Raw genomic sequence first — 58,680 nt, 5'->3', positions numbered from 1 at the left:
TTAATGATTCTGTGATTCTGTGAAAACTTGGATGGACTCCACTCCAGCTCCGTCCCTTCTCCAAAAAGGGTGATCTACCAATGGAGGGAGTTGTGTGCTGGAGCCATGGAATGCAAGGCAACACGTGACCTTGCTACAGCTGAGAAGTCCCAACCCATAGAACAGCCTCCGTCCATTTGGCAGACCTGGCAGACTTTGAGGGCAGCCACAGCAGATGTCTCTGAGCTCAGCAGGTCATCACGCAGGGTGGGGGTCTCTGGTGAGCTCCACCTGCTGACCACTTCTGTTATGACTAAGCGGCTCCCATCCCTCACTCTGTAAGCAGCAGGGCTGTGCTGATGCCTTCCCTTTCTTCCTGCCCTGCTGTGTACCCCTCCTCTTGCCAGGCTTTGGCTGTCTCAGCAAACCTACAGGTGCCTGTGGGTCTGTGTACGTAAGGTCTGTGCAAAGGCAGGTGCTTCTCTGGAGATGTTTCTCTTCCTTTGGGTAACACCGGGCCCTGCTTTGTGACCCCTATGTGGGGGTTTGTGCTTCCTTAAACCCTTATCGCAACCAGTTTGTGCAGCATGAGACAGACTATGTGCCCCTAAGTCCCAGTGTGCTGTAGCATGTGTTCAACTCTTGCAATACTTGAGGATACCCTATGCACCAAGACACTTATTTTAAGCCACATGCATGAGTGATCAGTTCTGAATTTAAGCATTTGGATGTAATTTATGGAGTCTCCTTTCTCAGTGCTCACATCCTCACTTTCTATGTTGCACCAATCTCTGCTTTATGCAACGTGTTGCTTGATGTGGCATTGCACAGGCCCTGGAAGCACGACACCTTTGCTGTTTCTCGTTGAGACTCATCATCTGAGTAGAGCTGCGCTTTTGCAGGTGTTCTGCTGCCAGACCTAATTCATATTAGTTTGGGGTCCCTGCATTATGGTCCTCTACATGTTGCAACCTCTCCCAGTTCTGGATATCATGAGGTCCAAATCCTACCCTGCGAATTCAAGTCATTGCATCTGTCTGTATCTTGCTTTTGCTATCTGCATGGCAGAGACAGACACCAGCCTCCTTTGTAAAGTGCTTTGAGAATTACTGGTAAAAATGTTATTGCCATGTTGTTATTTATGTCTGTTTGCTCTTCAGCTTGCACAAAATCTGGCTGTGGTTTTGATGGGCTTACCATTGTCCCTGGGAAATCTCAGGCTCCAAAACATTACTTGAACTTTGAGGTAACTTATCTTTGTAAGTGGAAAGTGCAGTTTATGGGAAAACTCACTGTAGTTTTGATGTATGAAATAGCAGCCTATTATGGGATGTGACCACTCTTTGCAATTAGCCATTAAATGCCATCAGAGAGGACTGAACAAGGATAAAATGTGTCTTCACCTTGTGTCACTAATGTGTTCAGAAGTGAAGAGCAATTTAAAAGCGTATGTTGCACATCAAACTTGAAGTGCATGGTATTTCAAAGATGGCTTTGTCAAATCAATGCTTACAGGTATTTGCCAATCAATATTTCCACAGGCAGTGGAAGCAGGGACAGGTACCCTGGGAAGAGTACAGGGACACTGCCCGCTGTGTAGGGATGGGGTCAGGAAGGCCAAAGCACAGCTACAGCTGAATTTGGCAAGAGATGCAAAGAATAACAAGGAGGGCTTCTATATGTATGTCAGCCAGAAAAGGAAGCCCAAAGAAAGCATACCCCCCTTGATGAGCAAAACTGGCAAACTGGTAACAATGGATGAAGAGAAGGCCGAGGTACTCAACAACTTCTTTGCCTCAGTCTTCACTGGCAGTGTCTCTTCCCACACCTCTCAAGTGGATGGACTGCAAGATGGGGACTGGAGGAGCAAAGTCCCTCCCACTGTAAGAGAAGATCAGGTTCGAGGCCACCTGAGGAACCTGAACATACACAAGTCTGTGGGACCTGATAAGATGCATCCTAGAGTCCCGAGGGAATTGGTTGATGTAGTTCCCAAGCCACACTCCATGATATTGGAAAAGTCACGGCAGTCAAGTGAAGACCCTGGAGACTGGAAAAAGGGAAACATTGCACCCAATTTTAAAAAAGGGTAACAAGGAGGACCCTGGGAAGTACCGACCCGTCAGCCTCACCTCTGTGCCTGGGAAGATCATGGAGCAGATCCTCCTAGAAGCTATGCTAAGGCACATGGAGGACAGGGAGGAGGTTCGAGACAGCCAGCAAGGCTATTGGTGATGAGTGGTGTCCCTCAGGGGTCCATGTTGGGACTGGTACTGTTTAATAGCTTCATCAATGACATAGTGGGATCGAATGCACCCTCAGCAAATTTGCAGATGACACCAAGCTGAGTGGTGCGGTTGATACACCTGAGAGACAGGATGCCATCCAGAGGGATCTGAACAAGCTCAAGGAACGGGCCCATGTGAACCTCATGAGGTTCAACAAGGCCAAGTGCAGGGTCCTGCACCTGGGTCAGTGCAACCCCTGTATCAATACAGGCTGGGGGATGAAGGGATTGAGAGCAGCCCTGCCGAGAAGGAGGACTTGGGAGTACTGCTGGATGAAAAGCTGGACGTGAGCTTGCAATGTGTGCTCACAGCATGGATGTCCAACTGTATCCTGAGCTGCATCAAAAGAAGCATGGCCAGCAGGTCAAGGGAGGTGATTCTGCCTCTCTACTCTGCTCTGGGGAGACCCCACCTGGAGTACTGCATCCAGCTCTGGAGCCCTCAGCACAGGAAAGAAATGGACCTACTGGAGCACATCTGGAGGAGGACCACAAAAATGATCAGAGGGATGGAACACCTGCCCTATGAAGAAGGGCTGAGAGAGTTGGGGAGACTTTATTGCAATCCTTCCAGTCCTTTAAGGAGGCTTATAAGAAAGATGGGGACAGACTTTTTAGCAGGGCCTGTAGTGATAGGACAAGGGGTGATGGTTTTAAGCTAAAAGAGGGTAGATTTAGACTAGATCTAAGGAAGGAATTTTTCACAATGAGGGTGGTGAAACACTGGCACAGGTTTCCCAGAGAGGTGGTAGATGCCCCATCCCTGGAAACATTCAAGGTCAGGTAGGATAGGACTCTGAGCAACCAGACCTAGTTGAAGATGTCCCTGCTCATTGCAATGGGTTGGACTAGATGACCTTTAAAGGTCCCTTTCAACCCAAACTATTCTATGGTTCTATGAATACTTACCATTTGCATTTTCTTCTTCAGCTCTGCATTGGCACGCTGGTATGCTTCAGCCACAGCGTTTAGGTAATAGATGGCGAGGCTACAAAAACAAATGCGTTGCTGTAGTGATGGGATCAGGGGAGAGAGAAAGTTTCACAAGGAGGTGATGCTTAATTTCTGCCTATCTTCTAATACTTAGTTTTCCCATCAGCTGTCTCCAAACTGCCTCTAAGGCTCAAGGCTTAGAAAAAATTCAGGCAGCCTCATAGCATGGTCAGCTAAGATAGGCTGAGCCAGTTCTGTACAAAGAGAAGAAAAATGACCATCCTGCTCTCCTGCCTCCACCTTGGTTGGCCATGGGCTCCCTCTGCTTCCTTTCCACCAGCCTTGGTGAAACTAGGCACCAGCCTTGAAACCCAGCTCAGCTGATAAAACACATAGCTTTCTGCCATGGCTCAAAAGAAAACCCTGGCCTGGGAGACAAAACAGGCTCCAGGTTACACAAGGGAGCTTAGAAAAAACCAGGAAGCCAGGAAAGTGGTGGCAGAGCAGGGCCCTGAACCCTAAAAGGCACGTTGCTCAAGGCATGATCCTCCTTCCCACTTGGCCAGGACCAGCTGCTCCTTGCATCCCGGGAAGGGGTTGTTGGGAGAAAGTGGAGACGGGAGCCAAGGGCAAGCAGACGCCGGGTCGGAGCAGAGTCACTGGCTTTTGTTTCGAACCACTATTCTGCAAAAAGGGCACGCCAAGGCTAGGGGAGAACCAAGCCAAGCTGGAGGGAACTGAAAGGCGAGTGGGATAGGAGCGGGCGTGCTGGCAGCCAGCCTTTGGCGCACAGGGAGGCACGTGTTTTAAAACATGTTCAAGCATCTGGGGCTCTCTTGCCACCGCTGCCACTCGCCAGCCAGTAATATTTTGGTTGTCAAAAATGTCTCCTCCTGCTTTTGTAGAGTGCTTTTATTCTTCTAAATTATAAACATCATCTGCTCAGTGACTGAGCCATTCCCAGAAAAAGCACCAGCCATTCAGTTCACTACTATAGTTGGTTTTGGGTTTTTTTTTGTTTGTTTGTTTTTGTTTTTTTTTTTAAGTGAAGTAGAAAATTCTCTTGTAAAAGGCAAAGAAAGGGCAGACTGAAAAAAGGTTTCCTGGCAGTTCAACTTGTGCGGCTCTGGCCTAGGTTCAGCATCCTAAAACCAGGCTTGAGAGTTCTGTCAGCAGAGTACCTGACTCTAAGCCCAGCAAGGCACTGTGTACTGGCATGTTGGTTTCCAGGTGGGAGATCAGGAAGGGGTACTTAGGATGGCCTTTCTTGAAGGCTTTTTGCAGGTGTCTGCCTAGAGGAAACACATTTGCTTCCTTTTGCCTAGTATTAACCCAAACCTCAGTCTTGGTGGTCTGGGCTCTGCCCTGCAAAAACTTCTTGGAAATTGTTATTTTTGTTGTTCTGTAAGGACGTGATAGTTTTGTTTCTTCTGTGTTATCAAACTCATTGCCTAGGAATATTACTTTGTAATCAGGGCTTTGGGGCTGCTCTGCCATTTTTCTGGTGCCCAGCCAGGACATAAGTGCCTGGAACACCCCTGTTTTCATAAAGATAACTAGATCTGCCTATTCAAAGCCAGCTGGGATGCCATGCACTCTGTTGCTAAGCTGCCTTCTCAAGTTCATTGAGTAACTGAGCAAATCCATTTCCGTTCCTTTTTCAGTCCTTTCTCATGCTCTGCTTTAGCAGCCAGCATCGTCTCAACCACCAGAGCTTCCTCTGCTGCAGACTCCTGTGTTTAACGGGGCATCGATGGGAAGCTGTGAACTCACCAGGTCCCTCTCCCAAACACTGTGAGATACAAGCCCAGCCTGTCTGCAGGCTAAGCATGAGTTTTCTCCGTCCTTGATGTATTGCAGCTTTATTGCTCAAGGGAGGTTGAATTTGTCCAGGTTTGAACTGTCCTTAAGGGGTCTTGGGAGGGAGAGGGGAAAGGGGCAGTGCCACAGAAAGGGGATCTGGGGGATGCCTTTGCCGCAGTCCAAATCTGCAGGTAGTCAGGCAGATTTGGACTGGCCTGTTCAGGCCAAGCCTCAGCAAAGCTGAAGCAGCCAGGGTGATCCTCCAAGGTGCGTGCCAGTGTCCTGGACAGGTCCTACGGGCGTGCCTGGATTTGCTTTTGAATTCCTAATTCACACTGCTAGTGCTGGTTCCCAGAAAAGGCAGAGCAAAGCCAGGTCCTAGTCTGACGGTAAGCAGCAGCACGAGGAGCTGTAAGCTTTCCCGGGAAATCGAGTAAGCATTAACAAATGGAGTTTATCACTTTCCATGGGCTGCTTTAGAGCTACTCGCCTCTAAAATGAGCCTGGGTATGTACCCTTGTGCTTGAGCTGTTTAGCATGGTTGCTGCGCGGCCCTGGCACCCCTCTTCTCTGATTTACTCCTTCCCCAGAGCTGGGGAGAGAGTGTGGGTCACTGTCCTTCCCTAGCCTGCACAGTAATTTTTAATCTTTTTCTCCTCCTCCTTGATGCAGTAAGGTGCTTCCAGCTTCTGCTAGGAAGCCCTGCAAGCCATGGCTTGAAATCCTGCTGTGACCCAAGTGGGTTTAGGTTATGTGCTCTGCTTCTTCTTGCTCTTTATTTCCTTTTTCCCTTGTCCTTGGGCAGCTAGGAACAGGACAGTAAGTTTGACACTCATGTCACCTGCTGGACCCCAGCATGATTTGGGACCAGAAGGCAAGAACAGAAATAAATGGAACAGGCATTTTGGATTGCACATGGAAAAAAGATTATCCTGGCTAGAGAAAATGACTTAATTCAGTCCATAGAAGCAGCAAACACTCAAAAAAAAAGTGTCTGCCATCAAAATCAACACTGTCCATGTATGATCTACTTGTCTGTCTCTTTTCAGGCTTTTTTTAATTTAGGCTGCATTGTAGGTTGCCTTGCCTGCTACTTTGAAAGCTGCTGTCTCTCTGCTCATGAGGACCAAATGAAGCTTTTGCATTTCTGTGGTTTTAATCTCTTAGCAAGCTGGACGGGGATCAGCATAAGGACTAGCTCCAGCCTGTCTACCTGCCTGCACCCCAGTGCAGGTAGCGGCAGAAGCTGAAGACTTTCAGGGAGAAGGCAGGAACTGGGGATGTGCTAAATGTTGTTCCTTCGACTGAAAAGCTCCTGAGAGGAGAAAAGGACCCAAGCCTTAGGAAACACCCTTGTACAGTAGCAGTGATTTTTGTCTGGGGTTATCCCAGGGAAGGTCTGGGTGCACACGGCGAGCTGTGCTCCCGCAGATGCCCGGTGCTCTTGGGGCATGCGAGGGGCTGTAGGGCTGACTTGTCCAGGCACCCTGGGGGCAACCACTTTTTTAGGGCTGTGACTCTCTCGGGAGCTTAGCGACTGGAAATCACAAATATCTGATATCTGCAAAGACCACACGGGCAGTGTATCTGGGTGGGAAGCGAGGATGTTTTCGGTAATGCGGACATAGGTTATCTCTCAGTTTGCAGAGGGGATCGGGGCAGAGACAAAATGGTGTCTCGAGGAGAGACGGACAGTTGGGAAGGCTGTGGTGTGGGAATAGCCCAGACTGGGAAGGGGTGATAAAAGGTGTATCTTTGGCAGATAAACTGGATTTGTGCTGTTCCCTATCCCGGCAGTCAGTGGAGGTAAGGGCAGGAGATTGTCACTGAACAAAACATTATTTTCAAAGATCTGCATCTCTCCCCCCACCTCTTTTGGAGGGTTGCATCAAAGCCTCAGAAACCTGAGCCACAGCCCTTTTGTAAAGATCATCTATTTGGGGTGGATTTGTTCTGCAGTCTTCATCTCGCATTCGTGGCAGCACCTGCTAGCGCTACTGCCAAGCCCACAGCAATGGAGCTTCTAACTCCATAATATGCTTGGCCATACCAGGGATGTAGCGTGAGGCTTCTTGTCTCCTGCGGGTATCTGATCTGATTCTTCTAAGTGTAGAAGTGCAAGTTATGGTATCTATGTGAGTTACGGTATCTCGTCATCTTTATTCAGGTTAAAATGAGTGAATAGTTTGAGGTAGGTAGAGGGATGACAGGTCATTTTCAGTTTAACTGGGATTTTCAGAAACTTTGTAACATGGGAACTTGTAGTTGATTTAATTTAATGGCATTATCTTCAGTGTAACCTATTCAGAATGAAGGATCACAGTGCCCAAGTGTGGCTGTACTGGATCAGCCTAGAGGCCCATCTCCAATGTGTGTGAATGCCCAAGGAAGAGTCGGAGCAGGCAAGCATATGTAATATGCTCCCCAGCCCTCTTCTCCCTGTCTCCCACTGTTTAATTTGGAGCGTTCAGAGCTGCCTATGAAATTTGGCCACAGCTCTCCCACTCATTTTGATAGCTATTGGAGCCTCGAGAACAATGCCAAAAATATCTTTTTCAAAAAGAAAAGAGAGAACTGCCCTGGTCCTGGTGCTGCTGAAGGTGCTAGGGATTTAAGTGTGGTTTCAAACTGAAATGATCAGACAGCACTGAAACAAATTCCAGATGTATTATTTGGACACCCTCCAAAAAAAAAAAAAAAAAAAAAAAAAAAACCAAAAACCAAAAAAACCAACAACCCAAACAAAACCCACACCTCTTCATATTTTTGGAACGTGTAATTTTTGGATGCCCTGGCTTGGCAGTGCTGTAAATACCACCAGCTGTGACAGAAATTGCATTTCCAAAAGGCACCAGGCTGAGACTGTCCGTTTGTTTCCTGGTAGCTACTGAAAATTTTTCATATGGAAGCTGTGACAGCTTTGATAGCCACAAGGCCTCTGTCAGCAACATGTTTCATCTACAAAGTTGTGCTTAATTGGGTCAGGTAATTAAATTTTGGGAAATTGGGTTGGGCAAAGGTGAGGGGGGTAGGGAGCACGTGTTTGCCCTGATGCAGTCTGTTATCTCGGCCAAAGCTGTATTTAGACCTCACTAACATCCCAGCATTTTATTTTTTTTCAACCTCCTCCCTCTAGCCAGGTATGAAATATGTAATATTGCAAGGAAAACTTACACCATGAGCAGAATTGCAGGTATGATCAGTCCTGGATTTGCCACATAGCTGAAGATCTTGGCAACAAAAAGTGGGAAATCGAGCTCGATGGTCTCTTGAATGACTTCATACATCCTTTTCTTTCCACTGGAAAGACAAACAGCCAGTTAAGGAGTGTAGGTATTCTCTCGAGGGACAAACCAGCTCCTAATCTAACAATGCTAAGTAGCATGTTTCTTCTCTCTTTCAGTGAGCATCAATTTGCTGTTGGCCACCAAGGATTTTGAAATGCCTTAATTTTAAATTACCTATTGGTCCATCCATTCCACACCCCACACCCCCTACTCCCACCCCCCATTGATTATAAGAATAACCTTTCCTAGGCCAACTTGTTCCTGGAGTTAATACATTTATTTCCATATGCAGCTCCCTTATGAGTTCTGACTCTTGACCCCTCTGAAATCTCTAAAAACCTACAGATTGCAGTAATTGTACATTTCTGATCAATATCTTGTTAAGTATGGCCTTTTCATGGTACAGATGACTTTCTATATGCAAATACCAGCTTTCTGAAATAATGAGCCAACTGGAAGAGCTGCTGAGTAATGACAAAAATAGCAAGCTCTGATTATTGCTTAATAGGAAACTCAGTGAAAGAGTCATTTCAAACCGGATTGATAAAGCAGATGAGAGTATTCTGTATGAAAGGAGAACAAATCTGTAAAAGGCTGGATTATGTAATTGACCTTGTTCTCTCCCCAGCATCTCTGGGTCTGTGAATTCAACTCTATGTGTGCTACTCCTCATATTTAGGCTTGTTGCCTCCTGGGATCTTGCAGTCCAACACTCAGGAAGGTGTTGGACTCTGTCCTGGTGGGGAGAGTCAATAAAGACAACCTTGGCTAAAGGGTATCCCAACTTCATCAGCTGCCTCAAGCCCAGGAGAGCAGAGCTTTCAGTCGAGCTGAGAGGTGTGCCAAGGGTCTGAATCAGGCTGAGTGGCTTTTGAAGGGTTGATTGGGAACTGAAATAGCTCTTTCACGTTGCAGATTAGTCATCTCCAAATGATAGTGTGCGTGCAACGAGTTTCTTGTCAGTTATTCTGACATTGCTCATTGACACCTGTCCTTGTTGTAGAACTGAGGGGAATTTTGGTCTCTTGCCTTCTCCCCTGGGTCTTTTAGCTTCATGTTGTCATTCTCCATTAGCAAGTGGATAACCTAAAACAGTGCATCTGCAGGAACATTTTGTTCCAAGCTGGCTCCTTGCTGAGTCAGACTCAGCAGGCCCAGGAAATGGCGTTACTCAATCAAATTAGACTTTATTGGCATGTTAATCTGGTCCACTGAATGCTCTGTGCAGTGCTGATTCTGTCCTAATTTAAAAAAAAAAAGCTGCAACTCTTAAGTTTCAGGCCTATCCATTTCCTGCTATTTTCCAACAAAATTCAACACGTAAAATACATCTTGTGCCGTGGGAGTTCTTGATTCTATGGAAGGCCTTAGAAGGAGGCTCTGGACCTGTTTTGCCCCCACAATGTTCCGGAGAGCCTTAGGGGTGCTCCTGCTGCTTTTTTTTCTTTCTTTTTTTTTTTTTCTTATTTTTTCTTTCTTTTTTTTTACTGGGGGCTGCACCCCGCCGTCCCGGCCCTGCCGTCCTGCGGCGCTTCCACCGGTGCGCGCTGGGGAAGAGCAGGGAGCGCGTCGCAGAGGAGGCAAGGCAGCCGGGTCTTCAGAGCCCGCTGGAGAGCAGCAGGCGGGAGCCGCGGGCACCCCGCAGCTGGGCATGGCCTGATGCCTCACACGGTGAAGGGTTTAACCAGAGAGAGAATAGAGGCACCTCACCATCTCTGCTGGCGTCCAGGCCTTCCAACTTCGCGAAAATAACCCCGTGTATCAGAGCAGAAAAATGGCTTTTTGGTGTCTTGCTCGTACCTGAAGGGTCCGCAGTCAAAGGAGGGAGGCAGGGACATGATGGTGTAAGCCACAGGCAGGAGGCTGAGGAACAGGATCAACAGCAAAAGTCCCATGTAAAAATTGTTAGACTTGGACGCTTTGAAGACCCGTTCGTGAGGGACATTGCTGCTCATCACAGCCCAGCACTGAAAATACATGGAGGTTAATAAGCGCAGCACGTTTATACCCACGAGCCCTGGTGCGTAAAAGGATCCCATCCTGAAAAGAAAAGGAGAAGGACAGGTGCTATTTTTTGACGGACTGGAAGGTTTTTTATTTTCAGGAGGAGGAAAACAAGCGTTCATGTGGTGGCAAGTTTGCCGACGAATGAAGTCCGAGCGGGCTGGCTCGCGCTACCCCCGTGGTCCCCGCGGAGAAGCCGCCCGCATCCGTGTTAGGGTCCGGCAACCATGCATCGAGGAGCAGCGAGGTCTCGGGCCCCTCAGGGTTTGCAAGCAAATATTTTCAGTTTGTGACAAAAATCACTTGGAGATAGCTTGGAAAATGTCAGGTGAATGTAACTAGCAGGGAGAGACCTCCCTTAAATCTGCAGAGATGTTTTAGTAGGGGAACAGGCAGAAATTGTCAACCCACGGCAAAAAAACCCCCACTTGCTCCCGGAGGAGGTGAGGGTGCTTTGTGCTGTTGCCTGGTGCACCTGGTGCTGCCACAGCAGCACAGAGCAACTCCTGTTTGCCCTCCCTTGGGGCAGTTTTGGGACATGCCCCTCCTGCCCAACCTGCTCTTGCCGGCTCCGTGCCCACCCTTGCACTGACGTGTAAGCTCGCGGTGCCCCCAGACCCCTTTCTGGTCTCTTCCCCCAGCACATGTACCATCTTAATACATTTTTGCCACTGGAAAAAAAAAAGACCTTATAAAAACGAGCGTGGGGCAGGGTTTGTGTGACAGATCTCACGCCACTGCTACTCCTCTTGGACGAGTAAGCCGGCATTTTTAAATTTCCACTTTTATAGGTAAGCACAGGAAGCTGAGCAATTGGAGAAACCAAACCCCAAAGTTTTATTCTAGCTGGCTTGGAAGTTTTCTAACTCTGCTGGCAGGTTACCGAAATAATGCAAAAAAAAAAAAAAAAAAAAAAAAAAAAAACAAAACCAAAACCACAAAAACCAACCCTAAAAAAAAAACAACCAAGCCCAACAAAAACGAAAGAAAAAAGGAAATATCTTACCAAATCATTCCCTGGTTGAAGACCAAACCCAAAACGTTGCCGCTGATGTCAAACTCTGCGTAGGATGGCTGCATGGGGAAAGAAAGCAGAGTATGTTGTTGCTAGAGGTACCTGCTATTTGCTGCTGGGTGTAAGGGTGCTTATTTGAAGCTGGGTTTACTGGGAGGGCTCCCACTGCGTGCATGCTGCTTGAATGACCAGAATTAGCGCGGTGAAAGCAAAATTGGAATTGCCATGCTGTGGGCTGCTGCTTCTCTCTTGGCTTGCTGAAAATTGGAAAGATATATGGAGGTGCTTAGGGTGGCTCTGGGTTTCTATCTCCCTGCTAACATAAAGCAAAGGAGCTGTGGCACGGGACTAGGTTTTGTGCTCCAGCTGGTGTGGCTGGCTATGGACTTACAGTTCCACCCTGGTAAAATATTGAATGTTTAAACGGTGATAATGATGAGCTGGAGGGCAAACGCTACGCCAGATATATCCATGTCCCCAGGTCTTGCAGCGGCAGGCTGCTGAAGAACAGAAACAGAGGGCAAAGGGGGAGAAATATGAGGGAATATATGACCTGATGGGTATCTGGTGGCACTTTGCTCTGTGCTAGCCAGCAGTTAAAACACTGCTTCATGTGGAGCAACCTGTCTGCTGTGGGTGCTAACGGTGGTAAGCCCAGAACAGGCTGGTCTAATCTATTGGCAGTATTTGTTGTTTTATAAATTATTAGTCTGCTAGATTTGCCTATGATGAAGCTACTGTTTCTTTTACATATATCTGCTTTTGTGCACACAAAACTTAGATGACTTTTGGCAGATTAAACTATGTGTAAAGTTTTTTCTTTTACAATTTCTTGAAAAAATATTTTTTTTACTGTAATGCAGAAAACACGGTTCTAAGAAATGATGAGTGATGCCCTTATATGTTTGAAATGTCCTGTGCAGTATGTCTGTTTTTCACGCAATTTGCATGTGCTTAATACTGTCAGCAGTTCATAAAGTTGAGGTTTAAGATGTTTGTCTTTTATGCTGAAAACTCAAAAGGAGCCTAGTCAGGGTCTTGCTTAGTTGACTGCTCACAGCTTTGGGAAGAGATGGGTGCAAACATTGTTTTCTTTGCTCTCTTGATTCCGGTCCATTTCTACTTCAAATCTTTAACTAGAGGTTAATAGTGGCTTCTTTTTCCCATGAAAATAAAGACAACTTTCAGTGCCTGCTGTTCTCTGCCTTGAGTACTTCTGTGTGAGAAGGCCAGATTAAAGAAGAGACTTTTTCAGTATATACGTTAGAAAAACACCTATACAGTTGTGCTGGTGCCCATGGCTACGCTGGGTTAGATGGCTGTTATCAAACCATCTTTCACTCCTTTTGTCATTACTGGGACAAGGGAAAAAAAAAAAACCCAACTCCTACTTGACTACCAGTGGAGTAATACACACAGCACCGTGAAGAATACGTGAATCTCCCAAAGATGAGAAAAAGAGGAGGGAAGCCCACGGTGCTTTCTTCTTTCAGTAGCTATTGTGGGAGCCACTTGGCACAAGAGTTTTGCCTTTGCCAGATTGCAGAGTGCCAACTTTCTAGTGCTGCCCACGTTATGGGCTGCAAATTAATGATACTACTTAGCCCTAATAAATAAGGGCCTCGCTTTGCTCCTTCTGAGCTCCCTGGGTTGGACTGCTCATGTGCAAAAGCAGACCTGCTGGAGGGTGTTAGTCCGGTCATCCCTGGCAGATGCTGAATGGGGTTTGTTTCTCAGTGCAATATCGCCTTGCAGCCTGCCTGGGCTGATGCCAAATGCCAAGGGAAAGGAGAGAGGGAAGTGCAGAATAAGCCCTAAAGCAGCTTTTAAAAATTTCACTGAGAGGTGGAGGGTGGATGTCCAGGAAATGGTGGTTTGGTTGTTTTTGTTTTTTTAACACATCAAGGAGTACCTGCAGGACAGAAGACACTTCCAGCTATTTGTACAATGGAGATCTTAAAAATGAAGAAAATCCCATGTGGTATTTCTAAAGGTTGTTTTGAGGAAAGCTCGGGGTGGGGGTGGGGGGGCGGGAAAAATCAAAGGTGGCTAACAAAGTGAGAGCAGGACATGTCTAGGTGGAAGAAACCAGAAGCTTCAACAGGATCATGATCTGTAAGCACACGCAGTAGGAGTAATTTCGTGCTGTTTGGCTGCCGAGGGGGTCCTCTGAACTCCCAAATCCTTTGGCCGCTCTGGGGAATGTCCTCTGCCTCACCCAGAAGAAATACAAAGAACTCCACAAGCAGCAAAATGCCTGTTGTGCCCCAATTGTCCTTGCTTGACCAGGTCCCTGTAGACACCTGCAAAGCCCTCCTCTTTGCTCTTCTCCAGACCCCTCCTAGAAACCCTCCGGGTATGGCAGCTAGGCAGCTGGTGCACTGCTATAACTGCAATCTTGCAAGGTATTTCTATCTCTGTATGAATCCATCTGGTTTTGTCACGTCTTATGTGAAACAATGGACTTTTTTTTATTATGTTCTTCTGTATTCATGCAGCTCTGGTACTGGCTGCTTTGGTAACGTAGCCTTTATGAATACCAGAAAGTCCAGCGCTGTTGTGTGTTATTTATTATGTGAGGAGGGAAGCAAACGCTCCTCGCTCCACGGCAGCAGAAGTAACACCAGCTTCCAGCATCGATCAAAAGACGGTGCCGTGAGTAAAGTGTGCTGCTGCCTGTGGGGTGGGCAACGAACAGGAAGGTCTGGGGCTTTGAGAAGAGGTATAGAAGGGCCCAAAGGTTTGGGGTTATAACAACTGAATGAACAAGAGATTCATTAACTCCATGTTTTAAAGTTCAGAGGTGGGAACCCATTTTTGCAGGGTTCTCTCTGGGATGGAACTGATGGACCCAGAGATGTGATGCAGAAACTACCCACACCAATTAAATTATCAGACGAGACCAGAGGACCACTGGAAGCATTCAGAACCAATCTGTTTGTAGCATTTGACCAAATGGCCTTAAATTACTTCTGGCTTCTCAGCTATATGACACTGACTTACAAATCCAGCCTCTAGGTCCCAGCACCAGCAGTAATTCGCGAATCTGACGAAGCAAGCTCGGATGAAATCTCCCACCAGGATGGTTATGTAGGTCACCAAGATGTCAGACACGGTGAGCCTTACAAACTCCTGCAATTTAAAACAAGGAAAAACCATTTAGCTCCTATAATTTCAGTAGCACACTCAGGACTGTATTTTTTTATTAAGCCATTTGTCTTTATAAGACAGTAACCTTCAGAAAAGCATGCCATGAGCAAAATGCCTGCCTGTTTTCAAACGTTCAGCAGTGCCTAAGCTTTACCTCTGTGCTTGGGAACCACGAGATCCGCTACAGCCATTAGCCCTGATAGTTGCTGCTGGTGTTATTGACTGCGCTATATGTTGTGTCAGCACATAAAGCAGAAGCAAAATGTTAAAGCTGCAATAATGCTGGTGTAAAACATACATACACTGAGGGTAATTTTGACTGTGTGTAGTTCTGCTACGGCTCAGCTCCATAACCTTCACGTGGACTCCTGAGGAAATTGCTCGGTTGTAAACGAGCTGTGAGGAAGTGTAGAGAGGGGAGATGTGCAAGACAAGAAGGGTAAAATTGCAGGCAGGAGTAAGACTCATAGGATGGAGATAGCTGGTGTCCCAAGGATTCAAAAGGAAAAACACTTACAAGAAAAGGTTTGAAAGCCTGAGGGGGAAAACCAAGGATCTGGAGAATGAGAGGTCAGCTGCACTGAGGATCATCCCCTTCCGAGGAGCGGTGGTGGCTGGTCTTTCCCCTCTTCACTGAAAACCGCTTGGCTAGTGAAGACCCGTTGGCTGTACACAGTAATGCGTAGCATCACAGCTTGGTAAGCCTTAGCTATCTGTATCAGCCAATAAATAATTGCTTTTACTTCTTAAGTTGTGCATAGTCAGCAGAACTTCTTGGTGCAAGGTGAAGGTTGCAGGATGGGTTTGTGGGGTGAAACTCCGAGGACTCGAAAGCCACCGCGCATGCATTTCAGGGGGGTTATTTTGCCTAATTCTGCTCTCGTCCCATGGCCTCACGATGTGTTATACGTTGTGAGGTGTCAGGAGTTCCCTTGAGGAATGCCCTCTGGTTGGGTTTCACTCATGCAGCATAAATGGAGGAGACAGGTTTGCTTCAAACGTGCAGTTGTGATCTGAACGAAAACATGACGCAGGCATGGCTGCAGACTACCTGGCCTTTTGTGCTCTTCACAGCAAGTGCCGCAGAGCTGTGTGTCCCCTGGGCGCTTCCAGCTGGGGATTTCACCACCATGGCTTGAGAACCGCAGCCAAGGACTTATACTGCCTTTGTGCTGCTATGTGAGAGTCTGGGAAGGAGAGGTCATTTGCCAGGAAAACTTCAAGCCTGGAAATGCTAGAAAAAATCAACAACAACAAACCCCACCCCAAACCAGCCCAGAGATTTACTACATAATTTCTTACAATGCCAACAGTTGTCTCCCAGCAGGGTCCCCTGGGCACATCTGCAGGATCAAGGGGAGATGGAATGGTGGTGGTGCCGTTGCCCACGGATGAGTTGTGGTGGCCAAGCAGTGTCCAGTGCGTGATGTTCTTCACCACATCCTCTTCAGCCAGCTGCAATGAAGAGACATACACCCCCAGCCGAAAATGTTAGGAAATAGGGGTCCCAGAGGATGTGTTTGGAGAGATCCAAGGTGTTGGGTTCCCCGCTCCTCACTACCAGCTACCAGCCATCCTATAAGCATCTGCTTACAACAGAGTTGCAGTGCTGGCAATAGCACAGAAACTCCTTCCCTTTTTCCAGGAGCAGGGGAGCAGCCGCCCTTCCAGACCGAAAGCAGATTGGGGCACCATGAGTTTTGGGGAACTAGTAGCCTGCTCCCTGCCCATGGAGGAGCCAAACCTCCCTCAAGACTACTGAGTACAGAGGGAGCCTCCACCCAGTCCTCCTTCCTCACTTTCTTCATCGTTATTCAGGACAGAGCAAACCGCCCTGATTCCTCCAACTCTTCTCAGCTTAAAACAGAGTCATTTTTCTGCGGATCAGACATTTATCCTTTCCTGCAGTTATCTGCCTGCAACACGCTACCAGGATAATGTTAAAGAGGGGAGGGCAGGGGAAGAGGATTATAAACCATATCCTTGGGGTCTGCATTAACAGAAGTTGCAAACGGTGCCAGACGGAGAAAAAAAAATTGAATTACCCTAACATGCCATGTTTATAGGAGACAATAACCACTGTCTTTTCAGGGCTGTTAAGGGAAGCTGGAGACTCTCTGGAAACCCCTCTGGCCGGCGAGTGTCCCTGAGGCACTGCAGCCAGAGCTTGAGGACCGGGGATTGGGGGAGCGCCTGCTGCAAAGGGGGTGAACAACCCTGCTGGCCTCGGGGACGGGCTGTGCTCACCCTTGGCTCTGGAAAACGCTAGTGACCGTGGCTTTTCATCACAGCTCTTACTTTTTCATTGACATCATCCATCAAGGCCAACAAAAATGTGTAGAGGTTCCCGAGGAAGAGCGCAAAGATCCGCCCCAGCTGCCATTTCAGCCCGATGCGGGGATGGTAATTTTCTAGTGCAGCAATGGTTTCGAACAGTGGAGGGCAAAACATGCCCAGCAAGGACATCACAATTTCAACCTGCCACGTGAGGAAAACAAGATTAGCACTAAAAGTCACAACAGCGGCTATCTTTCTTTGAGCAGAGCGGGGGCTGCCAGCAACGGGTTGGAGACTTCTGAAGGATTTGTAAAGGGGAGGGAGCTGAAGCGAGCACAGCGTCAGACTTCAGGGCTGGGTTGCTCAGCTTACTCTTTCAGCAGCACTTTTGCCGTTATCTCAAAGGGATGAGCTCTGAAGAATTTGTTCCCTGTCAGTTTAGACTTATGAATATTTAGGTTCCTCAAGTCCCTCATAGTACTGCTTGCATCAGCTCCGAGGTTCTTTTTTTAGTTTTGGAGGAAGCGCAAGACTTGGCTTGTGTGCATAAAGATAATTAGTTGATGCTAATGTTTGTTTTCCACGTTCAGCACCTTTGCTTTTGCAATAGGCAATTACAGATTTGAACGGACACACGTCAAGGGCTCAGTTTTGCAGCTCGAGAAAATATAGCCTAGTGGTATTTTTGTTCCTCTATATGGGGCGACATGCTAAGTCGTGCTGTGGTCAGTGAGGTCATTGGCAAGTCAGTGTTAGCTCAGCCATGACTTACAGCCTCTTTTTTTACAGCCCTACCATGCCTGTTGGCCTGCAGATGACTGTGTCTGTACGGCTGCTGGCAGGCTCTGACTCACAGGTCTCGTTTTTTATGCTTTTCTTTCCACGAGAAGGAACAGTACCCAGAGCTGTATATATTCAGAGCTCCAGTTATCGCCAGGAAAGTCTCAGACACTAAACTTTATTTTTTTCCGTTAAATAGGATTTTTTTTTTTTCTTTGGGAAAGGTTCACTGAAACTAATCAAAACATTTTGAGAGGAAAGTGCTGTCTTGCTAATATTTTCTAAGGGAATTATGAAAATGCATGGCTTTGAATTTAATTTGGCTTTGATATATAAATACATGATAAGGTAGTATACATTGAAATTAAACCTTTCCATAGGTTGAAACAGTTTGTGTGTGTGTGTGTATGTGTGAAGAGCTTCAAGATTTGAACTTTTCATTGCAATATCAGAAACAGGAAAATTTTGACAATTGAATTTTTTCTGTAGGTTCTAAAATCTTATTCCCATAAATCAAGATGGATGATTAAGATCTGAGTTTAGCTTTATGCATCGTCGTGGATGTTTCTAACACCCAGAGAGCTTTCTGGTACAACAGAGTTTGTAAGCATTAATATGCAACTTGAAGTAGATTCTTTAGAAAATGGTCAGTGTTGTAAGTGCTGAAGACCCATTGACTTTTATTGTGATTAATTGTAAGGGTATTTTCCTCTCTCTGCAGGAATTGTTAATTTGTCCTGGAAACTCTCAGTGAGACTGATGTGCTTCCCAGCTAAAACAAGTACAAAAGTACTGAAGGGGACTTCTGGGCCCTGGTAGGGAATCCCTCTGCCTTGGATGCCGTCCTCAAGCTGTGGCAATGATTATGCTGATGTCCAAGGCAAATCATCATAGCAGAAAACTGGAAGCAAAGTTCCCTTACCTCATTTCTTTCATACCACCCAACGTTTTGCATTTTAGAAAATGTCTGGGAGCGTTTCACCACGAAATAAATGAGGTAGCCGCTCCCGCACAAGCAGCACGTGATGAGGACATTGGCCAAAACCCGCAGGAACCTCCTCAGGTGGATGTTCTCGTCCTTGTTGCTTTCTTGCTCATCCACAATAGACTCCTGAAAAAACAGGGGTGGTCACAGAATTGGAGCGAGTATCTCGCAGCACTGAGCCTAAGGCAACATCAGATAGTTTTCCACCCTATGAAATGCAATCCCGTGCTCTTCTGGCTGCATTGAACTTGGTAGCTTGTGTTAAGTTCAAATTGAGATTTATACAGGCATCCCAGTTTGACTGAAATACATCAAGTGGCAAACAGCCTGCTGTGTCTCAGGGGAACGTGGTGGAGGAATTGCGCTCTGAAATAAAACAAATTTTTTTTCAAACCCAAAAAAGGGGGTTAGGGTGACGCAGGGCACGGGAGCGGGAGCTGGAGCTGCCATGGTTCAGCGCCATACCCTGTTCGTACGGAGAGATGCTGCACAGGTACCCAGGTTTCCCCTTAAACCTCTGCCATGGCAGGTGCTGGGAGCATCCCCAGAAGCAGATAGAGAAATGACGGGTAGGGTTACCTTGAAGCTGGTGGTGATGGACGCAAACTTGTTGTCCGCTGTCTCTGGGTTGCCAATGAGGTAGTCCCAGCTGGTGAACATTTTCCAGCTGAAAATGAAGTTGTCATCGTCCCCGTCTGCTGTACTTTCATTGGCGTTGCGTGCCATCCTGTGTAAGGACGTGTGTGGTGACAAGGTCAGACAGTGTTTCACAGAGCTACCACGTGTCCTTCAGCTTTGCAAAGCAGTGCCAGTGGCTTGGGATTGCTGGTGGGTAAGGAAGGAGCGGGGTGACCATTCTGGGGATTTGGGTGCAACTGTCTAACACGTGCTGTTGGACTTCATGTTTAAGGAGGACTGAACTGTCAAACAAAGTCTTCAGGGCTATGCAGGTCTAGTATTAAAAATAGTAATGTAGAAAAAACCCTAGCATATGTGATTAAAGCAGGTTAAGGATTGTGTCCACCAGCTAGCGCATGAAGAAAGTCTATTTACAGTGCTCTGGGTCCTAGGGTACAGTATGTGGTTATGGCTACCTTTTAGGTAGTTAAATTTAGTCAAAGCCCACTGGTGTAGTCCAGTACACCCACCGTGACACAGAGTTTTAGTGAGACTTCGGTAGCTGCACAATGCTGGAGCCAAAGAACTTGCAGCAGGTCATGCAGGGAGAGAAAAAGGATTATTCTTGTTAATCGGCATAGGAGCAGATATGGCTTCAGCTGTTTCCTCTCTATTATTTGATCCCTGAAATCCTTCTGTAACTCCCACTGGAGCTCCTAGCACCAGTCCCTCAAGGAAGGCGAGACAACAGATGCCGCAATTTCATGGCGAATGTACAGCAAATCCCCATGTCCCACTCCAGCCAAAGGCTCAAGAAGCTCTTTCTGCTGCACAGCAACAGGGCTTGTTTCAGCAGCGATACAAATCCATGGGCTTATTCTTTCTTGCAAAGGAAGGAAAACCTTTGCATGGTGTGCCCTCCAGGCAGGGACAGAGGGGGTTTTTTTTATTGTATTTTTGGCTTTGCAGAGACCGTCTCAGCAGCGGCTGCATCCTCATTGCCCTGGGCATGCTGCGGGGCCCTCACCGATGCTCAGGGACGGTGCACCAGGGGCATGGAGGTTGGGGCCCTGCTTTAAAACTCTGCTGATTGTTTTGGGGACACATCAAAAGCAGTCTGGTAGCCTTTGGCTCGTTTCTTGCACCATCCGTGTGACTCACATTGGCTTTCAGGAATGGTTTTTTGCAATGAAAGGATGGGAAAAAGAGCCTTTAAAATTTACTGTCAGTAAAGTCCTCCTTCACGTACAAAATCCACCTGTTTGATGGCCCTGTAGTCATCTTGGTGGAAGAGTCCCCCCAGAGAGGAGGAATAGGAGGAAGAAGAGGGCTGGAGAAGGAGGTGAGAGGGTTCAATTCAGAATAATGCACCTGAGCATGTGGTTATGGCAGAGGACTGCCCAGGTCCACCCAGCCCACCGGAGCCGGGGTGGTGGGTGCTGAGGCCCAGTGCATGAACACAGCAGGCATGCAGCCACCTTCGCCCCACGCTCCCCCGTCCGCCCGGCCAAGGCTGGGCCGAGCCGTGAGCCCTGCCCGTGGAGGGGAACCCAGCTGTGAGACACATCTGGGCGGGTTTTGCGGAGAGGGCAATGCCAACCGTACTTACGATCTTATAACAACCATCAGGCTATAGCCGAACACGCTGATCCCAACCATGAAATAGGCCATCGGTAGCCTGTATTTTAACCATCCAATTGTCCGCTGGTTGTTGTAGTAGCCATAAAAAAGGGCCGAGTATTTGATGTAGCCCTGGAGCAAAAGCAAAAGCAAACCTTCGTGTAAGCTGTGCAGCTTTTCTTCTGCGGGAAAGAGATTTCTGGTGAAAACTGAAGATTTAAAACAAGAAAAGTCAACTTGGAAAAAATTTTAGTGTCTCATTCTTGGCTGTTTGCTGTCCTGACACCTTTGAGATCCATCCTCCTAAGAGCTTATCCTCCTGAGAGAGGGGAAGAAGAAGGAGAGCACGTCAGAGGATGCTGGCTCAAAACTAAATGTAGTTTTTATCCATTGCTGTTTCATCCCTCCCAGAAAAACCTCCTTATTGCTCTTTGTGGCTGTAGCCCACCTGCTTCTCTAAGCCAGTATCAAACACTCAGATCCTGCAGAAATGCTGTAGCAAAGGGATTTCCCACCACGATATGAAACTTTTCCTTTCAGCTAGGAGGCAGCTGATGCTCGGTACCCTGCAGGTTTAGTTCCTTTTGCTGGCTACCACCTGCAGAGCAGATACAACTAAAGACTAAAATCAAAGCATTACTTTTCTGTGGAAAGCAGAGCTCAGACACAATATCAACCAAGTTGTCTCAAGTAGATCTATTTTTTGCTGTGCAAACCCTTGGGCATTCAACAAGTGTGCAGATCTCCTAATCTGCATTAGCAATCTCCCTATTTTTCTGTCATATCTCATCCAAGTTGATGTGTATCATTGCATATCGTACTTCTCTTTTTTTTGCCTGTTGTCTTTCAGCTCGTAAGTTAAGTGTAGTTGATTAGTTTGGCCATGATAGTTAAGCAAGTTCCCCTCTGATCAAGCCTTTGGAAAAACCAAAATTGAGACATAACTTGAAGCTTATATCAGAGGCAGTGTAATAGATCTTGTTTAGAGACATTGAATAATTTACATGGGAAGGGGCCTCTGGAGATCACCTAGTCAAGCCCCCTGCTCAAAGCAGAGCCCGTTTCAAAATTAAGTGCTGTGGCTCAGGGCCATGTCCAGCTGAGTTTTGAAAATATGCAAGGTTGGAGATCTTGCAACCTTTCTGGTGTCATTCTTCCAGTGTTTAACCACCTTCATTTAATCAATCAGACTAAGATCCCCCAAAGCAGTAGGTTTTTTATTCATAATACATAATACGAAACTTTGGTATCCCTGGGTGCCACATTAGCTTCATGTTTGCCCTGCACTGTGTGCAGTGCCACAGGTCCAAGACAACTCTGTACATAGAATCACAGAATCATTAAGGTTGGAAAAGACCTCTAAGACCATCAAGTCCAACCGTCAACCCAACACCACCACGCCCACTAAACCATGTCCCAAAGTGCCATGTCTAAATGTTTTTTGAACACCTGCAGGGATGGTGACTCCACCACCTCCCTAGGCAGCCTGTTCCAATGCTTGACCATTCTTTCAGTAAACAACTTTTTCCTAATTTCTAGTCTAAACCTCCCCTGGTGCAACTTGAGGGCATTTCCTCTTGTTCTGTGGTTCTGCCAGTGCTGCTGAGCCATGTGGGGAGATGCAGCAAGCCTGTGGCTGGCACACCACAGCACGGCTGCGTGGGGCTCATAGCGTGTTATGTGTGTGTAATGTGTGCGGGGGAGTTGCAATGAAAAAAGCCAAGTAAAAGGTAACTTTCCTGGAAGGCGCTTAGTGATTTTGTTTTCTCAGGTTGTAATCCAAAACCTTTGGCTTTTTGATTCATTAAATGGTGGGGACTGAAAAATGAATTTCTCTGCTCACATCGTCCAGTATGTTCTTTAAACTCTGTTTGTGAGACAAGGTATCTGGTGTCCAAGTGAGATTTATTCCTTTCTACTCCTCTAGAAATCCATGATGTGACCTTCTTGCTGCCAAAGCATAGATTTCCCTGGCTCCTCTCTCTTAAAATGCATTTTTCAGGATCACCGTATTGACTCCATTTTACGCCTGCTCCGAAATACGTTTCCCCGTTGCATGTCCCCCGTGGAGCACGCTGGAATAAGCAACTATTCATTTTCGAAGGGCGAGCCTCTGTGACGTCTGGCCGCGGAGGGTGTAGGTGTACGTCGTTGCCCCGTGGCTGGAGGTTGCTCCCCAAGTTGCGTGACTGCTCCCTGGTGCCAAGCCGCGCGGGAGCGGGTACAGGATGGGGACCTGTGTGTCAGAGGGGGTCAGAGCACCAAGCCCTCCGTGACAGCAGGGGCGTGTAGACGTATGTACCAAGCCACAGGCAGGGCTTTTCAAGCAACGGTACGGCCTCATCCAAGAGCAAATTTCCTTACTGATATGCGTATAGTTTTTGGTCTCCCAGACAAAACCAGCAGCTGCAGTTCAGCAACACTCCTGCAGGGTTTTTTTTTCGTTTGTTTGGGGGTTTGGTTGTTTTTGAGGGTTTTTTTGGACAAATGAGTTTAAATGCTGCTGCTTGTATTTTCACAGTGTGCTGCTCAAATGAGCTTTTCATTCAGCGCATTGTTACTTGAAATGCCACTGATTCACCTCTGAATTTTGGATTCTGGAAAGTGGGTGAAAGTGCTGGGAGAGCAAGAGCTAAAAGCATCCTCAGCAGAAAATGGGTGGTGAACAAAGGTCTGGCCCTGTCAGGTTCCTGGGCACACCAGTATTTGAAGCCTTATTAATAAATCCATTTAAATAATCTGGCTTACATTAAAGTAGTTGTTGGGATGTTTTTTAGCTAAGGATATTGTGATGGGGTTTATTACAGAAGGACTGGTCCCACACTTGTAATATGGGGGCCAGCACCATCAAATATTTAAAAAATATTTCTAGAAGTAGTATCTTTGAAATTCAGATCCCAAGGTATTGGCCACAGCAGAATCTTTTCACTCCCTGCATGCATATTTTTCTTTTTCGGGCCATCCCCTAAAAACTCTTAATCCCTTTGACCCAAATCTTCAAAGGCAAAGAGTAACTGGGGCGGCGGGGTGCGAGTTGGGGCTGTCGGCAGGGGCAGCTGGAAACGCAGGCTTTGGGTGCAAGTCCTAAACTTTGGTTCCAGTTTCAGGCTCATATAAATATTTCAGGGGAACAGGGGTGGCAGGGACGCAGGGAGCGATCCCCTTCCCAAGGCTATGGGCAAGTTCAGTGGTATGGGAAGGTGCTCCCTGCCCGCGAGCGGGGTCTGCGGCTTGGACTTGCCTTCTGGCTGCCTGGTTGGGAGCAGCTCTCGTGTTTCACCTTCATGCCTTTCTACTTAGAAGTAAAATGGCTCTTCTGCATACAAAATTTTTTCTGTCTTCAGGATAAAATTCTAGGTTATGAATGTGAGATGATGATATAGATTTCTATAGATTGTTCTATGTAGATTTAAAATACAGCAGAAATGTATTTATTGGGTGTTTTTTCCTCTGAAAAAGGATATTTTTTTGCCTGAGTTCAGGAGGCAACTCTCTGAACATGATGTGAGTTGCACCAAGCTCATCACTGGGCAGGTTACATAGTCACCTGCTTCTACTAATGCTCATAGAAAAACGTAACTTCGGCTTCTTGCGCTTCACGAATAAAAATACTGTGTAGATAGATAAAAGGACATGGGGTCCCTAAATCTGCTTTGACTTTCTTTGTTGTGGAACTGTATAGCTCCACTGGCCTTAGTGGGTTTTACTTTGTCCTGTTGCACCTCATTGACCCCAGACAGACACGTTTCGGTGTTAGCCAGCTGTGTTGGGACGTGATATGTCCCCTTTGGAATAAAAGCACCTGCTTCACTCCTGCAAACCCAGGAAATATATGTCTGTGTGTGTTTGTGTGTATACAGGTACACGTGTGACATACGCCAGCCGGCACGTTTGTATATGGAAGTGGTTCAAATCCATATGCAGGTGCCTGCATGTGCACATGCTGTTACTGGCCAGAAATCTCTGGAGATCCACACAGATTTTGTGGCAGCGTGTATCTTCATCTTCTGTAAGAAATAGCTGCATTGCTGGTTTATGTTGGCACAAATTCATCCCTGTTGAAGTTAGCATTGCTAACTTCTGAAGGGTTTGAGGAGGTATTCAACTGGCCTCTTATGATTTACGCTCTTGTGCTTACCTCAAAATCCCAAAGAACTGAAAAATCCATAGCTGTTGCTTGTTCAGCCCGGGGTACAGTCTTCCTTGGCATGCTTCCGTATGGCATTCCCATCAGGACCTGGTGAACATTAATAATAGTGATGCATGTATAGTGTTTTTTGCAGTTCTTTTCTTAACGAGTCCCTTTTGGTTTGCTTTTGGTTGGTTTTCCTTTTGGCTGATTTTAATACATGTTTTATTTCTTAATACCAGAGCAGCAGTTTAAAATATTTAGCATTAATTTCACCCAAATAACCAGAGGAATTCCCTTTCCCTGGTAACCTGCATTGCTCAGGAAGTATTTTGCCAAGGAACTGTATCCCTCAATGAACAGCTGCAGTTTAAATATCCTTAGTTTAGCAAGAAGTTCTTTGCTTGAACTTCATAGCTCTAATGCAATAAAGGGATTAGCTTTATCTATTTATGCACGACTCCTCCTTTGAGAGAAGTCAAGAGCACTGGGTTGAGCTTGCAATATATTTTGTATTATATAGTCTTGAACTGAAAAATGATCTCAAGGTGAGGTGAAAGGCAATTAGGTTTGGGCAAAAAGTGTATGAAGAAACAATGCAAAGAAGAGTTTTCACTTGCAGCTAGCCTAGCAGCTATTGAAGTCCAGAGAACATCAAGGGCTATGGAGAGTAAATATATATTTACAAGCAGACTCTGACTGGTGCCTATACCAAAATATCTCATTAGCATTCATAGCCTGGAAAGGTCCTAGCATATAAACTATCACTTTATTTTTGGGGGCTATCTAATTAATTTCAAAATCATTTATGATTAAATGTTTATTGCCCAGCTACTGTCCATAGCATAACAGCTCGGTAGGCAATGAGTAACAGTATGCATACTTTAAAGACGAAAGCTGTTTAGTCTTCTACCATATGCATAGCTCCTAACAAAATACATTTGTATTGTTCAGTGCTAATGGTTATGTCTCTTCATCCTGGGAGGAAACAGAGCTTTTACTTTCCATAGTGTGAGCAGCCACGTTGAGGAGAACAAAAGCACGGTCCTCAGGAGAAACTTTGTGCTGCATTTTTGCTCCGTAAAAATCTGCATTGAACAGAACAGATGCCACTGTCTGTAGATTTCGCAGCCTTTAAAAACTACAATGAATCATTTAACTGGTGCTGTAATGGCTGCATTAAAAAATGCTTCAATAAACGATCATATAAATTTGTCTATGAGATACTTTTCCTTTTCCAAGAACAGGGAGAAATAGAAAAACTAAAAATAAAACTCTTCCTTGTGAATCATCTGAATTAGAAGTACAGAAAAGAGATATTTCCCAAAAATCGTTAGTTGTCAAAGCGCTGGGAAATTGTTTGTTCCTTCCCTCAATGGCTCCTTCTGTGGGGCTGTGCCCCTTGGTGAGCCCAAAAGGGGAATTTTCTTAATCACTTTCAGAGCACAGCCCATTTCTTATAGTTTTTATGGACCTCAGCTTGTCCTTAGGATTCATAGGTCACGTTTTTCACTTTAGTCAAAATGTAGAACTAGCCTTAAATTAGGTTTTTGAGCTCCTGTTTTAGCTGCTGGAGCTGCAGAATCTTTGATAGCATTTTAGGTCTCCTGGTTTCAATCCAACTTTTGCTCCTGTGTCAGTAACAGCTTTGTAAGTTGCTCTTTGTAAATAATTGTCCTTGTACTTTTCATTTTTCTAAAGCGCTGTCTGTTATAAGACGCTTGGTTGTGCTATCAGTCTCATGTTCATGTTAAGCAACAGGCAGGATATTACTAAAAGGAGAATTAAGCGCTTACCTCTGGAATTATAACCAGTCCAAATATTAACCCAAAAAGGACGAGATTTACTCCATACATCCACCGCAGAAATATGAAGTAGGAGGCGACTGAGGAGCCAAAGTGACCTTTAAGCAGGAGATACTTCATGGTTAGGAGTTTAGAGGGTTAAACCGTCCTCAGCAAGGCTTGGACCCCTTCACCCTCAGGTCTCCCCAGTGTGTTGCCCAAGACCCTCCCAGCAGTCCCCACCGCCGACGGAGTCGGCAAAGCCCGGAGCTGCCTGGGGCGCGTGCTCCTCGTTTGGCACCGGTGTCCAGGGCTAGAGGACACTGGGGACCAGGGAGATGGAGCAACGCTGTTCTACAAAAAGTCTCACTGCCACCACACAGCAACTTCTACTTACTCTCCACTTCCTTTATCTTCATCTCCCAGGGTATGCACTGGGTTTTAAAATTGTCAAAGTCTCTCTTAAATTTCACCCATTTCTGAAACAAGACAACGTCGCAGTGAGCAGGGAGGTGCGGAGAGGGACGCTGCTTCGTCCGCAGGGCTTTCTAATGTCAGGGGTTGGTGGCATTGCTAGGAGAGGGTGCAGCATCCAAAGCAAAAACTCCGGTCTGGGTCTGATCTTTTGGACTATTTCAGAAACTTCTTTCAATCCAAAAGCCCCCCACCTCCAAGTGTTCACATTCATTACCTGAGGTTTAACCTCCCCTGACTTTTGGAAAGCTGCAGTTGTGCTGTGAGTTTACCATATTATATAGGGGTGGAAAATTCAGACCTAGCTCTAGATTGGAAGATTTGATGCTGAACCAACTCTATTTAAAACAAGATTTAATTTGAAAAAATACTGAGCTCAAATCCTTCCTCATCACATCAGCGGCTAAACCCCCATTGATTTCATCATCTCAGGCCTGGCTTCATTTTTCACTTCTTGGTATAATCTCCATGACAACATGCAATTGGCTACCAACTTCAGTCTTAAGACACAGTCATCATTCTCCCTGTTACCTCCTCATTACCGGGGAAGACGAAATTTTACAGGAGTCCGTGGGGCGGTGCAAGAGTTTGGCATGGCCTCTCCCCTTTAGGGGTACCTTGTCCCACAGATCAAGGTTTGGGAGACTGCAAACAGAAAGCTGTGGTGTTCTCTGCTCCTGCAAACCCGCCCTTGCTTCAGGGAAGGTCGCAATGAGAATTCAGGCGGGGGAAATTTCCTCCTGTTCTTTCTGTAATAGTCATAGATTTGAAGCTGACTAGTATTCTTTTGAATGTGGGCAGGAAGATTTATTCTGATTTCCTGGTGTCTCTTTTGCTCAATACAGGTTAATAAACTCTACCAAGAATGTGCTGAATACATAACCAGGCATCCATGCTTTCCCCTGACAGCATCGCAGCACTTACCTTTGCCATCATCATCTTATACGCGTACAACTTTTTTCCCTTCCCTTTTCCCAGGGCTCCTTCGAACTTCTCTACAAAAGCTTGCGCCTCCCTAATTGGAAAACGAACAAGCAGGTTATTAAATCAGCGTGGGGGTCTTTAGCTTTTCACCTCTGCCTGCGCCGGTGGGAGCGCAGCCGCGTCTGTGGGAAGGGGGGGTTTGGTCTCTCTCCGCACCCCACGCTGCATCCGGGGTTCTGGCTGCCGCTGCTGTTGCGGTGCCGTGTGGAGCTGACGTGTCCAACCGGGGCTAGCTAGCGGGTTCCCAAAGCGCTCATGTGTGTGCAGTGGTGTGTCCCAAATCTTGCTCCCCACTTCTCTCTGTGTGTAGACCAAAAAGCCTGCCTGTTCCTCTCGCTCCAGAGCTCTCCCATTCCAGCATGCCTGCTATAACATCTCTCTCCCGGTGCACTGGTCATGAAGAAAATAACATTGTCTAGGGAAACTAACTCCAAGAGGATGCAGAATTTCCCTCCATGAACACCTCCCTGGATAAATATCAGAGATGTACAATTGGCCCAACAGCGTAATCTCAGCACCAGAGAAGGGAGTGTACGCTAGTCAGGAGTAACATTGAGCTGCAAATTGAAATTAGTTTTAGAATAGGATTTCTAAGGGAGATATAGAGAAAAGAACCTAGGTAGATGCTGTTAGAGTATGCTGAGTTGGAATAAAATCGTATCGTATATTGGTGTTGCTAATATAGCATGAGAAGAGATTAAATTTCAGGAGTTGGGAGGTCCTTTACAATTTTAAACCTGTGGGAAGGACAGACTTCTACTTGGTAGAAATAGTTGGCTAGCTCAGCCTGTAACCTTGGGAAAATGACCTCTGACTTTATTTGCAAACCTGAAGTCTTGAACATACTGTTTCACTCTGTCTGTATTTCACATTCCTCACCTGTGCAATGGGGCTGATCCTTTCTTGTCTCAGGGCTGAGTTTGTGCAGCCAAAATAACTAATGAATGTATAGCACTCTGAGAGCCTTTCTGGAGACTTCTGCACAAGCAATGCAACAGATCTGTTTAGGTCCATTAGTGGGTGGTAATGATTGCCATGGTTCAGGGATAAGATGAAAGGATGGAGGTATGCTATCAAACATGATCCTAGGCAGAATTTTAGCCAGGACCCTACACTAAAGGGAGAATATGTCAGAAATAATATTGCTTTTTTTTTTTTTCTTTTCTTGCAGAACTTCGGACTTTTAGGGTCATAAGATTTTATTTGTAATGAGCTCTGGCTTGTAGCATGCTTGTGAGAGAGAAAAACTGCTTTAATACAGTTTCCCTGTATAGACCTTTACCCAGATTTTTAGAAATAATTGGCAGTGTTCAAGGGTCCTGATTTTAATGGAAGATGCAGCAGGTCTTGGCCTTCAGGGTGTAAAAGAGAGAAGCAGAGACACACGGTGGCTGCCAACCTCCACAGCCTGGTCACCGCAGCTCTGAGCAGCCTCTTGGCAAACGCGGACTGGGGGCCCCACGGCTCCCTGTGGGGCTGTGCGTGCCTCGCAGTGCTGTTTTGAAAGCTCTCCTGGTAGAAAGGGGTTTCAGAGAATTTTTAACCAATAGAGCTGGGATTTGGATCATTGCCTCGAGATGGGAAGGGTTTGTTATGAGCCGTTCCCTGTTGACCTGTGGGTTTTGGTTTCCCTGGTCTGCCCTGCCCCACCGCTCCCCATTGCCCTGCACTAAGGGGTCTCTGCAGCTGCCTGAATCGTTCCCACATTCAGCATGGGCTCTACGGCAATATTGTCTTTGCTCCATAAACCTCTGCGAATAATACAGCATTTTTTCCAAGCGGCCCCATCTCAGGAGTGTGAAGTAACATGGCACTTGGCCACTCTGATTTCTGTCTGACAATAGGCATGAATAGCAAACCAGGGCACAGAGTTTGCTTTAACAAGTAGCCTGACAGTGGTGAGTCATTTGGTTTTAAATACAAGGGTAGAATGACCTGGCCGTGGGTATCAGTTGAACAGATTTGCACCTTGTCGGTTCTTTGGTTACAGAGGCTGAAAATCAAATTCCACATTTTAACTCTGATCATTTAAACCCAGACAGGCTGGCCAGGCTCTGCCGGTTGCTCTTTCTGAGGCTGGGGTGTTACAGTGGCAGCAGCAAACATGCAATTTCTCGGAAAGGCAAAGTGCATCTGACAGTCAGCAAAGACCCCAGGGGAGGGGGTTCCTGGTGTGACGGGTACCTGAGCACCGAGAGCTTCTTCTCCATCCTCCAGGGCTTGTTCCTCATGGTGGAAATCAATTTTTTCTTTTGCTCCACCTGCTCCATCAGCATCGCAAGCTCTTCCTCTGACAGGGACTCGTCATCGGATGAGTTGGAAGAAGCAGAAGAAGTACTGGAAGAGACACAAAATAAAGGGCACAAAGTAGAAAAACTCTCAGGAGTTAGAGGGAAGGTGTTGCTTGGGGTGGGCACAGTGCCGCTCATCCCTGGGGACCCCGCTCTGATGCCTCACCGTCCCCCGGTTTGGTGAGGCATCAACGCACCCCTTCGCCCTCACGGCAAGGCTGCTTCCAGCCAGGATAATGAAGAAGTGATTGTGCCCCACCATAACTCGCCTGACGTTGTGCTTTGGACTATGCTTCAGCTACAGAAGCCTAGGGCTACAGCTGGCTCTGGAGAAATGTTTTTCACATCTTCAGAGGAAATGGAAGATATTGGGAGAAGCAGAGGGTTGGGACAAGCAAGATTTGGGCTTGAAAACATCGGAGATCCATTTTAACCTGAATGTTTCCAGAGACCAACAAAAAAAACGTGCCCAGATCTGAGTTGCTCAAGCTGTCTTATTTAAGAATGCCTTTCTACCCCCAGCTGTAGGCTGCATGCAGGGATCTGATCCTGGCTGGGAAACAATAATGACAGAAGACCTTGGAAACAGCTTGGTTGTGTGGCACTTTACTCTTTTCCACTGTTGTATCTCTTTTGGGAGAGCAGTAACTTGTTGGCAGTCTATTGGTTTTGCAGCTCCAACCCATACACCACTGGCATGTTGATACCGCTACCAGTCTGACACAAGGAACCGTACTCAGGGATTGTTTAATTACCTGTTTTTCCTGTCTTTCTTCTGTTTGTTCTCCCCCTCCTTTCCCTTCTTGTTTGTTTTCTTTTCTTTGTTTTCTGACTCCTTTTGATCTTTGGTAGGAGCCTTTTTGCCTGCCTGCCTCTGCTGGCTTCCTTCCTCTCCTGCCTTTTTTACATAGCTGTTTTTTCTTTGGTAGTTTTTTCTCCTAGAAGCTCTGTTTTGTTGGCTACAGCTATCTTCCTCTTTGTTCTCATCTTCTTCTTCGTCTTTCTCTTGCTTTTTTCTTTCAAGTCTGCTTGTTCTGCCGGTTTCCCTGGGGGGCTGTTTCTTAGGTCTCTTGTCCTTTACTTCATCTTCTGCAAGGGACAAAAAACACGAACTTTGGGAAACCCACGCTGGCAAAATGAGGATTCATAAGAAAATCGCAGGCAGCCAAGATGCCTGATGCAAGCCCTAGCGAAGTCAATTCACCTCGATGGGCTTTGCGCTACGCCCCGTCCAAGAACCACATCCAACTCTTCGGTTACGCAGCTCCCATTTAAGATAGTACAGCTCATTTTAGCACAACAGTGACTTATATGTGACCATAAGAAATTGGGAATTAGTTACAAATGCAAAAGCCCATCCATCAGAGAGAACAGACAGGTATCTTCCCGACCTGTAAACACAGCAGAGCAACTGAGCTGCAGTTGGTTGTATAGTGTGTAGTTTGCTTGTTGGTGCAATGTCCTTGAAAAATGTTTACTTTTCAAGGCTGGGGATTGAGTTCTTCTAATTGTAGAGAGAAAAGGTACAGCTTAGGCAGCACCCAGTTTTGTTTCTCTGAGTTTTCTTTTATATAGGAAGATCTATATCCAGAGAAGAAAAGAAACCAGATAGTCTCTGATGCACGCTTCATTCTCATTGGTATTGCAAGCTAAAAATCTCTTTTGTCCAGAAGTTAGAAGTGCTTCCAGATTGAAGGATTGAATGGAGCATGATTTAATTGCAGAATATTACAGAAAGGGAAAAAAACATTCAAAAAACCTCAAACCTCTCCGTCCCTTATACCACCAAGTACATTAAAATCAATAGTAAGTTTTTCAGAGTCTTTTGTCTTATAATTTTCCAAAATTTCTGGCTGATGAAAATAAAATGTTCAAATAAACAAACAAAAATTTGTAATTTTGGAATTGATTTTTTTTCCCCAGGGTTGGAGAAATTGTAATGGAAGAAGGAAATGGTGCTGGAATGGGATCCAGGGTGAAAAATGAGCAGCCTAAAAGATGAGGAAAATAGAAGCAAAAAGAATTCGAGTATTTGCATTTTTGCTTTGGTGAAAAGTTAGAATTTAGTAACAAGCAAATAGTTTTTGCTTGCTAGTGGTAAAAAATTAGTAGGTGGTGGTTGTCACACTTGTCACTGGAAATGTGAAGGAGCTTTTAACTCATTTCTCAGGAGCCATCAGGTAGGTTTCAGTTACTATGTAATGGTCCATCTCAGCTGAATTTCAGTTAGTGATCTAGGTCAAAGGACCACCTACCCTCTTTGGGAAAATGTTCATTTTGGGCAGCCAACTATTACACTTTTAATTTGCAGCCTATCAAATATTAGGTTAAATGTGGAGCATTCATTTGTTACTTTTATCTTACTGCCTTGTCTACCTGTACAGAAAAGGTGGCTATGATTAAAAAAACAAAATCCCAGTTATCTGCTAATTACTTTCTTATATTTTACGGATTGTACAGACATGGTTGTGAACCATTTCTGCAGTAGCGTCTGCATTCTTGTCACCTATCCAGTGCTGTTTTTATCTTTCCTTTTAGCTATCTGTCTTTGTTTAGTGTTACAATCCTATCACTTAGCTATTTCTCTCTATTTACTATAAATACAGGGTTAAAGCTGTTTGTTTCCAATTCTGTCACTGACTCTTCCTAATTTTCCTCACAGCCATCAGTCTGCCTCCAATACATTTTTCTTTTTTTCTTCTCATGGCCATGATTAATCGAGATACCGGTGTGTTACGGTCTAAGCAAGCATTACAGGGAGGGCAAGCGGGACCTCGGTGCGGTGCAGAGCAGTCCCAGCCCTGCGTAGGGTGGTGCTTTGCTGCAGTGCCTGGTTTACTAGGGATGACTGCCAAGGGATGCGGGCTCCGACAGCCTCCTACTCCAGCAGCATGGATGAGAGGGGACAGACTGCTTAAAGAACGGTGGTTTACATATCACCATTATAAAACAAACCTCAAGGGAAAAATCTGCTTGCTTACAAGTAGCTCGTGAAATGGTTTCTGTTGCAGAGCAAGTCACAAGCCAGAGAGAAAAAGAAAAGGTATCACCTCTTGCATTTCAAACAAGAGCGCAGTTTTTAATCTCTACATTACCTTCACTCTCTGCGTCGCTTTCGACTTGTCCATCAATCTCTATTCCGGCTGCAAGACAAAGAACAAAAAGTAATTGCATTTGTTGCTGGGATTTACACATGCGATGCTTTACACAGCTAGCCCTTCGGTGCCAGCTTGGCAGAACGTCCCTTATTGATTATACATTATTCTTTTCCTACAGTGATGCTCTTAATATTTACTTTAGTTTGGCAGATTGACAGAAGTTTCTTGCATGAGCAAACTGAAATTGCGTGATCTTTGGGAGACACAAAATAGTGTGCTTGGAAATTCCAGAGACATTCTGTCAAGTATTTGTCAACGTCCAAATTGAAATGATCTCATAGTGATACCAACCATCTTCCATGATGACCTGTAAAGCACATTTCTTTTTCTTCCCCATGACAGCCTCCTGTCTTTTGCACAGACGCCGTAGCTGCTATGCCGCGCACGCACGCCCCAGTCATATACGGGTCACTCTCCCTCCCAGCGCCCGTGTGCTTGTCTCCTTGGCATTGCAGACAAACGGGCACATCCAGCCGTCAGCGACCTCTTGCTTGTGAGCCATGTGGGCAGGGAGGGCAGGGAGGGGTGGGAGAGGCAGGAAAGACCCGGTCTCTGCCTCAGCCCACCCAAACACTTTCCCTTCTGCTGCCTTCTCCCTGTGAAAAAGGCACCTGTCGGCATTACATTGCATTTCATTATTTAAACATGAAGGAAAGCCCTTTGGTGGATACTTGGTGGTATCGTATGAAACACAGACACAAGTCACGTCTGGTTCTGACATAAGCCTGTGGCTGGAGGCTTGGAAAGGATCAATTTTCTTAATGCCATATTCTTTACTGACCTGCGTCAATCTCTGTAACCCTGTTAGTCATTCTCCGGCACCTTATTAAACCCTCAGCCGGTGCCCCTCAGGGCAGAGCTGTGGGTCGCCTTTTGTCCTCCGTCCACGTCCTTTATAGGGGACTCATGGGCTGATAGATGCAGCCAGGAGTCAGGAGTCAGGACACCGGGATCTCTCTTTCCTTTGCTCCTCTATTCTGTGTGACCTTTGCATACTCATTGCGCTTGCTGGTAAAATAGGATAGATTTTCCTTCTAGGTGCTCTGAGGCTTAATTAATTAATGTGAGACCCTCATTCGGAAGGTCCTTTGGTACCGCAAAGTATTGTATTGCATGCTGCAGCTTGCAGTCTTGACGGGCCAAGAATAGGTTTGCCTGAGCAATCTCCGGTGTAAAACCTGCAGCACCTGCCCCAGCTGTAGCTTCCTCGGCGAGCTGGCGCGTCCCTGGCGCTGGGCTTCTCCTGTAGCCGTGCGGATGGCAAGGGCGGTTTCCCAAGAGGAGAGCTTACCCCCACGCCGCCTCTGAAATCTGCTGCGGACCCCCGGCTCGCCTGGCGTGGTGGCAAGGGCTTTTTTCCAAGTGTTGGCAGGGAGAGCGTTAATTCCCCGCTTCTATCCCAAAAGTTGTGGAGACCATCGTGAGGCTGCTGCCACCAGCGACTCTCGCAGATGACTCAGGCTCTGGCTCAGGTGCAGCACCCGAGGAAGTGCCAGCCTGAACGGGACACTCTCTGCTGCTCTGTGCTCGCTGAATTTTGGTCCAAAGGCACCTTTCAAGTACTTTAAGTCCAATTGCATGGATTGTTTGATCTGCCTTTGACTTCATCTCAGCGCGCCTGAGCTAGATACATAATGCATGGTATGTGCCCATATGTTATTAACAACTCTAACCCTACAAGTTCATTACACAGGGCATTTTTGCTGTATGTTCTCCACACCAGTGGGACTGACTGGGGCTGAAGACAGTGTTAGGGGTTTTTTAAGGTCTTCCCAGTGAACAAGTTTCACCTATAACCCTATGTGTTGATGTGGTAGGTCGAAAAGTTGTTCCAAATGTCATCACCAGCTCATTGCACCAATATTGCTCCAGGCAAAATGGAGCAATTTGCAGTTGCTGGAGTCTTCTGGGACAGGTTTTCTGTAGGCTGCTTCAGTTGCCTCAAGCCTCAGCCCTAAATATCTCTTTCCCAAACAGAGGATTTAGGGACTTCATTTTCCTTGTTAAATGAAAGGCACGTTTCTGGAGAATCGTGACGTCCACCACACCCTCATCACACCGTGCTCGGCGCTGACACTGTTTCTGCCTCATGGCACACTCCTCCATCAAGACATACTCAGATGCCTTTTGCATGCTCAGGGTATGCTCATGTGAGCACCTCATTGCCAGAGTTGAGTGTCCTGGTTGCTACCCTGCCACATGGTCAGTCATTCACTCATCACCTGCACTTGAGCTGGGGCAGCCACAGGCTCCAGACATGCTTGTGCCACTTGGCATACCCACAGGTAGCGAGTATGTCATTTTGAAAAATGATGGGGATTGCAAATTCACTTTACTACCAAAACGTGCAGCTGGGTAATACTTCTGCCTCCTGCTCCGAGCCAAAACGCCTGTCCTTCGATTTTATAATCTGTTCACGGCGGTGGTGGCAAGGTGTGACGTTTTCACGGCAGTCACAGGGACGCCGGGCAGCCTTTGCCACACGGGGAGGTGAGATCACGCTGCACCGTCGGGGGGGTGACAGCTGAGGGGTCCCAGCGTACGGGACAGGGCAGGAATGGAAGCTCTTTTGTACAGCGCTCGTGAGGCAACACGTCGCTATGGCTGGTTCGTGGCTGAACATATCTGCAGTAAGCTCTGTGTGGGTGTTGCTTCCCTGCCCCGTACCGACGCTGTCAAGCGTAGTGAGACTGACCATGACAAAACCGCACTCTTACAGGCCGCGTGGCAGCGTTTTACCCTTGCGTAGGTAGGGATCGTTACCTTTGACACTCGCAGCTTCATTGGACTCCATCCCATGGAGGGGAGGGAGGTGCATAATGGCTGGCAATTATTTCCTAATGAAGAAGGTTATTAAAGTGGCTGCCCAAGTGCTTACTCGTAAGGAGAAATCTCTCCGTTACTTTTCAGACTCAGCCTACGGTACAACAGACCCCTTTGCATATGATCTGCTGCTCCTTTTCTCTTAGATCAAGAAAAATAAATAACCCATCCCAGCTGATGCTGTCTTCCTCCTCCGGAAGCAATGGTCCACCTGCGGCCGATGAGCAGCCACACAAGTATGGTGAGAAACTCCACTTTTCAGGTGGACCTGGCAGTGCCAGAGGATGCGATGCAGAAGACAGGCTGGGCAGGTGAGCCCAGGAGTGGGGTTCAGTGCAACAAAATGGTGTCATGCAAGCTGAGACCAAGGAAAAGTGCAGCATGGTTAGGTCAAACCAGAGGCTTGCCAGGCTTGTTTGCCTCGTTTTTCGTTAAGTTCTTAGAGATCTGTAATTTCCCCCCAGAATGAGCTGGTGGAGATCTCGCCATACCTCTGTGCTGTTTTTGCCTGTGTGATACTGCGCTTGTGGTTCATGGACGCTGAAGAGTGTTGGTCAAAACCAGAAGGTTTAAAGAAAAAAAGACATGGTCATTTATATGCAACATTAATGCAGAAAAAATCCTAAGGCGGGATATTCTACAAAATGCTGTATTTCAAGTAAGAAAAATATACTTAATTTTACATCCTTTTGACACCCATCTTTCTTTGGTGGTAGAAGGTGCTTCACTGAAGGAAACTTCTACACAAAAGCATTGCAACAAACCCCAAGCATGGCAGGCCTGGGAGAGAAACAAGACGTCTAGTGTGCTGTGAGAGAGGTCACACACGAGGACTTTCCGTGTCTCTGTGTGTGCATCGAACAGAGGACAGATCCCAAAACAACTTCTCGTCGGGCTGCCCTGAGCTTGCATAGCCATACAGTGGGGAAATGGTGCCGTTCTTCTGCACCAAGCACGCTGCCATCCTCAGCTTATGAGCCTGATTTTCCTAAGAGAATAAAGTGTCTTGCAGGGTTTATGATTTCTTAGGATTATGGATCGGGGAGGTGGCGGGGATTAATGGATTAGTCTTTTACCTCTGAGTTATTCCACACAAGGTATGAATAAGTAATGCACAACCACGAATCCAGCTATTACTTATGTAAATGTCAGACTTTGTACACAGAATGTGAGCAATTTATGGAGTTCTAGCACTAATTTTTTTGGTCCTATACTGTTTAGTTTGTTTCTCCTCGCGTTGGTGACTAACTCTATATAATTTGCCAGTTTTGAGTTTTAACATATGAGGACACTGGACATCTCACACACCTCCAAGTGTTAAATAAAAAGCAGTTGTGTTATGGATAGAGGGTAACTGAATCCTGGAAGCACATACAACATGCTTCTAAATGCTTAATGAGCTAGTGTTTCTCCCTTTCTTGCTTTCTGATTAACATAGGGCTTTAGCTAATTAATCCATGGATTACATTTATTCAACATTCATCTCATCTATAAGTAATCTTACTTGAGAAGGTTTTTCAGTAATAATACCTGACTGGTGTGTGGATATTTTGATGAGGACCTACAACTTGCAAATTGCTGGAGCCAAGTTTAATGATATATCTGAGACAAGCAATTGAAGGTTCGAGATGACTTCCCAACACTGACTTGGTTCTGTGGGACTGAGCTTTAAAGAAAACTTTTTTTTTTTTTTTAAACAACATAATAGTGTTTTCCAGAGTCTCTCAGGCATGCTTCATGTGATCCAGCCTGGATTTTGACAAAAATCTGGGTTTAACTTTGCAAAAAAAAGGATCTCTGACTAAGACATGGAAATTCAGCATAGGCTACGTGTTATGTATGTATGTATGCACGTATATGTATGCAGAGGTCATCCTCGCCCTCATGTAATCTCTGCGATGTTGTAGTGTTTCTCAGAAAGTAAGGGCTTGTCAGCAGTGTTCACTGCAAACACGTAGGAAGACATTCTCATTAATTTAACATAATCTGGAAAAGAAATTTCTCAGCTTTTTTTGCAGTCTCTGAAAATAACCCTCTGGCTCCCATACAGAAAGGTGAGTCTGGAGTATGGCTGGAGGCAGTAAAACGGTGCCAAATACATGTCCTAATCTGTTTGTGCAGTGTGGGCATTAGTTACTTGTAAGAATGATGAGGTCCCAGTGAAAGAATTTGCGCAAGACTAATCTTGTGGCGTTTGGGATGTTCAACTCGGTGCCTTGCCAGCTTTGCCCATGGAAATAACCTTTACCTGAATAATCCCAACCCAAGGTGGGGAGCACGAGGTCCTCCGAGGTAGACCTATTGCCTTTTTATTTCTTTCCTGTTGTTATTTCACCGTGTTCTCTCTTTGGCTTTCACTCGCCTCACGCCTCAAGGCACAGCTGGGGGTTCCCCGGGAAGGGGCGCGAGCAGCTCTATACATGCTGTTATTCTGTGTTTTGGCTGAAGAGCAATTGCTGCCAGAAGGCTGCTAATTCAGGTGGCCTGCCAGGAAGAATTAAACCAGAATAGGGGAGGATGTGCACGGGCAGGTCCTGGAGGTGTGCCAGCTCGGAGAGATATCTCTGAACATCAGATCAGTCATAGGACACAGCCCCTCAGTCTTCCACCGCTGCTTATACTGTAGAAGCCGGTAATTTTTTTATTTTTTTTTTTAAGTGCTTGTACTGCCCAGCTGTGTGAGAACAGAGCATCCCTTTAGCAGCAGCCTTGTGGGAAACTGCAGTTTCTTTAATAACTGCAGTTATTAAGACCCCAGCCTAGGGCAAAACACAAGCCTATGTCTGCCAGCTCACTGCCTTCTTCACAGGCTCCACGGCTCAGGCTAAGCACATGCTTGGAGGCATCCTGGATCCACGCGAGCCTGTCAGTGCTCTCCAAACACAGCGTGGTGTGGTGCTGGTCAGATGGTGTTTGTTGGTCCTGTATCATCCCTGCCCATTGCTGGCCTTGTTGGGGACAGGCTTTGAGGGCAGGAGGCTCTTGTTCATCCAAAAAATGTTGTGCATCACAGCCCTGTTGTCCTGGCACTGCGTCAGTAACTAAGTGGCTTTGGAAAAACCATTTTGATTTCTAGCCAGCGACAGAAACCCCTACCCATCTCCCATGCTCCTTTTAGGGAATGGAGACTGTACAATATTTTTTCCAACCCACCACTCCCTTTCTGAAGAGTTAATGAAGCCCAAAAATGAAGGTCATCATGAAGTTTCCAAGGACAAGAAGCGAAAACAGGGGAATTAGTAAAAGAACAGAAACTTCTGGACTGATCTCCTAAAGCATGAAACTACTCAACATACTCTTGCAGGACTTAAGGGGAGAATGATTTTGTCATAAAAGATTTATATGAAGAAACTTCTGGTTTAGATAATGTATGTGGAAAACCAAGAAGAGGGCAGGTTTTTTACATAAATTCTGGAGTAGGAAGTTTCTTGGGGAGCAACATTTTTGCTGGGCTCCCTTCTTACCTTACACACCTGATTGGTCCTATTCTGGAGGATAAATTCCAGCGCGGTCCCCTCAGCTTTGTAGGAGGTGCCAGAAAGGCCAGCAATGAAGGGCACAATATGAGAAGATCAGAGAACATCCTTCACTGGAGTTGAGCCTTTTTTGCTGCCTCCTGTCCAGCCCCTCCAGACGCAGAGGGAATGCTGCTGCTGCATTTCCCCCTCTTTTGTTCTGGGTCTGAGAGGACTTCTGTGGGAAAAATTCCTTTCAATTTTGTCTAGAATCTCTTTTCCTGGAAAACAAGACTTTTTTTTTTTTTTTTTTTTTTTAATATAGAAAGGCAGAGGGGAAGCTGCCTGACAACCCAAACATGACACAAGGATCTTGCATGCTTTTAGCCTCTTCCTCAAATGCACAAAGCTCCCAGAGGGAGCTCTGCCTGCATCTGCAGAAGCCAGACTCTCCGCTGTTACAAGCTCTTAAAACTTTAGTGACCTCCACGAGGCTCTGACAAGTTCCACCAGCCACAGGTTTGCGCCAAATAACCCTAAAGCTTCTGCTAGATCACGGGCTCAGTAATGCGCAGGACTTTGAGGGGTCTCCCCATAAAGCACTTGCAGAGCCAGAAGGTCCCTGTGAATGTCCCAGTCTGTGTCAGAAGAGAAGAGGTGAAAGGGTGCTTGGAAGTCAGAACTAGGATCTCTGTTTAAAATTATCTTAAGGTCCTTTACACAGTTGATTTATATTGGGAAAAAGCCAAAACAATGTGCTCTTGTGCCATTGTTAGAAACAGAAAGCCATATTAACGAAATGCTTGAAATTATTTTTTTCTTAGGTTTTCCAGGTAAGTTTTTAAAAAGAATAATACGTAGCATAAACCCAGCATCATGGTAGTGCACAAAACTCATATAGCACGAGAGTGAGCTACAACAGAACAGCAGCAATATGTCTGGGGAAGAGAAATACAATGATATGGCATCTTAAGGGGTTCTTTTAAGCACATTTCCATGGTGCCGCAGTAACCTGCTTCCTCCTTTGCCTCGGCGTCAGCTACTCCCGGAGTGACGAGCAGATACCACTCACAAGAGTCAGACCCCTCTTCTGCTCCCAAAAAAGCGGCACTGCCTGCGTGTAGCACGCGCCTGGTGTAGCCCTCGCTAGCTGAGGGCCGGCCCAGGTCAGGAGCGAGGTACAGGCAAAATGTCCCTGAAGCCCGTGGAGGGGTTTCTGCGCGGGCAGGGAGGGACGCGGTGAGACGGCGGGGGCAGGGAGAGCGTTTCGGGGGGATGGCACATCCTCCCTGTGCAAAGACGGGCTGGAGAAACAGGGGGGAAGAGAAGCGGGCGGCTACCAGGCTTTGGCGGCAGGCGGGTGGGAGGGGAAGGTGATGCTCCGCGCAGCGGGGCCGAGCGAGCGCAGCTGCGGTGCGATGAGACCTCCCTCTTGTGGCAGCCGCTTTGCGGAGCGAATGGCTCCTTTTCAGCCGGTCTACCATCTCTTCTGGCAGAGGCCGCACGCTTGGTAAAGGAACGGGGGCTTGCCCTCCGTGAAACTGGTATTTATTCGTCTTCCTTCGCACGGTGTCTGCTTTCTCTCTCCTCACTGAGTCAGCAGAGGTTTCATGAGTACCCGATTCAGAAGGAAACCCGGTGTGGCAGACCAGACATGGTGCTGGGTTAAAATAAAAGTCCTTTTCACGCTTGCCGTAACCCCCCGCTCTCCCGCGTAACCTCCCGCGTTGGTAAAGCACCACTGCGTTCACACCTCGGTGACGCCGGTGGTGCTGCACCCGTTTTATTAAGAGAAGATGCTCACGGTGCTCACCCTTGGGCTCCACGTGTCCTGTGGGGCTGGAGCTATAACCCGGGCTGAGTGATAACTCTTTAAGGTGGCTGCCAAACTGAAAAACCTAATGGAAAAAAGGCCACTTTGGTTAAACACAATCTGCATTTTAAACCCAAATATTTTCTTATTGAAACTTCTACAAAAACTTGGACAGAGCACCAAAACCCCCAAAACCAAGGTTTGGTGTTTTTTTGTTTGCTTGAGTTTTCTTCATGTGAAATACCATTCAATTAAAACGATGTTTTGATTGTCCTGTTGAGAAGCAAAGGGCCAAACTGGCAGAAGCGAGGATGAGAGAGAGGTGCTCCCCTCCCATCAGGTGATGCCCTCCTCTTCGTGCAGCCACGAGTTTCTTTTACAAGAGCCAAGTACAATTTTGCCTTCTGCCTGAATCTTTTCAAGGCTTTAATTCTCACACGCACCACCGCATGACACTCTGCAGGGGGGCCTGTGTCAGTAGCTTGTCTTCAAGCCCAGTGGCTTCCCACAGGAGGTGGGAGTGCTTTTGAGAAAACTGAGGAAAATGCTGGTCGAGGACCGCAATGGAAATGTTTCCCAAAAGTATCGCGGGAGAGGACTGATCAGAGCAGATTTATGGTTTCTGTGATCGCACCTGGATTCAAACCTTCCAGGTTTTCAGCCTCTAGAAAGCACCACGGTGCAGCCCATCAGCCCCAAAGCCCTCCCCTGCTCTGCCTCTCTGGGTGCTGAGATGGCGATTGCTGGATGGGAGGCAGATGCCCAGGGGAGATGGATGCCAAACATTTCCTAGCATGCTAATCAGCCAACGGCCAAAGGATTTCTCACATCAGCCTCATCTGTATTAAAACCTGAAATCTTTATCTTCTGCTCTCTTAGGTAGAATTGGAGCTACAGCCTCAGAAAGCAGAACGGAAGTGAAAAAAGCAAGAGGGGGTTTTGTGGGCTTAAACGTTCATCATACCCTAAATTACAAGCATACTGACATGCAGGCCTTTAGTAATATTGGTTTCATATTGTGTAAGTAAGTCCTTAATAGAAGACTTTCTATATTCCGTCTCTTTTTTTTAAGGACTGTTACTAAACACCTTGCTCTTGAAGGATATGTTTTCTTTTTTTTTTTAATTTGTGGTTCCTATGTTTAACAGAATAGAGGCGGGGTTGGAATTCTCACTTGATAACAAAAGCAAATTGGAAAAATGTCTTAGAGTATTAGCCTGGGGAATTTTACAATCACTTATCACAAACATCTTTAGGAAAAGCCCCAAACTACTGGGAGGGGGACTGGAAGGAAATAAACTTGTTATTTCCCAAGAGGGTGAGATGATGATATATTCATCACAGCTGAGCTCAACAAGTCAGGCAGTCTGCTCAGGAGGGATGACACTGCAGTCTGAGGTCAGTAATTCAACATAATAATTAAAAACTATTTAGACTTGGAGCTAAAGTTATGCACATGTGTAGGGATTCATTTTCAAGCAGCTAAGTAATTCAGCTGACTTCAGCCATGCCATGTAAAGGCTTTATGTTAGGCATAGTTTCAGAAACGTGGAGAGTGTGGGTCTCTTATGGCACCCAAGGCAAGAAATGATGCCCTGTTGGTTTCTGGTGTAATTCTACTGATGCTGGAAAGATCTGTTTTAGAGGTACCTGGAGCCCTTGCTGGCCCGAGGAAAAAATTCTGGGCTGTCTCTCTAAATTGTTTTAATTTGTTTTTACGATGTTTCTTTCCTTAAATGTACTACCAATGTGCTTTGTTATCAAATCTCAAGGCAACAGGCCAGCATGCCTTGAGAAAATCTTGTTAGATTCTCATTCATAGCTAAAATGCTCCCCAAGTTTAGTGGAAACTTTTGTCATTTTGTCTCATGAACAATTTAAATACCTAATAAGTTGCAAAGGAAGAAAATCCCCAACAAGTTATGTGCTTTTGAAGTGTTAGCTATTTCTATGCTTATTATTAAAAATTACTGTGTATTGTTAAATAGTGACTGAGAAGAATGCAATGATAGATAAAGGCCTGTCCTTTTCCACTCCAGAGTATGTTGCTGATATAATTGGTTTATGAAAAGCTATTGCTTTTATCTGGGCTTTATTTAAAGTCACTGTATATCTTCTGGTGCATTTATTCCCTTTAGATAACTAGTGAGAAAGCTCCCTTTATTTAGAGATGTAAGAAGAGGGTCATTTGTTACTATTATCAATGTGTGTGTACATATATATGCCCCTATATACGTGACAACATATGTGTGTGTGTATACACATATGTATATATATCTTCTTTTGTGCGAAGTATCACCGAGTCGGTAAGGTCTGGTAGGTCTGGGTGCTCTAAAACTTCATGTCCAGCATTAAGTGTGTAATGTAAAACATATCTGCATGTCTCTCTTACTGTACGGCCAGGACAGTAGCGCATTCATATTCTTATGAGCTTACAAATATTTATGGTTGCTTACTCTTCTGGAGGATTCAGTTTTTGAGTTGGGTAAATCCAGTGTTTGAACTAAAACTGAGCTGGTACAGATGAGATTTTCAGTATCACTAAACTGGATTTTTTGTGAAACTTTAAAATAAAAATTGAATGCAGGTGTGTCCAAGCAACATTTTCCATCACCTTGGGCTGAGTTACCACCTGGGACAAATCAGAATCTTCCAGCAGCTGAAGCAGGCTGGCGTTAGGCTGGCAAAACTGTTTCTGGCAAATATGTAAGAAATGTTGTGATGTTCATTGGGTAGATTAACCTTAATGTTATTGCTGAGCCCCTGCTGTTAAACTTGACTCATGTAATAGTGCAACAAGGTGAAATTTAGCCTGATGTTTTAGATTTTATCAAGTACGTAGGCACTGGCCCAATTCTTTGGGTGCTGCTTTGACTGGAGGCTTTTATTATAGGAATTTAATTTGTTAAATCACAGTTGGGTGAGTTTGAGATCAGGTGAAGTACTTTGTCATGAAGATTCAAATGCAAAAGATAGAAAGACAGGTTATTTAAAGAAGATGAAACATTGTTGATTAAAATGTTAACCTGCTATGTGGAATGCAGAATGGATTTTGGCTTTTGTTGTTGCTTTTCCCTCTAACTGCATTGGCCTGTGCCTGGGGCAATTTGTGAGCAAGCGCTCATTTCAAGTGTCACTACACAGTCACGATTTTGGTTTAATAACGTGCCTTCTGATTCGTAGTTGCTTGCTATGACTGCAGGACTCTTGACAAAACCAACATTAACCTCCTTTAGCCATTGGAGAGAGAAAGAGAAATCAGTTTGTATTTATTAAGACCAAATGGACAAAGTTGTAAGCAACCTAGTCTGGACTCAGCTTGGACCCCATTTTGAGCAGGGCGTTGGACCAGGGACATCCTGAGGTGTCCCTTCAGCCTGAATGGTCTTACGATTACTGAAAAATATCACACACGTGAGCTAATGGGAGCTGTTCTGTAGGGCGTGAAGGAGGGGCTGTTTAGACTATTTAATCTAGACCATATAGTCTAAGCCTCTAGTTTGGGCTGGAGTTCTGAATCCCTCCTTTTCTTTGCAAAAAGGGTGTCGGTGTTCTCTCCACGTGACAGAGAGAAATGCTGATTGCACCTACTGTTTCCAACCTGAACCCTATCCCTGTCTCCCTGGAGCACCAGACTGTTTGTTTTCTTTGGCTTTATGGAATTTTAAAGAGCTTTCTCTAAGCCTCATGCCTTCCTGCGTACAAAAGGGATTTGAAAGGCCTTCCTTTTGACCTGCTAAACTCAGAGTCCCTCTGGGGCTTGCCTAAGACTCAAGCTTTTATCTTGCTAAGTTATGCTAAAATAGTTTCCAGTGTATGGTATTTTAAGTTACCAGAATACTGCTGCTCATCCGTTCTGTATTTCTATAGGGAAATATAAGCAAATGGTGCCCTGGGAGAAATCTAGGGAAACTGAGTCTGAAGGGTGTTAAAAAATGAGCTCAAGAAAGTCAGTGAATATCTTCAACTTCGGTCTTCTCATTCCCGGATTTGTGCTTTACCCATGTTTATTTGCAGGTTTTACCTCCCACTTTTTGTTTCATGAACCTGTCTTTCCGTAAAGATTTGCACTCTGCGGCATGCTTGAGACTATCAGCAGCACGTTGCCTTTACACAGCATTTCACCGGTTACGTTATCCATTCCTTTTGATGCCACAGGTTGAATGAGAATGTGTTCCTCCTGCTAGAGATTTCTCCGCAGGACCGCATTCCTGTTTTTAGTAAACTACAATCTCTTAATCCAGAAATTCCTAACATGGTTATCAAGATATTTCCCTGCTGAATAGGCCAGGGTAAGAATGCAAACTGGGTAGAGCGAAAACCTCTTTTGGAAACAGCAATATTAGCAGTCTCTGACCAAGGCCAGAGAGGTATCTGGAGAAGCAAATGGAGGCATCATCTCATGCTGGGGCCAGGAGTGGCACTGCCTGTTCCTACCTCTGCTCCCCGGGTCTTTTTGGGGACCAGCATCTTCAGTGACAACAGTGATGACCAAAAGTAAGTATTTTGGTAGAGTGAACTAAAAATATAAATGCCTCCCTCAGGCATGTTGTAGCTCTTGGCTGTATCCTGGGTGGCTTGAGTGCGGGGGGAGATGAGTAACAGCCGATGGATCCCTCGTTGTCTTTGGGCAGGTGAGCATCTGGAAATGGCTGCAGCTTGCACAGTGATCCAGGAGGGCAAGAGGCTGCCTTCTCGGCCAAGACTGGCTCTTGAAAGGGGACCTCTGAGGATGTGCCTGGCAGTTTAAGCACAGACCTAAGCCCGCCCCTGGCATGGGACCTGCCCAGGGACTTTGCAAGCCCTTGTGCCCCTGTGGTCTGAGTGTGCACCTTACAGCCCCAGCCAGCAGCCAAAACCACAGAGAGGGTCCAAAGCTCCTCCACGAGCAGCTGGGGAGGTAGGCAGTGGCGTGGATGGGGAGACAGCAGACGGTGGGCTTACTGATGCAAAGTCTTTGTAGGCTTGCAATACTGATACCACTACAACAAGGAGGGCTGGTAAAGGAGAATTCTTTTCTTTTTTTTTTTTTTTAAAAAGTTGACATTGTGATCTTGTTTTTAAATGCATGGCAAGGAAAACAAAGAGTTTTGAAATTTTTTTTTTGAAGATTTTTCCCCTTTCTAAGGTAGTCAGTATTTCAGTGGCTGGCACACTTGCCTGGGGTTTAGGAAATGCAGGCTGAGGGACCTGCTCTGAATTGTGTAGATCTGGAGCTTACAGATACTTCTACCTCTCCTAGGCAAGTGCCCTAACCTCTTGCTTGAAAGTTTCGGTCCCTCAGTCTTGTGTTGTGACTGCTCTGCTAAGTGAATGTGAATTGAATTAGGCACAGACCCTTATGGCTGGGGTGGGGGAAGCTGCCCAGTGCAGACAGACATGAGCCCGGGTGACTGGAGTGCGTCACCTGCTTCTGCAGTCAGCGAGGGCTAATAAACTTGTACAGCATCAGTTTTATTGCAATTTCTAGTGCCTCTGTAAGGAGATGAGATTATTTTTTTGTTGGGATAATTTCCTATCTGTTCTAAAAGTTTGTCTCTGAAAGGTTGGGCTCGGGGATGAGGAGGGGACCTGGATGCTGGTAAAATCAAGGACCCTCTGTGAGTTGAGCACAGGGATTTAGTGGCTTAGCGGTGTTGTATTAATCACTTATTCCTCTGTTGCCTCCATTTCTACATCGAATTCAAAGTGTCCTTTAAGTGGATTTGCTTAAAGGATATCTCTACCTAACGTTTCAGCAGGCAGCAAAGTGATGTGGGTTGTTCTTATTTTGTTCTTTTTTTATAAATACATGCTGACTTATACACCAGTAGTTAGTCTCAGGAAAGCACCTCTGAAATCAATGGAGTCATGGTGATTTACGCTGCCTACAGATTTGGCCCAGCGTTTTGCCAAGCCCGTGCAAAACGATGCTTTGTGCTCGTGCATCTCTCTGCTGCCGGGAGATCAGAGGTGACGTTCCCACCATCCATTTGGCTCCAGTTCATACCACAGGGGAAGCTGGAGCTGCAAGGCATAAGCAAATCAAAGCAAGTGCATTTTTATAGTATGTCTTTTAAAGACAAAGAATGCAACCGAGGTTTGTGAAACTGTGTGAAATCATGGAGGAAAATAATATCGAATCTGAGGGCTTTTGGAGAGTCTTCAGAGCAGTGAGGCCATCTGAGGGACCAGATAACTCAGGATGTTGGTTGTGAAACACAGAGCTGTTGATTTTAGACCTTTGGACCTAGTTTTGCTTAATCTAGCAAGCTACACGGAGAAAGGGAATTAAGTTTTCTGAGGGACTTCAAGATGTGAAAAATTTGGTTTAGCCTATGTTACAGTTTAAATGCAAACATTACGAAATCTTCCAGTGATGGGAAATCTGTTAGGGCAGTCATTGCAGATTGACCAGAACATTTCAGTTTGGTTTGGTTTTGTTTTTGGGTTTTTTTGCTGTTTTCATCAAAATGAATCTTTGGCTAGCAGAGCTATAGGAGTAGTTTGAATGCAGGTATACTAATATTTTTCTGCAAATAGAATTGTGACTTGAAAACTACTAAAAGGGGATATCTGAAAGGTATGTTTTGCTTCTTATAGCAAAACCTTAATCAAATATAATATCAAATATAATTCTAGGGCTGATTGAACTGCAGTGATTGGCATCTGTCGGCACTGTCAGCATTTGGGAAGGGCGCAGGCTCTTGATGTGTGGAAAGAGCCCTTGAGAAGGGAATGGCTCCTGACACAGAGTGGACCAGGCTGTCATTCGGAAAGTATGGTTGAGCGATGGCTCAGGAACTGCTACTTGCTTACTTTGAGCCAGAAGCCATTGCTGCTGTTCTGAAAGCTGTTACCATGTGATGGTTGTAAACTGCCTGAGGACGGAGCCCAAAGCTCTTGCTTTCATCACTCGTTCTCCCTCCTGGATACCATCGCAAGCGCCCAAGCGGTGGCAGCTTTCTTGATCACCTCTTCATGGCAGTGGATTTTGTGAGCAGTTGGAATGCACTTAAGAATACAGTCAGCCAGGTTAACTTTACCTATGCCCATCACCTATGGGCACGCATCATCTCTTGGGGCACACTGGGATGCAGAAACCCCTCAGCTGTGAGGCACCTGGCCCTATGGACGTGGCTCGAGCTGGCATGCACCGCCTGTGTGTGAGTGCAGGATTTGCGCATCGTTGGCCGTAGTCAAGCATTTGACTGCAAAACCATCTACACGGACCCAGAGATCTTGGTGGTCCACCAGGAAGAGGACACACCTGAAGGTGGGTCCCTCCAGCCTCATCAGGCAGCACCTCTCTGCTTGTTCACAGAGGTGGAGGAGCAGCATTTACCTGAGGCAAAGCAGCTTTGCTAAAAGCCACTTTTGAAATTGTAGTGAGAGCGAAATTATTTATTAACATATGAATTTGGCAAAACATGCAGGAAGAAGAGTATAATTACAGCATCACTCCTGAAACCCCAGGCATTTAGTTCAATTTTGTAACACAATTTTTTTTCACAAGAAATTTCTGCCTCTTTCTTTGGACAAAATGAAACAAAATCTGTTTCAGTTCCATTCAAACTGGTTATATTCACCTTAAAAATTCTTCAGTTTAATGTATCTCTTTTTTTCACACCCCTAAAATTTTAGGCAGTACTGAAAGGAAACACAGCTCCAGATTTTACTATTAAATCTCCTTACAGTTTTAAGGAATGTAACAACCATTACACAAAGATATCCACTTATCACACAACAAAAACGAATTCTATGTGCTTATTTGAGCCAAATTATTCTGCTATAATTAACATGATACAGGCTATGATGTATGGATCTGAGAAATATTTATCATAGATCCTTTAATATTTGACACTGATGGCACTGCACCATTCCAGTGGGCTTTCACTTTTGACCCTTTCCTCCCCCACATGCTGCAAATCAGTGCTGTCTCAAGAATTTATATATGACTTCTTGACATCGCGTGGGTTCTGTTACATTGTCAAGTAGAAGGAGGATTCTTGCTGCTTCTAAATGAATATAGCGTTGAGCCGTATTACTGCATTCACTGATAGCAACAAATTGGTAATTTACTGGGAATGAAATGTCGCTACTATAAAAAAAATATAAATTATAAAAATTAGATTGCTCTGTCAAGAAATTCAGAGATTAAAGTGTCTATTTGAATATCTCTATGCAGACCTAATGGATGCAAGGCTATAAATGCAGAGGAGAGGGAATGATAACAGCAGGAGATTTGCGTAGTTGTCAATCTATAAAGATCAAGGCATTTTTAAAGGAAAATCAGGATATCATTAACAGGACAGTAAGTTTTCTTAGGCAAGATAAATGGAAGGCAAACAGCGATATTTACCAGCTAAAAGGAGGATGCTTACATTCAAAACTTCAGGCCCCTCCAAAGTTTCTTGGACAGATTTACACCTTTTAAAAGCATCTCTGTCTGTCTGAGGGGTGCTCCCAGGTCCCTACAGATAAAGTCCATCCTCATCTTCACATAGCAAACTTCATTGCTGCATTTAACACCAGCAGCAGCTGCCAGGATGGAGTTCAGGCTGCTCTTCTTCACTCTCTTGAGTTTCTTACTAGCCTGATTCAGCTGGATCCATTTTTATTGTTACTTCTTGCAAATATGAAGAACACAAGCAAAGACATCCATTTCAAAGAACATAACAAAAATCCTTCTTTTTGTTATTTTTGTTTGTGCATGGTTTTAGCAGAATGATTTCGCAAACAGAAATTGCACGAGTAAAAACCAGTAGCAGAAGTCGAAAGCACAATGAGGATCCTGTGTGAAATCAGAAAACTCTCCTGGTTGATCTGTAAAAGGAAATCTTGAAAAGAATCTATTTCTAAATATCAGCTTTGTGAAAGATATAGGGCAGGATGAAAAGTTTGCCTTGAGGAGACACTTGACTTCCAATATTTCTAAACCATCAACTTTTAATAAAAAGGTAACTGGCATACTTTTATAATTTTTTACTGACTAACACAAGACAAAGTTTTCATGTATGTAAGACTGAAGCAGAAAAAGACCATTATATACTCAGCCATGAAAATAATGTGTTGAAAAACCCCTCCCTGGCAGTCAATGACACTTCTCCATCACAAACAACTCCTTCAATAAGAAATTACAAGTTTTCAATCCCCGTGCCAAAAACTAACGTGTGCCACAAAAGCCCGTGTATCGTATCATTGTACTGGAGTGCAAGCAAGAGTGCGCTGGGGCACTTACTGGTTTTTCAGTATCGTTTAGAGGAAATAAGCGTTTTATGAAGTATTGTGTTCTGTTAATTTGCTCTCAAAAAAGTATTATGCTAGAGTGAAAGCAGTCGGTACAAAGCAGCCACGGGAAATCACACTGTCAAGAGGAGTGCTGCCGTCGCCTTCACAGCGAGCACGAAGCACTTGGCAATTCAGTGTGTAAAGCATGAACTGATTAGGGACATGTACAATAGTACGGATGTAAGGATGTCTTGTGAGCTGGCCAGAAAACTTTTGGGACTTTTAATTTGGGTTTTTATAGTGGTGGGACATACTGTCCTTTTATCTGCATTTAATTCTTCCTAAGCTTCTTATCACGAGTTCTGGTACATGTACAACCAGCTTACTGTGCCATGAAATGCTCTGGAAATTCTTCTCAAGATTCGCAGAAATGCGTAACAGAAAAGTTATTCTCCTAAGTTCTTGAAAATTCCTTGCTGTGTGTGTATATAGATGTGTGTGTGTGTATATACCTCCATCTCACGCCTGTGGAAATAATGTTGTGATTCGTATGCAAGTATGAGGGCCTAAATGGTGCCTAAAGGTTCAAAGAGTATAAGTGAGCTTGCTGGGCTGAGCAGCAGAAGACTATTATTGTTCCTATTTGGTGTCGGAAACCTGGTCGTAACCGAATCCACAGGTATCTGTGCTGCCTCGCTTTGTAGCTGTGTGTTTCCCCAGACAACTGTAGTTTAGAAATGCTGGCCGGAGCTGGGTTGGGGTTAATGCTGGATTGCGTGCAGAGTAATGTCAGTGTTTTTTAAGAGATATCATTAATAAGTCACTCTAATGTGTTCAAGTCCGTAGATCAGCTAGGCTCTTTCATTAATATTAGGGAAAACTACGGTCAAGCTTGCCAGCCTGAATTTAAATATGGGAATAACACAAAAAGAATCAGTTTTGTATATGGTCTGGAAAGCTGAGTCTGTTACTCCTCTCTCCGGGCACACTGCTGCAATACTTGCACACTTACAAGTATTGGCAAATACACTTAAAAATTCACTTCCCAGCACCATACGAAGCACTTCATTCCCCAGAAGGAAGGAAAGCTGAAGATGGGCTTGTCGTCTTAATGGTGCTGGGGTACAGGGCGAAGCACGGGCTGCCTTGGCCCCAGCAGCGAGGACGTGGGTTTCTGCAAGCTGGCTGGGCAGGATTCACTCCGGGTCATCCCTGTCGCCTCTGATGTGGCCTGTCTCTGGCTTGGGTCTTCTTTCGAGACAGCTGGCAGAAATGCACAGCCTTTTCTCTCTGGCTGCATTTTTTCTGGCTGACGTGCTGAATTTTAAACAAGCTGTTGGGCCCTTCCTCCGGTTTGCCGTGGAGGGAGCATTTGCTGCTTGACTATTGATGTAGCATTCTTAAAATGGAATAGAAATAATTACAGCATCCCATATTTCAAAATACGTGCTGCCCAGCATGCCCTGTGCTTCCTTATTCTCAGTGGGGAAAAACCGAACCTCTGGTCATAGTTGTGTGCGTTCGGTGCCCGCGCGTCTCTTTCCTGCGAGGAGTTTCCACGTGGCACTTGCAGGTTAGAGAGAGAAAAGAGGAATTATTGGAAAGACTCCTGCTACGTCCTGATTTTCTTTCTTTCCCCCCATCCCACAAGCATTTGAAAACAATTTATGAGGTGAAAAGATGCAGAAACTATTTTCTGTTGTCTGTAGGTTCTTCCATATTAGGCCACAGAAAGATAACGTAATGCATACCCATGTTCATATCTCTGCATGGTGCTTTAAAAAAAAAAAGCAAAAACGGCATGGTGAGGTATGGACCTTAATGCACAGACTTTGTACGCTTTGTAATAGTGCTAGTATTATCAATACTTTCCTATCGTTATAGTACTAAGAAACCAAGCCGGATGGAAGTGTGCTCTGCCGGGAGTAGAACAAAAAGTCTCTGCCCCAAAGAGATTCAAGTCTTCTTCTAGTGTGTCCTGCTTGCTTGAAAAACCCAGCCGGGATTTTCCAGGTTCTGCCCGGGAGCCGTTCCTGCTCGCAGGAGGGAGGGCTGCTGGCGGAGGGGAGCAGGGGGTCGGCCTGGGCGGCTGCTTTTGACACAAAAGGCAGGATAGGGTTGCTATACTTGATGTGCCGGGAGAGGAGGAGATGGTTTGGGACCTGCAGGGAAGGTAACGATAATCTCAGGGTAGCCAAGGCATGTGAAAATTAGCATTGTGGTTAACGGTCAGGCCCCCTGATCTAAGCTAGAAGAACTGGTCAAAATGAGAGGCAAGATTTTCTGAAAAACAAAACTAACCCAAGTCAAGACTTCTTTCAGCCACCAGCCGTTCTCCTGTACCCTGCATCTTAGTCCTTCACTACGCCATGGAAAGATGTTCCCCACTTCATCCTTCTTATCCCAGCCGTACAGCCAGTGGTCTGATCTAAACTCTCCGTGAAGCCTGGACAAAGAGCTGTATCTCCGTCGCTACCAGCGGCTGAGACCGAGTCGCACCAGGGCAGGATCTCCCCGTACCCGCGGGGGCGTAGGAAGGAGACCGCAGGCTCCTCTGCTGCGACACGCAGCCTCCCCACGCGCGCGCCTTCGTCCGGGCGCTGAGCGCAGGGCTGAGCCTCGGACCGCCTGTGATCAAATGCCCAAGGTCGTGCCCAGCAAAAGCAAGCGGTGCAGACGCCGGAACGTGACGCCGATCGTGCGCGGGGACGAAATCATCGAAGGAAACAATCGAGTGAATTAGGTATCAGCTCCTGACAATGGAGAGGGACGAGGGAGCTGCGGGGAGCTCGCCCAGCTCAAGGGGCTGCGCCCGTGATGCTGCCAGCACGGGGCTCGGGGCTCTTCCCAGCAGCACAGAAGTCACCCCCTCGGCATTTTTTTTTTTTTCCTCTCCCAAACTGCCTCCCAGAACCCACCTCCTCTGGTTCTGCCTGATTCAAGCAGATGAGATCCCCGATCATTCTCTTGGTTATTGCATAAATACTCGTGGAGTGGCAATGTCCCTGTGCATGGAGCGGTATCAGCTGTGTGCAACCGGCCAGCTGAGCGGAAAATAAGTAACATCTGCATCAGGTGGAAATGATGGAAACTGGAAAAAAAAAAAAAAAAAAAAGGCTATTGAAAGCCTAGAAACACATTTGAGAAGCACTGGTATGTTGCTATTACACAGCGGTATGTACTGGCCACGTCGGCGCTGTGCGTACAGCGCTTGCGTGTGATAACCTAGCTTTCATGGGGTTTTTCATAGGCCCATAAAGGATACAGGCTCCTTGTTAGCTAAGAAAACATGCCATGTAGTTTAATTAACTTCCTGGGGAGGGAAAATCCCCATGGATTTAAATTATGAGAAGACTCAGGGATTTAAACGAATTCTGCAAACACAAAGCACGTTTTTGGCTGGTCTCCTGACTTCCAGTTACACGGGATTGCTTTTGTCTCTCTTACCAGCACTCTGTGTTGCCTCCCTGTGTTTTATAGCATGAAGAAAATGATGCTTTTACTTACAGTGAGGGCTTTTTTGTTGTCGTTTTTTTTCTTTTTTTTAATCAGCGTTCTTGACTGCAGTTAGCAGAAGCCTCCACCCTTCTGCCCCACCGCTTCCAATTTCTGTGTCCCGGGAGGAGGCTGCTACCCTGCTGACTCTGGCACATCACCCCCGAAGCTGCATGATGATCCTCCTCCATGGGAACCCTTTCCTGAGAATCCCACTCAGATCTTATATGTCTGGCATGAGATTATGGTTAGCTGCTTTTTCAGCTGTTAGATCCAAAGTTGCCTGCCCCAAGAGACTCGGAAAAAGCAGAGAGAGCATCTGTTAATTTGTCTTGTGTTGTATGGCTGCACCTTTATGGCAATCTGTTTCTTAATTACGAAATGCAATATCAAATATGCCTGCACACAGTGTAGGCACCATGGAGCCCAGAGAGGTGTGTCCATCCCCATCATCCTCTTCCTTTTGTGGTTTGTGTCAGAAACCACTCTTCAGTCTTGGATTTTGAGTGTTTCTTCTTGTAATCTGACCTCTGCTTCCAGAGAAAGCATCGGAAGATGTTTTTCTCTCTGATCAATGGTTAAGAGTTTATTTCTTGGGGCATTCACTAATACAGACACTTGGCTTCAGTTTCACCCTTTCTCTTTGAAATACGTAATACCTAAGTGTCTGGTTGCATACTCCAGAATGAAGACTTATCTATGGATCCCTGAAAAAAGCTGAATATTTTTGTAGAAACCTGCATAAAGGTAGCATAGCATAAATTTTAGAAATAATGTCTGTGGGAAGGGCAGAAATCCTGGTTCTGTGCAGTTCCCAGATTGTCAAGGGACAACAGGGTCTCACAATTGGGATGCTGTAAATTAATATATATGAACAGGGTGGTGCTAAACAAGCAAAAATGCTGTTGGAGCCCTTCACAGAGGGCTTCCCACTGCAGCCAGAGGCTGAGGACCTCCCACCCCTGAGTAACTTCTCCTGGCAGAGGTCCTAATCCTGACCTTCAGAGAGGCAGAGTTAAACGTTGGACAAATCATTATGATCTTTGAATCTGACTTTCCCTGTCATGCAGGTCATGTAATTTCATTTTACTTATTAATTAATGCCTAAATTTTTTGACTGGACTCGAGTACCTCTCTTCTGAAAAGCAAAGGACTTTGCATAGTTAAGATCCAGCACATTACGAGCCACCTTGTTCCGTCAATCAATGTAGAAAGAAACTTTTTCCTGCCCTTTAGCACGAATTTGGCTAGATTGATCTTGCTGTCACTGAATATTTTTTATAAACCTTTGTCTGATAGATTGGGTTCACCTGTAAATATATGTGTGTTTTATTTTGTAAGCCTAGAAAGATTCTTACCAAATCAGGTCTAGATAAAGTTCTGGATACAGTTTGTAGACTAAATTGCATTCATCTAAAGCTGTAAGGTAGATTTGGTAGTTCACAAATTATTATTTTCTGAACTTTTTCCAATTAGTAAAAATTCTTTGAAATGTGGGTGGAAGTGGTAAACATCTTGTTTCACAGTCTTCTTCCCTGGTGTGTAACAGAAATGTTTGCAGCTTATTTCGACTTGGGGTGTTCCTTCTCACCTGTCCCAGACCTGCCTTTGCTGTCTTTATTAGTGCATTATTTCCCATCTCCTTCGCAGCTTTGTGGCCCCGCCGAGTTGGGTTCTCCGGGTGGCAGGGAGTGTGACTCTCCTCCCTCGTGGAAAGCGCAGTTTGGGGAACAGGAGGGTTACCCATGGCGTCGGCAGCCCCAGCTGGGTACCTTTGGGGCAGTGAAGCAGCCTGGGGAAGGTACAGCGCGACGCACCGCGCGGCTGCGCCGCTCCCTGGTCCTTGCAAGCACCTGCGCAGGGAGCCCCGGGTTTGCTTTCTAACGTGAGCTCCGTGGTTTGTGCTAATGACGACCTGGTCTCAGTGGGTGCCGCTACGTGACCGAACTGCCCACCATATGAATGGCGTAACATCCCCAAACAGTGGCTTTGGGCCAAATTCTGCTGTTAAACAATGGTTTAAACCCAGAGCAGCTTTGGAGGAGATCAAAACTTTAAAATGTTACCCCTCTGCTGTCTTCACATCCTCTCTCGTCCTTCCTTCTTATTCTCTGACTTAATGCAGGAGATAACCGTGGTCTTTTTGAGCCTGTGCTATGGAAACAGTGGTCAAGTTTTCTCTCCCCACGACAGGCGAAAGGAGCACCCTGCCCTTGCAGGAGCAAGGAGACGAATGCTGCTTTCACACCCCTCTGCTGCCCCGTGCTCAGTGCCACCTCACCGAGGCAAACTCCGTCCTTTGATCTGGGACTAAGTGGTAAATTGATGTGAAGGACCATGAAGCACGCTTGCAAATGAGTCTACTTAAAAAGTTGTGCTTTACATATTTGGAGATAATTGGACCGTCATGACTAATTCATAGAATGATAAAATGTTGACAAGCAAAGAACCATGCATCCCCACCTTCTATCCTTAGATTAAATAGCAGGAAAATCTACTTTTTTTTCCCCCTCTTCTTCCTATCCTAATGGATGTGATCATGAAACATGAATTTTTTTTACGTAAAAGGGTCTTTCTTGATTCAGCACTATAAAGGCTCGAATAAGGGAATGGACATCAAGAAGAGGCTTACTGTTGTTTGTGTGGCCTTGTATGAGATGCCAAGGGCATTGTTCCTATTGCATCCCACCCTCGTTCAGCAACAAAATAAAAAAAAAAAAATCCATGCCCCAGCTTTTCTGCAGTGAACCGTGCAGCAATCATATTTGCAGGGAGAAGGCTTCTGTTTTTCATACGTTGGCTGCATCAAATTGACGACAACACTCTTGTAAATGGATACCTATCTCGCACAGCTCTGTTTCCATGACAGTAGCCAACAGACGACTGTGCTGCGATGGGGGTAATAAGGTAGCCTTTCCCTATGGAGCACCTTGATGCCCACAGTTATTCCCGGAGAATTTATTTCAGATTCCTAATTATTAGCCCTTCTGTGCAGATCCAGAAATGAAGACTGAAAAAATTTGATTTTTCCTGTAAAAGTGTCCTGCTGTAAGAAAAAAATAGAAAATAATTTTCTCATCCCTCTTTAATGCCTCTCTGCAGGCTGATCCCTAGACGTGATACAGAGCCTTCAATACCATGAAAACCAGTGGAAAATTGGAAAGAGGAAAGGAAACAAAATAGCAAGAACCTGAAGTTTCTATGCTTTGGGGGCAAATAAGCCGTTTTGCTAGTAATTGTCAGTATTAGATAAGCAGTGCATGATATAAAATAACAGCGACTTTATTTCCTGTCTTATTTTTAATCATTCTGTCACGTCCTAGAAGGACTGTGTGTTCAGCTAGATGAGCTGACTGAAATGCAAGTTAACAGTCGCAAACCAGTTCTGTCTTTGCTGAATTAGTGGGCTGAAGGATACACCTCAAGTCCGACCCTCTGTCACCCCTTGGTTTGCTTCACATTTGCTAATGCTCTTGCACCAGCTGTCTCTGTGGAACAAATGTCCCTTGTATTAAGTGGGAATTTACAGACCTGGGTACTAGCACAGGAAAGCAAAAAATCCAGAGAACTCTTGTAAGTTTTTGCCAGCCAAGCTTTCTTTTTTTTTTTTCCTTTCCGCTTTCTTTCTTGTTTTTAAAAGCAGTCAAGAGCAACCCCATACAAGAACAAAAATAAGCTGAAGAAAGGATTTTTCAGAAACCAGGTTCACCCAAGCAAATTCTGGAGGCCAGAAGATGTACCCAAATACTGGTTTTCCAGCCTGAAAGCTAAGAATGAGCAGAAAAATATGACCTGAAGAAAAGCCTTACTTGAGAGCATCTAGGTTCAATTTCGAATGTACTCAGAAAACATGGTAACTGTTAGAAACCGGCCCCTCCAGCTTTCACCTGATCCGTGATGTCTTGGCAGATGCATGTTGAGCAAGTAGGGTGAAGCTTTCGTCCGCTTCTCTTCCCGGTTTTCCGTATATGCCGTCCCTGCCCCCCCTCTCCGCACCTACAAACCGGCTTCCGCCCGCCCGCCCATGGTAACTGTTAGAAACCGGCCCCTCCAGCTTTCACCTGATCCGTGATGTCTTGGCAGATGCATGTTGAGCAAGTAGGGTGAAGCTTTCGTCCGCTTCTCTTCCCGGTTTTCCGTATATGCCGTCCCTGCCCCCCCTCTCCGCCCCTACAACCCGGCTTCCGCCCGCCCGCCGACCAAAACGCACTTCCACAGCGGCCGATTCCACCCCATGTAGTAACCACTGGACAGGCTGTCGGGACGGGGTTTTGCTTCGGGGCACTGTGTTCGCCGTGGCCACACCGCTCCGGGCCGAGCTTGGCC

The 58,680-nt window shown here is 45.8% G+C and overlaps 1 protein-coding gene across 1 annotated transcript; it reads right to left on the bottom strand.

Moving 5' to 3' along the window:
• Positions 1-3,175: 3,175 nt before the first annotated feature.
• TMC2 (transmembrane channel-like 2) lies at positions 3,176-34,370 on the bottom strand (the record flags this gene model as incomplete). Its single annotated transcript, XM_010292235.1, has 18 exons — positions 34,340-34,370; positions 33,496-33,543; positions 31,156-31,489; positions 30,294-30,446; positions 28,050-28,140; positions 27,049-27,130; positions 26,664-26,770; positions 24,877-24,975; positions 20,728-20,870; positions 19,080-19,227; positions 18,438-18,626; positions 16,757-16,936; positions 15,761-15,913; positions 14,312-14,440; positions 11,300-11,367; positions 10,090-10,329; positions 8,177-8,302; positions 3,176-3,254 (listed from the first exon to the last, which is right to left on the bottom strand). Coding segments are annotated over exons 1-18 (2,400 nt in total), but the record flags the coding sequence as incomplete, so codon positions are not given.
• Between the last annotated feature and the right edge of the window lie 24,310 nt (positions 34,371-58,680).

This window comes from Phaethon lepturus, unplaced genomic scaffold (assembly GCF_000687285.1).
Source record: "Phaethon lepturus isolate BGI_N335 unplaced genomic scaffold, ASM68728v1 scaffold14428, whole genome shotgun sequence".
Lineage (NCBI taxonomy): Eukaryota > Metazoa > Chordata > Aves > Phaethontiformes > Phaethontidae > Phaethon > Phaethon lepturus.
This window is presented reverse-complemented; position numbering and strand designations above follow the sequence as displayed.